The 72,089-nt window shown below is 45.2% G+C and overlaps 1 protein-coding gene across 3 annotated transcripts; it reads left to right on the top strand.

The window, feature by feature from the left end:
• Positions 1-16,558: 16,558 nt before the first annotated feature.
• LOC125517376 (bifunctional dethiobiotin synthetase/7,8-diamino-pelargonic acid aminotransferase, mitochondrial) lies at positions 16,559-47,099 on the top strand. Of its 3 annotated transcripts, none has more exons than XM_048682566.1 (14): positions 16,559-17,239; positions 18,090-18,260; positions 18,353-18,614; positions 18,707-18,790; positions 18,939-19,059; positions 25,746-25,894; positions 37,175-37,269; positions 37,519-37,634; positions 37,719-37,865; positions 38,268-38,401; positions 38,491-38,622; positions 38,753-38,887; positions 45,049-45,161; positions 46,621-47,099. In XM_048682566.1, the coding sequence occupies exons 1-14, from the start codon at positions 16,605-16,607 to the stop codon at positions 46,799-46,801; spliced, it is 2,475 nt and encodes an 824-aa protein (XP_048538523.1). In that variant the 5' UTR covers positions 16,559-16,604; the 3' UTR covers positions 46,802-47,099. The 3 variants fall into 3 exon arrangements, with proteins under 3 accessions (XP_048538523.1, XP_048538525.1, XP_048538524.1); XM_048682568.1 differs by lacking the exon at positions 46,621-47,099 and adding an exon at positions 44,502-44,551; XM_048682567.1 differs by lacking the exon at positions 46,621-47,099 and adding an exon at positions 44,502-44,561.
• Positions 47,100-72,089: the final 24,990 nt, after the last annotated feature.

The raw sequence follows: 72,089 nt of genomic DNA, 5'->3' as shown, positions 1-72,089 counted from the left end.
TCCGACTTTCTCTCGCATGATGAACTTCATCTTCAATGCCTACACCAATGACTTCGTTTTGGTCTATCTCGACGACATTCTAGTTTTCTCGAAGAACAAGGAAGATCATGCCAAGCACTTGCGTTTGGTACTCGATAAGCTGAGGGAACACAAGTTCTACGCCAAGTTCTCCAAGTGCGAATTTTGGCTCGATGAGGTTCTTTATCTTGGTAATATCATCTTTGCCAAGGGCATTGCCGTGAATCCTGAGAAGGTGTCTGCAATCGTGAATTGGGAACCTCCTCAGAACGTGAAGCAACTCCGTAGCTTCCTCGGTCTCGCAAGCTACTGTCGAAGATTCGTTGAAAACTTTTCTAAGATCGTGAAGCCTCTCTCAAATCTTCTCCAGAAGCACGTCAAGTACGTTTGGTCTCCGGAGTGTGACATTGCTTTCAACACTTTGAAAGAGAAATTGATCACTGCTCCAGTTCTCACTCCGCCTGATGAATCCAAGCCGTACGAGGTCTTTTGTGATGCCTCTCTCCAAGGTCTTGGCGCAGTGTTGATGCAAGAGAAGAAAGTTGTTGCTTATACCTCTCGCCAGTTGAAGCCTAATGAGAAGAACTACCCCACTCATGATCTCGAGTTGACGGCAGTTGTGCATGCTCTTTTGACTTGGATACATCTCTTATTGGGAAGAAAAGTAGACATTTTCACTGATCACAAGAGTCTCAAGTACATCTTCACTCAGCCTAATCTCAACCTCAGGCAAACTCGATGGGTCGAAATGATTCAAGAGTATAATCCGAGTATCGAGTATACTCCAGGCAAGGCCAATGTGATTGCTGACGCATTGAGCAGGAAGGCTTACTGCAACAGTCTGATTCTCAAGCCTTATCAACCCGAGCTTTGTGAAGCTTTCCGCAAACTTAATCTGCAAGTTGTTCCTCAAGGTTTCCTAGCCAACCTTCAAGTCTCTCCCACCTTGGAAGACCAGATTCGCCAAGCCCGGCTTCTTGATGCTATGGTGAAAAAGGTGAAGATTAGGATTGCCAAGAGTCAACCCAAGTACAAGTGCTATCGCCTTGATGACAAGGACACTCTCTTCTTCGAGGATCGTATTGTTGTACCCAAAGGTGAACTTCGTAAAGTGATCATGAACGAGGCTCACAATTCTCTCCTCTCCATCCACCCTGGGAGCACGAAGATGTATCAGGACTTCAAGCAGGCTTATTGGTGGACTCGAATGAAGCGCGAGATTGCTCAATTCGTGAATGAGTGTGATGTCTGCAGAAGAGTGAAGGCAGAACACCAAAGGCCAGCTGGTCTCCTCCAACCTCTTGCCATTCCAGAATGGAAGTTTGACCACATTAAGATGGACTTCGTGACTGGGTTTCCAAAGTCCAAGCGTGGCAATGATGCTATATTCGTTGTCATCGACAAACTCACTAAAGTGGCTCAGTTTCTACCTATCAAGGAGTCTATCACTGCAGCTCAATTGGCGGAACTCTATACCTCTCGAATTGTCTCTCTCCACGGTATTCCACAGGTGATCTCTTCAGATCGTGGCAGGATCTTTACCTCCAAGTTTTGGGATTCTTTTCAGAAGGCCATGGGCACCAACATCCGCTTCAGCACAGCTTTCCATCCTCAAACTAGCGGTCAAGTCGAGCGTGTCAACCAAATTCTTGAAGATATGCTCAGGGCTTGTGTGATCTCCTTCAGCATGAAGTGGGAGGATTGTCTTCCATATGCTGAATTCTCCTACAACAACAGTTTTCAAGCAAGTTCGGACAAGGCCCCATTTGAAATTCTGTATTGCAGGAAGTGCCGTACCCCTCTCAACTGGTCTGAAATTGGTGAACGTCAGCTTCTCGGAAATGACTTAATCACAGAGGCAGAGGAAATGTGCAAAGTCATTCGAGATAACCTCAAAGCATCCCAATCCCGCCAGAAGAGCTACTATGATAGTAAGCACCGTGATTTGGCTTTCGAGATCAGAGATCATGTTTACCTCCGCGTCTCTCCTATGAAAGGTACTCGTCGCTTCGGTATCAAAGGCAAGCTTGCCCCCAGATACGTGGGACCTTTCAAGATTGTCAGCAAGAGAGGCGATCTCGCCTATCAACTCGAGCTTCCTTCAAACTTTGCAAATGTGCATGACGTGTTCCATGTCTCTCAGCTCCGAAAGTGCTTCAAGATTCCTGACCGCACCGTCAACTTCGAGGACATTGAGCTCCAAGAAGATCTCTCCTATTGTGAGCACCCCGTTGCTATTCTTGAAGAGACTGAACGCAAGACTCGCAACAAGTCAATCAAATTCCTCAAAGTCAAGTGGTCACACCATTCCGACCGTGAAGCTACCTGGGAACGCGAGGATCACCTCCGTTCTGAGTACCCGGCATTCTTTCCATCCTAGATCTCAGGACGAGATCCTTTCATAGTGGTGGAGTGTTGTAACACCCCGGATGTAACTTACCCAATTTGTACTCCAACTCTTGTCGTTTCCGGCATTAAGTTATTTTATTTTCTCGGGTTTGGGTTTTTGTCTCCGTGTGTTTTTATCATTGTCATGCATCTCATATCATGTCACCATGTGCATTGCATTTGCATTCGTGTTCGTCTCATGCATTCGAGCATTTTCCCCGTTGTCCGTTTTGCATTCCGGCACTTCGTTCTCCTCCGGTGGTCATTTCTACCTTTCTTTCGTGTGTGGGGATTAAACATTTCCGGATTGGACCGAGACTTGCCAAGCGGCCTTGGTTTACTACCGGTAGACCGCCTGTCAAGTTCGTACCATTTGGACTTCGTTTGATACTCCAACGGTTAACCGAGGGACCGAAAAGGCCTCGTGTGTGTTGCAGCCCAACACCCCTCCAAGTTGGCCCAAAACCCACCAAAACCCTCTCCATCATCTAGAGCGTTCGATCACGATCGTGTGGCCGAAAACCGCACTTCATTTGGACTCTCCTAGCTCCCTTTATGCCTATATATACCTCCCCCTTTCCAAATCCGAATCTCCCCCGTCCGAAACCCTAGTTTCAGCACCTCCGCGCGGCCGAACATGTCCGGTCCGGCCGGACGAAATCGCCCCGCCAACCGCAGCCTGCCACGTCACCCCGCCGCCCCACATCGCCGCCTCAGCGCCGCCGGCCCGCCAGGCCCACGCCTGGCCCCCGCGGCCCATCCGTCGCGCGCCGCCAGGCTCCCTCGCCCCGCGCCGCCAGATCCGCCCGTGCCCGCCGGATCCTGCGGCCGCGCCTCTCGCCGGCACATCGTTCGACGTCGCCGGAGCCGCACGCCGGGCGCCTCGTCTCGCCGGTGCACCGCCGCACCACCGCCCAACGTCGCCGGCGCCGCCGCCTTCATCCACCGCCACTGCGCTTGCCTCCGGTCGCCGGTGCCAGCCGCCGCCTCGCCGGCGTCGTTCACCGGCGTTCTCCCCGCCCTCTTCTCCGGTGAAGACCCGGCCCGCCTCGGTCTGCGTGCATTTTGGATCAAACCCTAGATCTGAGATCTGTGAGAGGTTGATTTTTCCCTAAGTCCTGAGATTTCAGATCCATGTGCCCATCTTCATCGCATCGTAACTTTGCATCCATAGCTCCGATTCTTGCATATGGCATATCAAAATGTTTGCCTCAGAGAGTACATCGTTTCATCTCATTGCATCATTTTCATTTGAGTTCATGTTGATGCCCGAAATGCTGTTAGAAGAGGGCTACTTGAGATAATTATCAGATCTGCTGCTCCATTTAGAGATTTGTCATTTTTGCCATGATTATTGTGTGCATGATATGCCCAGGAGCTCTACATATGTTTTGTTAAGGGGTTTGCCATCTCTTCCAGAGGTGCAACCCATGTATTTTTGTGATGTGTGTGGTGACTAGCACAAGCTTGCAAAGTGAGGCACTTGGTAATTCTGATTTCAGGGACTTAGCATTTCCACTAAGTCCTTGACATGTTTATCTCATATGGCCATATGTTCATGTTGTTTCCTAGTGATCCGTGCCTCTTTTGAGGATGATCAGTAAGGATGTTTTGTTAATATTATAGTGCTCTATCCATCCATGTCTTTGTTTGCAATTATGGAGCAACCTAGCTTGAGTCAATCGAGCTCTACTTTTGCTACTTCGTGAATCTGGGCAGATTGTCTACTTGTTAGCGATTTTGCCGAGGATGTTGTAGTTGATCCGTGCATGCTATGCTATTGTTCTTGCCATGTCTAGCTTGAATTTTGTGTATTCTTGATGGGTGTATGCTTAGTTTTTCATGACTTGCTCCGTAGTGAGTGCATTGAGCTCGTAAACATGCCTACTTGATATCTGTTTCAGCATGCTCCAGTTTTCACTAAGTCTGAGAACTGATTATGTTTTTGCCATGTTCACATGCTTGCAATTGTATTTTCTGATCCCTTTTGGCTCAAGGTCACTAAGGGCCTTTTGTTAAGATCTTTGAGTAGCTCCATGCCATGCTTTACTTTGCCATGTTCAGGTCCTGTAGCATGTAGTTTTGTTGCTCCGAAGAGTGCTATCTGATCTGAAATTCCAGACGAGTGTTAATTTCACTAAGTCTGAGATCTGTTTTCCATATGCATTTTTTCCATGCTTGTTTGAACCTGTTAATGGATGAATTGGCCGTAGCTCAGTGCTAGACTTTTGTTAAGCATCATGAATGCATCCCTGCCATGTATTTTGTTGTCATGTTTGAATGATGTAGCATGTTCATATCATTGCATTTAGATGGCTACTTGTTGTAAATCGCAGAACGTGGTCATACTTGAATCGCTTGCCATTTCCAAACCGTAACTCCGATTCCGGCGTTCTTTATATCGTTTTCAAGCGATTTCATCTCATCTTCCCAGTGGCACACTTGGATTCTCAAGTTGAGGCCAGGTTCATGCATTCCTTGTCAAATCTTGCATATGCATCCCGCATCGCATCCCGCATAGCATATCATCTTTGCATCATATCGTTTGAGCTTTGCACGTGGTTGATTGTGCCCTTGTTGCTTGTTTGTCTTGTTTGGGTAGAGCCGGGAGACGAGTTCGCTAACGAGGAGCCCGTTGAGTTTGCTTTCGAGGATCCAGTCAACTCTGACAACTTTGCAGGCAAGATGATCATACCCTCGAAATCACTACTATCTTTGCTTTGCTAGATGCTCGCTCTATTGCTATGCCAATGTTACGATGCCTACCACTTGCTTTCAAGCCTCCCAAATTGCCATGTCAAACCTATAACCCACCATGTCCTAGCAAACCGTTGATTGGCTATGTTACCGCTTTGCTCAGCCCCTCTTATAGCGTTGCTAGTTGCAGGTGAAGATTGGAGACCGTTCCTTGTTGGAACATTTATTTACTTGTTGGGATATCATTATATTATCTTGTTATCTTAACGCATCTATACACTTGGTAAAGGGTGGAAGGCTCGGCCTCTCGCCTAGTGTTTTGTTCCACTCTTGCCGCCCTAGTTTCCGTCATATCGGTGTTATGTTCCCGGATTTTGCGTTCCTTACGCGGTTGGGTTATAATGGGAACCCCTTGATAGTTCACCTTGATTAAAGCTTTTCCAGCAATGCCCAACCTTGGTTTTACCATTTGCCACCTAGCCTCTTTTTCCCTTGGGTTTCCAGAGCCTGAGGGTCATCTTATTTTTAACCCCCCCCCCGGGCCAGTGCTCCTCTAAGTGTTGGTCTGACCGAGTAGACTGCGGGGCCACCTCGGGGCAAGTTGAGGGTTGGTTTTACTCGTAGGATGTCTCATCTGAGTGTGCCCTGAGAACGAGATATGTGCAGCTCCTATTAGGATTTGTCGGCACATTCGGGCGGTGTTGCTGGTCTTGTTTTAACCTGTCGAAGTGTCTTGAAGAACCGAGATACCGAGTCTGATCGGAACGTCTCGGGAGGAGGTCTATTCCTTCGTTGACCGTGAGAGCTTGTCATGGGCTAAGTTGGGACTCCCCTGCAGGGATTTGAACTTTCGAAAGCCGTGCCCGCAGTTATGGGCAGATGGGAATTTGTTAATGTCCGGCTGTAGATAACTTGAACCTTAACTTAATTAAAATGAATCAACTGAGTGTGTTACCGTGATGGCCTCTTCTCGGCGGAGTCCGGGAAGTGGACACGGTGTTGGAGTAATGCTTGCGCAGGTTGTACTCTAGTTTCTCGATCGCGCCTTGCCTCCTCTTCTCGCTCTCTTTTGCGAACAGGATAGCCACCATATATGCTAGTCGCTTGCTGCAGCTCCACATATTTTACCTTGCCTTACCTATAAGCTTAAATAGTCTTGATCGCGAAGGTGCGGGATTGCTGAGTCCCTGTGGCTCACAGATTACTATTAAACCAGATGCAAGGCCTGATGATTCCGCTCCAGGTGACGCGCTTGAGCTCAAGTGGGAGTTCAACGAGGACTCTCAACGATACTATGTTTCCTTTCCTGATGATCAGTAGTGGTGCCGAGTTGGGGGTGATCGGGACCGTGTTGCATGTTGGGTTATCTTTTATTTTGGCGCCGTAGTCGGGCCATGAGTGTTTGAATGATGTAATGTTATTTATGTACTTGATTGACGTGGCGAGTGTAAGCCAACTATGTTATCTCCCCTTTTATTATCTATATTACATGGGATGTTGTGAAGATTGCCTAACTTGCGACTTATGCCTTCAATGCGATTATGCCTCTAAGTCGTGCCTCGACACGTGGGAGATATAGTCGCATCGAGGGTGTTACAGTGTTCCCCTCCGGCAGAGTGCCGGAATAGGGCTCTAGATTGGATCTCGTGGTTCTGGAACTTGCGGCGGCTGGAATTGTGTTTCGATCGCTCCCCTAGGGTTTATGAAATATCTGAGTATTTATAGTGTTGAGAGGTGGTGGAGAGGACCTCCATGGACCCCACCACCCATCAGGGCGCGCCAGGGGCCTCTGGTGCGCCCAGGTGGGTGGTGGGCCCCATGGGCCTGCCCTGTGGTGCTTCCTTGGTTCCCAAGTTGTCTTCTGGTCCAAAAAAATTATCCAAAAAGTTTCGTGACATTTGGACTTCGTCTAGTACTGATATTCTATGAAGTAAAAAACTAGCAAAAACAGCAACTCGCACTGGGCACTATGTCAATAGGTTAGTCCCAAAAAATGATATAAAATTGCTATAAAATGAATGTAAAACATCCAAGAATGATAATATAATAGCATGGAATAATCAAAAAATATAGATACATTGGAGACATATCAAGAGCTTCCATATTGAGACAGGATTTCTCCTTCTCCTTCTAAAGAAGACCCCAGTTGCTCATTTTCTTTTTCCATCAATTATTCGTGTATGACCAACAACTTCATGATTTCAACTGAATAAAGATCTTCGTAATCATGTCTTTCCTCGATCTTGGCAACAATAAGATTGAAGGGTTTATCAAGAGAACTGAGCAGTTTGTTGATTACATCTTGATCGTGATATCTTCAACTCCACATTGATGTAATCGTTCAACAATATTTCTTAGGAGACCAGTGAGCTCCATGACACTTTCCTTCCGAAGGCTTCGGGAGTGGGCGAACATAGCATGAAGCATATCAGTGTGAGCATCAGTTCTGGTTATGAAACCTTCATGAACGTTTTTGATGGCATCCCAAATTTTCTTAGCAGCCTCAAGGTTTTTGTATGGAATGAAAACATTCTTGGAGATGCTATTGCAAATGATATCCTTCGCTTGTGCATCCAACCGAATGTTTGCTTCATCTTCATGAGTGGGGATTTCCGGATGTAGAATGGTATATCCATTTTTCCACAATATGCCATAGTTCCTCCTTGATAGCTTGAAGTCTAATTCTCATTCCGCCTTGCCAGTAGAGATGTCCATTTCCATAAAAGATGGGAAATCTTTCAGAGCGCGTGGATCTACCTGCATACGACATACTAGAAACTCCAAGGCGGTTAGACCTTTAATAAACAATGACAAGGAGACCTAGCTATGATACCAATTGTTAGGACCGAGAGTATATCGACCAGAGGAGGGGTGAATGGGAGAATCAAAATTTCTTTCAAAACTTTGAACCAAACCCAAACATATTAGCCGAATAAACTGTGTAGATGAATCACTCAAAGAAAATGGTCAGAACTAGACGAAAGATAAGGTGTAGAGGGAGCTAAGTGAATCTTTCGAAGAAAGATATTATGATCATTCAAGAATAATAGCTTAGAATATTTACTAGGATGATGCTAATGCAGTATGTAAACCAACAAAACAACATGGGAGAGCTAGTAGCACAAAAAAGATAAAGGAAGCTTACTAGCGAATGGAGATTGATTGATAACCAAATCACAGTCTGAAGCAAATGAGTGTAAGTGATAGTAAATGAAATGGTACATGCGCATGGATACACAAAAAATAAACAAGATACCGATTATGATACATGATCATGAATATTATCAAACCACAGAGCACCGAAGATAAACTACCAAACAAATTGCAGTAGATCTGGTGGTGCTTGATGGCGAGAGAAGGATTTGGTAGACTAGTCTGCCCTTCTGCCAAAGGACTACATCTAGTTGGAGGGACTTGTGATTGAACACAAGAGCAAACCTCTGTCCATCCTATTCTCCTTCAACCTGAAGCTGATCAGACTTTGGTTTATTTCACTCGTGGTAGATACTTGTCGGCGATCTCCAAACCTTCGATAGACTTCTTCACGAACCAAAATTACTGTTGGTTGCTGAAGAATTTTCTTGGTGCCGACTATTACTCTTCGTCACTTAACCCGACACCTATCCGTCTAGAGAGTGTGCAGCTCTCAATAGTAATAGGTACAAGAACTCTAACTCAGAACTATAGTGATGCTCTGTCTAAGTTTTGGCTCTTGATTTTCTCTCGGTGGATCTTAAAATCAAATCTCTCAGGAGGGGATGCTCAATCAATCTTCTCAAAATCTTAATCAGAGTAGCCAACGAACAACGTATGTGCAAGGTGGCTATTTATAGCCATAGCCTTCTCTGATGGGAAATGACCATATTGGACACACGGTTCAGCTAATGGTCGAACGACATGTTTCCAATGGTTGGATTTTGAGCACAACGGTAACATTCCTTGCGGAGCTGATGTCTACTACGCAACTCTATTCCTGTAGACTCGTGTTGGGCCTCCAAGCGTAGAGTTTTGTAGGAGAGTAGTAATTTTCCCTCAAGTGGATGACCTAAGGTTTATCAATATGTGGGACGTGTAGGATGAAGATGGTCTCTCTCAAACAACCCTACAACCAAATAAAAGAAATCTCTTGTGTCCCCAACACACCCAATACAATTGCAAATTGTATAGGTGCACTAGTTCGACGAAGAGATGGTGATACAAGTGTAGTATCGATAATATATGTAGGTTTTTGTAATATGAAAATAAAAAAACAGCAAGGTAGCAAGTGATAAAACAGAGCACAAACGGTATAGCAATGCTTAGAAACAACGCCTAGGGTTCATACTTTCGCTGGTGTAATCTCTCAACAGTGCTAACATAATTGAATCATATACCCATCCCTCAATGTGCGATAAAGAATCACTCCAAAGTTCTTATCTAGCAAAGAACATAAGATGAAATTGTTTGTAGGGTACGAAACCACCTCAAAGTTATTCTTTCCGATCAATCTTTTGAGCTATTCCTATAAGTGTCACAAACAGCCCTAGAGTTTGTACTAAAATAACACCATATGATACGCATCAACCAACTCTAATGTCACCTAGATACTCCAATGTCACCATAAGTATCTGTGAGTTAGTTATACGATACGCATCAAACAACTTCAGATTCATAATATTCAATCCAACACAAAGAATTTCAAAGAGTGCCCCAAGATTTCTACCGGAGAAAGTAGGACGAAAACGTGCATCAACCCCTATGCATAGATTACCCCAATGTCACCTCGGGAATCCGCGAGTTGAGTGCCAAAACATACATCAAGTGAATCAATATAATACCCTATTGTCACCAAGGGTATTCATATTCAATACAAACATCAAGTGTTCTCAAATCCATAAAAGTATTCAATTTGATAATAGTGAAACCTCAAAGGTAAAAACTCAATTCATCACAACAAGATAGAGAGGGGAAAACACCATATGATCCAACTATATTAACAAAGCTCGTGGTACATCAAGATCGTGCCAAATCAAGAACACGAGAGAGAGAGAGAGAGAGAGAGATCAACCACATAGCTACTTGTGAGGGAGTCCAGGATTATGGGGTCCTCGGGCGTCCAGGCTATGTGATATGGGCCGGACTAATGGGTCGTGAAGATACAAGACGGAAGGCTTTCCCCGTGTCCGGATAGGACTCTCCTTGGCGTGGAAGGCAAGCTTAGCGTGCAGATATGAAGATTCCTTTATATGTAATCCGACTCTGTACAACCCTAGCCCCTCCGGTGTCTATATAAACCGGAGGGTTCAGTCCGTAGAGGCAATCATAATCATAGGCTAGACATCTAGGGTTTAGCCATTACGATCTCATGGTAGATCAACTCTTGTAACCCCTATACTCATCAAAGTCAATCAAGCAAGACGTAGGGTATTACCTCCATCAAGAGGGCCCGAACCTGGGTAAACATCGTGTCCCCTGTCTCATGTTACCTTCGATCCTTAGACGCACAGTTTGGGACCCCCTACCCGAGATCTGCCAGTTTTGACACCGACAACTTGTACATACCCCTAGCCTCGAGGGTAAACTACTCCCTCCTTGTCATGGAGACCGCCGGGATGATGAAGATGGCATCCGGTGATGATTTTCCCCTCCGGCAGGGTGCCGGAACAGGGCTCCAGATGGTATTTCAAAGGTACAAAGGTGTGCGGTGGCAGAGTCCAAGTTCTAGGATTATTTCTGGTGGCTTCTCTATTTATAGGACTTTTTGGCACCGGTCTCACGCTAAGATGGGCCATAGGGAACCCGCCGCCTCCCCCTAGGCGCGCCCTGGTGGGTGGTGGCCACCTCGTGACTCTTCTGGACTTCCCACGAAGCTTCTAGTGTCTCTTTTCTTCCAAAAAATTGTCAAAAAGTTTTGCTGCATTTGGAGAACTTTGATTTATGCACAAGAAACAACACCACGGTAGTTCTGTTGCAAGCAGCGTGAGTCCAGGTTAGTTCCATTTAAATCATACAAAATTGCACCCAAACCATATAAAATTGTTGTGAACTACTCCCTCGTCATGGAGACCGCCGGGATGATGAAGATGGCCTCCAGTGACGATTTCCCCCTCTGACAGGGTGCCGGAACAGGGCTCTAGATGGTATTTCGAAGGTACATAGGTGTGCAGCGGCGGAGTCCAGGTTCTAGGGTTATTTCTGGTGGTTTCTCTATTTATAGGATTTTTGGCATCGGTCTCATGCTAGGATGGGCCACACGGAGCCCACCAGCCACCAGCGCACCACCTCCCCCAGGCGCGCCCTGGTGGGTGGTGGCCACCTCATGACTCTTCTGGCCTTCCCACAAAGCTTCTAGTGTCTCTTTTCTTCCAAAAAAATTGTCAAAAAGTTCCGCTACATTTGAAGAACTTTGATTTCTGCACAAAAAATAACACCATGGTAGTTCTGCTGAAAACAATGTCAATCCAGGTTAGTTCAATTTAAATCATATAAAATTGCATCCGAACTTTATAAAATTGTTGTAAACATGGCATGAATACTTCATAAATTATAGATATGTTGGAGACGTATCAGGAGCAAGAAATGCTAACTCCCAGTTCCAAAATATAACCCCTGCAGCTCTGAAGAACAGCGTCTATTGTTGACTAGTAATCATTCGGAACACAACAATTTATCTTAGTCTTGCATAGGTTTCGGCTAACCATCACACCGGCCCTAAGCTTCGAGAACTTATACCCCTCTTAATAGTGCAGAGGTCTTATGACTCAGATAAGAGAAATAAGAACAACGAAAGGAATGCTACATCTTCACTTCGCCTTCAATCCTTTTGACTGTAGTCATTCTTCCTTGGACGAACTGAATTTGCGTCAACAATAATCTTAAAGGGGTCAATTCCTTTGATACCATCTTCTCTCCTTCATTTCTTCTAGAAATGTAGCGCTTCCTTCTCTGGCGGGCAAATAATCTTAGGTGAAGTTCTTCGAATTTCATCATTGAACATAGTATTCTTCTCGGGCTTGCATGGACTATTTCTCTCTGTGTGCACTAGCAAACAAATCATTCCATGCCCGTTTCTGACAACAATATCCAAAACACAAGAGGGCAAGTTATTTCACCAACATCCTCTGTTACAGCGCCCCTACACCAGCGCTTGGGGGGTTTTCTGCCGCCTCCTTCTCCATCTTTGGGGGTATCCACCATATAGACATTGTAGGTGGAGATAGCTACCCATTCGCCGGTATGAGTAACGGCAGGCGGCGAGGTAGTCTTTGACATCTCATCGAGTCTTCCTCCATGTCGGTTGCCTCCTTGGAGGCATATGCTAGGACATTGGTTAAATCTTTGACGGTAGTGACTAGGTGGCTTTAAAATTCCAACCTCTCCATATTTCCCCCAGATTCGATCGTAAACTGATGTTTGATTGTTTGAGATTGTGAGGCCTTGAATCCGGTCTAACATCTTGTTTAGAAGTGCCTTGTTGGCCTAGGCCATATCTTGATTGAAAGTTGGGCTTAGCTAGAGTCTGCCCGAGATCCCATCTAGTGCGGCCTCAGGATTTTTACTGGCCAAACTTGACGTCTGAACCGCTGGGGTAATTCTCGGCTCTATGCTTGAAGCTAGATACAAGGTGTGATCTGTGCCATGGTCCTGGTCCAAGATTGAATCTGATATCATATAAAGGCATCAGAGGAGTCTTTGGATTGGTCTAACACCTAGTCCAAAAATGCAAGCTCGTTGCGGGCACCTGCAGCGTATTCCAGATTTCCAAACCTGATGGTCTGGCCAGGAGCGAAGTTTTCGATCTAGCCGAGGTGGCCAGTCGAATTGGCGTTGAGTGTGACGCTGCCGAAGACAAATAGCTGACCGGGGAACAAGGTCTTCCCATAGCCAATGTTGTCATCGCTCCGAAGATGAGCCATCCAGCTGCTTTGACCACACAACGGGAATTGCATGGGCCACCAATATCGGGGTTGAATCTGGCGGATCTCGGGTACGGGGTCCCGAGCTGTCGATCTTAGCTTGATGGTAACATGACAGAAGAGGGACATGGTGTTTACCTAGGTTCGGGCCCTCTCGAAGAGGTAAAACCCTATGTCCTGCTTTGGTTGTATTAATGTGACGGGGCACAAAGTACAAGATGATCTACCTCGAGATCATATGTGTAGGTCTCTAACTCTACCCTACGAACTAAACCTCTTGGCTTATATATGCACCAGAGGTGCCTAGGGTTACATGTAGGTCGGTTACATCTAGGGATAAACATGCTGATGATTCAAACATGCGTTGAAGTATGCACCAAGTCTTCAGAGGATTCCATTCTTCAGTTGCCTATGGGTCCTCGGCCAGGCCCATGATTGGCAGGCCGACGTGGTTAGCACCCCCTAGTCTAGGACACCGCCACCCCCCATTGTGGCCGATGTTGCTCCGCTGCTAATGGGTTGTTGTTGTGCGAGATAGCAAGCTCGCGGTCGTCTCGGTCACGACCGAGGTGACTGGGCGCCGACGAAGGTGGCCCATGGTGATCGGCAAATGTGGCAGGGAGTTCAGGACGCACTGTTCCGCCGTTCTCGCGTGTGCACCACCTTTGCTTCATGGAGAGGAGATAGGGGGCTGGCGCCAGGAAGGGATATGAAGGCCGGCATTGGGGTCTTCAATGAGACGGTGGCCAGCAGAAAGATCGGGGAGGATGGGTGTGCGCGTCGATGGTATTCAATGGCTACACGCGGGATGCAGGGGCGAGGCGAGAGCCCTTTTATAGGTCTATACAACGGTGAAACGGTGGCTGCAGTGGGTGACTCGTGCAAGGTATTTGGGGAAAGTTTTCTAGAAAAAGGGGAGAAAGACGAAGCCGTGAGATGGGTTATCCCCCATTAAAACCATTAAGCTACACTTGAAGGGCGGCCAACCAGCTATGCCACGCGGCACAAGCTGATTGGTCGCGGTGAGAAATCTTTTGCAATTTTTTTAGATAAAGTTGTGGATTACTTTTTAAATACTAAGCGTGGAGGGCGGCCAACCAGCTATGCCACGTGGCGCAAGCTGGTTGGCCGCGGTGAGAAATCTTTTGCAATTTTTTAGATGAAGTTGTGGATTATTTTTTAAATATATATTTTTACATGGAGATGAGGACCTCTGGTAGTGGCCAACCAGCTATGCCATGTGGCACAAACTGGTTGGCCGCGGTGAAAATCTTTTGCAATTTTTTAGATGAAGGTGTGAATTATTTTTTAAATGTATATTTTTAGATGGAGATGAGGACCTCTGATATTTTTAAATGAAGGGTTATGTAAAGTGATACTCGCTAGTAGCTGTTGTGGTAATTTTTTCTTTTTCTTTTATACTTGTTTTTTAGATGAAGATGAGAATTTTTTTCTTGAGATGTTTTTTTAGACGGAGGCGAAAACTCTATGTATCTTTTTAAATAAAAACATGCGCACAACTTCCTCTCAAGCGGCGCCACAGGGTGGCGCTCCAACCATTAGTGTCATTGGCAAGATGCACACAGATCGTACCACGTCATGTCCTAAATGAATACATGTGTTCTCTTTTGATTGATCGATTTACGCTGCAAAAAAAACTCAAATAAAAACCTCAAGAAAGAAACTTAGTGGGAAATAGGGTTTGGGGGATAGATTATTTTTGTTCGAAAAAGTTGTTTTGACATCCAAATCATTCGGGTAGTGCCTAGTGCATTCTGTTACTTAGATCATCTTCAGTCGTTGGCCGCTCAGAGGATGCGTAAAATCACCATCTAGAGGTGAATCGACGCTAAACCGCATGTTGAGGGTGTGATGCTCTCCAGTCGCCGCCCCCATGTCGCATTTTGTTTTTTTTCGAAAAATAAAATCCGGTCCCACATTCACACAAGAAAGGCACAAATTTAACCAAACTTCAGCGAGTTCATCAAATATTTTACAAAAAAGACACTACTAGACTCGTCGTCGCCCTCGCCGTTCCTCGCCGCCCGTCGCTCTGAAGTTCTACATGCCGAGGAGCCTGTAAAACTGCGTGTAGTCGTCGCCGCTGTCGTCGTCGTCGCCTCCTCCGCGGCCGCCGTCCCTGCTGCTCCCCTGCCCAGGGTCGCCGAGGCGCGGTGGGTTGGACGGTCCGGGGGCGTCCTCGTCCTCGTCGCTGTCGAGGATCACCATGCCGTTCTCATCCTTGCGCCTACGCTGGCGGGTGGCTATCTCATGCAGGGCTCGGCGCTGCCGGACCATCTCGTCGCGGAGGTAGTCGTCCTGCGCCCACTTTAGGACGGCCTCGTCGGAGAAACCGGACCAGACTATGGCCTCGTACTCCGCGGGAGGCCAGACTCCATCTTCGGCCTGACGAGCCGGGCGGAGGTGGGGGAGGACTCGGCGATGCGGACGCCACAGCTGTGGGTGCGCCGGCTGATCGGCGCGTCCTGGGGCTTCGGCTTGACGGGAAGGAGGGAGGGAGAGCCGAACGAGCGGCCGGACGACGAGGAGGACACCGGGTCCATGCGTCTCGCGTCCACGAGCTCCCACGCCGACGGGAGAAGGTGGGGGGGAGCGGGGTACTCCAGCCTCGGCGTGTTGCTGGCCTCGATGTACTCGAGGACGGCCTCTAGCGTGCGGCCGGGCACGCCCCACCATCGGCGGCGCCCGTCGGCATTGTGCTTCCCGAAGGGCACGATGCCGTTGGTGGCCTCGAACTGTTCGGCGTGGCGACGACGGAAGTACGATTCCCACAACGTGCCGTCGTGGGTGTACCTCGGCCCTTCTCTCTTCGCCTGCGACAGAGAGGAACAGATACGAGCGATCTCCGCACGCCTGGCCGCCCCGATGGGCGGCGGTGGCACCGGGACCCCGCCGACGCTTATCCTCCATGCCCCGGGCACCCGCATGTCCGATGGGACCGGGTACTCGACCTCATAGAGAAGTCGGGCTTCGTCCTCGTGAAGGTGGTGGCGGCCGAAGCCGTTCGCCGCCGCGCCATTGCCTGGGAAGTGCTCGGCCATTGGGTGAAATGGAAACGGCGAGAAGAGAGGGAGGAACGGGGCCGTCGGCGGTGAAGAGCGAGGTCTGTGCGTGGCTCACCGGTGCGGGAGGGGGCGACTTGTATATGCGGCGCCCGCGTGGCGGACGAGGGACGCGCGTCGCCCCGCCTTTACTGCGCCGCCCATGAGGCACCAATGAAGGCTGACCGGCTCGACAGCTTTGGCATTGATTCCTCGCGGGAATCGAGGCGATGTGGACGACGAAGCGACGAGAACAGCCGAGTCGTTGCCAAGGAGGGCCTGCCGATTTTCGTGTCAAAAACGATTCGACCGGTGCTCCAAGCGTCCCCAGCGTATTGGGTTCGTTCTGGATCCGCCGATGTCAATTTTAACTCGAGCCGGAAAAAAAAGGTCTTTGAAATATGATTGGACCGATTTTTAAACACCGACGATCGAAAAAATCGCGTGAGAGATCTTTGTGGGCGCGGCTGGAGATGCTCTTATCATACTACTCACTCTGTTCTTTCTCCCAAAACCCCCGTATAGAACCCAGGCCACAGCAGCCATGCTCCGTCGCCTCCTACTCCGCCAAGCTCGTCGGCGCCATTGCTCCTCCTCATTCTCCTCCGCCTTGCCCCTCTCCTCGCCGACCTTCGCCGTCTTCGGCGCCAACACCGGCGTCGGCAAGACCCTCGTCTCCGCGGGCCTCGCTGCCTCCCTCCTCCGTTCCCACGCCGCCTCCCCCTCGGCCGTCCTCTACCTCAAACCGCTCCAGACCGGCTTCCCCGCCGATTCCGACGCGGGGTTCCTCTACCGCAGGGTCCCCGCGCTTGTCCGCCCCTCCCACGCTGCGCACCTCGTCGCCTCCATCGACACCCTCTCCCCTGCCCCGTCAGTGGAAACCCCATCCCCTTCCCGCGAGGAGGCGGCCTTCTCCTACGATGGGGAGGGTAAGGCGGCGAGGAAGCTTCTGGCTTGCAGGACGCTGTACGCATGGCGGGAGGCGGTGTCGCCGCACCTGGCAGCGGAGAGGGAGGGGATGACGGTAGAAGACGCGCATGTGAGGTCGCTCCTGGCGGCGTGCCTCGCCGAGGGGGAAAATTTGGGGAAGGGGGAGGGGGATGTGTGGAAGCTGGTCGAGACCGCCGGCGGCGTGGCCAGCCCGGGCCCGTCTGGCACGCTGCAGTGCGATCTCTACCGGTGCGTTCTGATGCCTCTTCAGCCGTAAATATGCTGTTTTATTCGTTAATGTTACCAAACGCGTACTAGTACACATGTTCTCCGGGGTGTTCAGTTTGAATTAATTGATTTCTCAAAAAGAAGAAGTTTGAATCAATTGAGGAAATGAAATAGTGCGCAATTTAGTACTCCCTCTGTAAACTAATATAAATAGTGATCTAAACGCTCTTATATTAGTTTATAGAGGGAGTATGATGCAATTGACGTTTCTGCTATATATACCCGTTTCCAGTGTTTAGTCCAGTGATATAGTCTGATTTTTGTTCTGTCTATTCACAAGGGATCTCAATACCTAAAAAGAATTGTTAGTCTATTCCATCGAAATCACTATCACATTGGTGTAGTTTGTAAGAAGATATCATGCAAGCTGGAGATAACAATGGTGGTTAGTGAGCATGATAATTGCGGTGAACGATCTGCTGCTTTGAAGTTTTCCTGAGGTTGTATGTTGGATATCCTGTTGATTTGTTGTGTTCTCAACTTTTCATTTACTGGAGCAGTTTATGTTTTTGATTCTATAAGTGCTGAAAGTAATCACATATTTGGTGACCATTTGTGAAATATTTCTGATGTATGTCTACACACTCATCTCTTTTTCTAACATGTTTTATTTGTTGGGAAATTATGGTGATCTTACCAGACATAGAGCATACTTCAAAATCCTTTAAACCACGTTCAAATTGGTTACATGATCGCATCTATTTTTAAAGAACCTTGTGGCCTATTTAATTGTTCACACAAACTTCATTACTGCTCGGCGTATTAGATTGATTTACATCAACACACTTCTTGATTCTGTGACTCTTGGCAGGCACTTTAGGTTGCCTACTATTCTTGTTGGAGATGGCTGTCTTGGTGGTATTTCAGGCACTTTATCGGCATATGAAACTCTGTTGCTCAGGGGGTATGATGTTAGCGCAGTAATTTTGGAAGATTGTGGTTTGTCAAACGACAAGTTCTTGCTTTCTTACTTGAGAAATAGGTAACATGCTTCAGTCTTATTGTTATTTTTATAATGTTTTAGCAGCTCCGATTTCATTGATATGACAGCTTCACAATGTTTGTATTATTTAGGGTACCAGTGCTTGTTTTGCCACCTATTCCAGAAGATTCATCAGATGACCTAACTGATTGGTTTTCCGAATCATCTTCAGTTTTTGGTTTGCTTGAAGATGCCCTGCGATCTTTTCATTTGAAAAGAATTCAGAGGTTAAACAGTATGCAAAGAAAAACAAAGGATTTACTGTGGTGGCCCTTCACTCAGCACAATCTTGTACCTGTAGATTGTGTTACAGTAATTGATTCGCGCTGTGGTGAGAGTTTTTCAGCATACAAGGTTTGTCCAATGTATATTCCAAGCTTTTGAAAAGAAATTTGAAATGAAGCTTTGAAACATCAGCGGCATTGTTATGGAATCTTTTGATGTAGGTGAAAGACAACAAGATGATGATGATCCCTCAGTTTGATGCATGTGCAAGTTGGTGGACTCAAGGACCTGATTCTAAGTTGCAGGTTATTCTTGCACTTCCTGTATTTTCAAAATCTCCTTTACCTTGGTTTGCTAAGGGAACTCTTATTGCAGGTGTTCTATGGCTAAAGTTCTGTACGTTGAACTATTGACATGCAATTTTTGTGGCCTAAATTTCTCTTTCATCATCAGATTGAACTTGCAAGAGATATGGGCTACGCTGCTGCTAGGTATGGCCATGTGATGTTTCCAGAGAATGCTCATGAGCCTGCTCTTCGTTGTGCTGAACTTTTGCTTGGGGGAATTGGTAAAGGTTGGTGCTTTTACTTGTTTTTCATCTATTATAATGTATGTGCAGCAGAATCAAACTGCACGAGTATAAGTCACCCCTTAACGAATAAAATGGTGTATTAGTATGAAAAATGACTCATTTAAAGCACCCTTTAGCTACCAAATTCCGCAATTTAGAGCTTATTGTTTGCACCTGAACACGTCATTGTGTGCCTCCGACATCGAGCGTGATATGCTAGACACGTCGTTAGAGGAGCCTCACCGGGAGCGTGATAGGGAAGACACGCCGATGGATCTCTTGAGACCCGAAACCCAACACGCCCGGGAGGGACCCCTTCAGGGCACGTGGCAGCAATGGGCTGCCCTAGTTCGGCTTGGTCGCTCCTAGAGCGTTGAGGTTTGCGACATTGAAGGCGAAGAACAAGAAGCAGAAAACCAGGGCAAAGGAGACGTAGATAAAACATAAAAGTAGTAAATTGATTTGTCCGATTGTGTGTTGTCCAACGGGAAGAGGAGCCTTGGCGCAACGGTAAAGCTGTTGCCTTGTGACCATGAGGTCACGGGTTCGAGTCCTGGAAACAACCTCTTGCAGAAATGTAGGGAAAGGCTGCGTACTATAGACCCAAAGTGGTCGGACCCTTGCCCGGACCCTGCGCAAGCGGGAGCTACGTGCACCGGGCTGCCCTTTTTTTATGTGTTGTCCAACGGCCATCACCCTTCACATATTTATAGGGCGGCTAGTCTTGTTGTAAGAGAGTAGGGCTCCTAATCTAAATACATGCTTCTCAGTTATCTGATTCAACCATCTAATGTCTTTCCATATGGGCAACTTCCCTTTTTTCTCTTTCTTGCCTTTCGAGTATTGTGTGTCTAACTTGGTTATCAACACACGCACCCCTGGTTTTGGTCAAAGCTTGTGTGCCAAAAAAATAACTTGCACCTATTTGAGGACTAACGACATGTTTATACATATTCCTAGGGCAATAACAGGTTATCAATTGAGTTATGAGGTCTAATTGTGATAATGAAGTATCAGCCATGAATGCCCAGGCTTCCTGCCACACATGTGGATAAAGCTTCTTCAAATATACCATTGAGAGCTTGGCGGAGCAAATTCCTTGTAAAGATTCCTCCAAATTCGAATTTATGGAAACCGCCCTCACAATCTTTAAAAGGACGTTCCCGACTCGGAGACCACTTCCTAAACTTGTTGCTCTTGAGCCAATTGGTAGGATCACCTTGCACACTAGGTCAAAAACTTGAAAGTTCTTCAAGTTGACCTTTTTGGTGTAAGCTTGCCAAGTTTGTCTCTCTCTATGACCTTCAAAGCACCGAAACACTTATCAACGACTTCATCAAGATTGTCCATCATCACATTGTGAAAATCCATCGTCGATAAGTCGTTTTGTTTAGCTAATCTCAAGGCGTCCAGATTTACCCCAATGGTTAAAACCATCTCTTATCCATACACAAGCTCATATGGAGTTACGATTGTAGCACCATGCCTTGAGATTCTATGCGCCCACAAAGCCTTGAACAACACATCATGCCATCTTCTTGGATTATCTTTAATCTTCTTGATGATTTTAATTAACATCTTATTGCCTGTCCTTTGGCTTGGGCATAATATGGAGATGAATTGAGCAACTTTTATCTTATAAGATTCGGTAAATTCTTTTACTTGACTCATATAAAAAACGAACCTTGATCCGAAGTTAATGCTTGAGGAATAATAAATCCATGGATAATGTGCTTAGTAATGAATTGAATTACCTCCACACGAGTCATATTTTTGAGAGGCGCTGATTTAGACCACTTGGTGAAACAATCAGTAGGCACCTACACAAATCAATGCCCCTTTGAAGGAGGATGAATCTGTCCAATGAAGTCCAATCCCCAATCTCTGAAATTGGCCATAACTCGACGATAGGATGCAACATAGCTGGAGGAGCTATATCACCAAACTTTTGACAAGCTTCGCACCCTTTATAATACCTGAAGCAATTGTTAATCATCGTTGGCCATTAAAATCTAGCATGCCGCGACAAGCACTTCAGTGCGCTGACTAATGAGTGCCACAAATGCCTTCATGTACCTCTTCCATAGCAATTCCTAAAAAATATACGACCAAATTTGCAAATAGGTAAATTAGTTGTCAGATGTACCTGTTCAAATATGTTGGGGAAGCACGATGATTGCGTGATTTGAATGATATCTTGCTCCGCTTTCTGATGGCTCTCCAACACCCTGTCCTCTTCTTCTGGATCTTGTGCCTCATCACTCTAATGTTTCATGTCAACTGAACTTTGTTTGGCTACATATGTTTGTTGTTGATGCTCGCCAATTTCTTTGGCACGAAACTCATGGTGCAGAATGAAAGCTCTCTTACAACAACAACAACAATAAAGCCTTTAGTCCCAAATAAGTTGGGTAGGCTAGAGCTGAAACCCATAAGATCTCGCGACCAACTCATGGCTCTGACACATGGATAGCAAGCTTCCACGCACCCTTGTCCATAGCTAGTTCTTTGATGATACTCCAATCCTCCAGGTCTCTCTTAAAGGACTCCTCCCATGTCAAATTCGGTCTACCCCGACCTCTCTTGACATTCTCTGCATGCTTTAGCCGTTCGCTATGCACTGGAGCTTCTGGAGGCCTGCCCTGAATATGCCCAAACCATCTCAGACGATGTTGGACAAGCTTCTCTTCAATCGGTGCTACCCCAACTCTATCTCGTATATCCTCATTCCGGACTCGATCCGTCCTCGTGTGGCCACACATCTGTCTCAACATACGCATCTCCGCCACACTTAACTATTGAACATGTCGCCTTTTAGTCGGCCAACACTCGGCGCCATACAACATTGCGGGTCGAACCGCTGTCCTGTAGAACTTGCCTTTTAGCTTTTGTGGCACTCTCTTGTCACAGAGAATGCCAGAAGCTTGTCGCCACTTCATCCATCCGGCTTTGATTCGATGGTTCACATCTTCATCAATACCCCCATCCTCCCGCAGCATTGACACCAAATATCGGAAGGGGTCCTTCTGAGGCACTACCTGCCCATCAAGGCTAACCTCCTCACACCTAGTAGTACTGAAACCGCACATCATGTACTTGGTTTTAGTTCTACTAAGCCTAAACCCTTTCGATTCCAAGGTTTGTCTCCATAACTCTAACTTCCTATTTACCCCCGTCCAACTATCGTCAACTAGCACCACATCATCCGCAAAGAGCATACACCATGGGATATCTCCTTGTATATCCCTTGTGACCTCGTCCATCACCGAGGCAAAAAGATAAGGGCTCAAAGCTGACCCTTGATGCAGTCCTATCTTAATCGGGAAGTCATCAGTGTCGACATCACTTGTTCGAACACTTGTCACAACATTATCGTACATGTCCTTGATGAGGGTAATGTACTTTACTGGGACTGTGTGTTTCTCCAAGGCCCACCACATGACATTCCGTGGTATCTTATCATAGGCCTTCTCCAAGTCAATGAACACCATATGCAAGTCCTTTTGCTCCCTGTATCTCTCCATAAGTTGTACCAAGAAAATGGCTTTCATGGTTGACCTCCCAGGCATGAAACCAAACTGATTTTTGGTCACGCTTGTCATTCTTCTTATGCAGTACTCAATGACTCTCTCCCATAGCTTCATTGTATGGCTCATCAGCTTAATTCCACGGTAATTAGTACAACCCTGAACACCCCCTTGTTCTTGAAGATTGGTACTAATATACTCCGTCTTCTGGCATCTTGTTTGCCCAAAGAATGAGGTTGAAAAGCTTGGTTAGCCATACTATCGCTATGTCCCCGAGGCCTTTCCACACCTCAATGGGGATACAATCTGGGCCCATCGCCTTGCCTCCTTTCATCCTTTTTAAAGCCTGCTTGACCTCAGACTCCTAGATTCGCCGCACAAAACGCATGTTGGTCTCATCAAAGGAGTCATCCAGTTCAATGGTAGAACTCTCATTCTCCCCATTGAACAACTTGTCGAAGTACTCCCGCCATCTATGCTTAATCTCCTCGTCCTTCACCAAGAGTTGGTCTGCTCGGTCCTTGATGCATTTGACTTGGCCAATATCCGTCCTCTTCCTCTCTCAGATCTTGACCATCTTATAGATGTCCCTTTCGCCTTCCTTCGTGCCTAACCATTGGTAGAGGTCCTCATACGCCAGACCCCTTGCTTCACTGACAGCTCGCTTTGCGGCCTTCTTCACCATCTTGTATTTCTCTATGTTGTCTGCACTCCTATCCAGGTATAGGCGTCTGAAACAATCGTTCTTCTCTTTAATCGCCTTCTGCACATCATCATTCCACCACAAGGTATCCTTATCTTCGCTTTTTCTTCCCCTGGACACTCCAAACTCCTCCGAGGCCACCTTACGAATGCAAGTCGCCATCTTCATCCACACATTGTCCGCATCCCCTCCTTCCTCCCAAGGGCCCTCCTTAATGACCCTCTCCTTGAACGCCTGGGCTACCTCCCCCTTGAGCCTCCACCACTTCGGTCTAGCGACTTTGGCACGCTTATCCCGCTGGACATGAATCCGAAAGCGGAAGTCAGCAACCACCAGCTTATGCTGAGGTACAACACTCTCTCCAGGTATCACCTTACAGTCTAGGCACGCACGCCTGTCTTCTCTTCTTGAAAGAATGAAAGCTCCCTTAACTCCAAAAAAATCAAGCACGATCGTCTTGCCATGTCCTTGCTCAACCAAGCTTGCTTCTTTTGATTTGATAGATCCGAAACATGTACAATTTGATTTGGCCCTCCAATAACCGAACTACCCTTATCATTTGAATCACTCTTCTCATCAACTCTATCAAATGGCATACCTTTCTTTCTTCCTTAATTCTACCCGTATTGCAACATAATCTGGAATCTGCCCCCTTTTTATTTGTTCAAGGCAAAGAGCATTATTATACCTTGGTGCAGTGGTAAAGCTGTTCACTCATAATTAGGCAATGAGATATGGGTGATGCCGAAACTTTGCAATTGTGTAGGGGACATATAATATGCTATGGTACTAGGTGAAGGCATACACACTCCTGCAGAACTTTTACTCATTCGGTTATGATCGTTGTGAAGGTGTGGTGCCGAATTATGGATATTAACATTTGCATATGGTGCTGAAAATTAGTAACATGAGGGGTATCACATGACAGTTGAAGGTAATTAGCTGAATAACTAGCAGTAGCATGGCCTGTTCTCCCATCCATTGATGTGTTTAATGGTAGACTCGCATATTGTGAGTTAATTGTTGATGTATAAAACAGTGAAATATCCTCTTGCATGGGTTGAAATTCCTAACATGAGATCTCTCATAATGATTAACTGAACTGAACACATTTTTCATCGGCATATGGATTTGTGGGATTGCCGATGCATGAGAGTTCGAGATGTCTCGTAATGATTAACTGAACTAATCATGTTGTTCATCCGCATATGGATTTGTGGGGTTGTCGGTACATGAGAGTTTGAGATGTCTCATAATGATTAACTAATCATGTTGTTCATCGATATATGGATCTGTGGGGTTGCCAATGCATGAGAGTTCAAATACACATGTTGCATCTTGCCAATATTATAAGAATGTTAAGTACTCGTACTTTGCATCGGCTCTTGCATGTAATCAAATGTGCAATTGAAAATTCTAGGGCTAGCTGATACAATATGATCATCAAAGGATCTAGCAACACCAACATATGAATTATTTACATCCACATAAGTAAATTGGGTATTTATATCACATAATGGACCGTTCAAAGTCCCCCCCCCCCCCCCCCCCCCCCCCCCCCCCCCCCGCAGAGTCGCCAAAAAGAATACGTCACCATGTGCCTTTGGCGTTGAGCGTGATACACAAGAGTCGTCACTGGAGGAGCCTCACCAGGAGAGCGATACGCAAGACACACCGGCGAGGTCTTGCCAGGAGGGACCCCGCTAGGGCATGCGGCGGCAATGAGCTGTCCTAGGTCCGCCTGGCAGCCTCGAGGTTTGTTGCCGTTGAAGACGAAGAGAAAGAGAAGCAACAAACTACAATAAAGGAGAAGTAGATGAAAGATAAAGTATTAGATTGATTTCTTTTGATTGTTTGTTGTCCAATCGGCCATCACCCTTCACATGTCTATAGACGGCTGGTCTTGCCATAGGAGAGTAGGATTCCTAATCTTAACATATGTTTATCTGATTTGGCCATATAATCTCTTTCCGTATGGGTGACTTCCTTTTTTTTCTCTCTTTCTCGCCTTCCAAGTATTGATTGCCAAATTTGGTTATCAACATTACTACTCCCTCTGTTCCTAAATATAAGTCTTTTCAGAGATTCCAGTATGGACTACATACGGAGCAAAATGAGTGAATCTACACTGTAAAATATGTCTATATACATTCGTATGTAGTCTATATTGAAATCTCTAAAAAGACATATATTTAGGAACGGAGGGAGTAGATTGGTAGATAATTGTGCTTACCTGAAGAAAGGAGACAACAAAATGGGCACATTTGTGAACAAATGATATGTGCTTATCTGACTCATATTGATCTTTAAATTTTCCACACAAAAACATTATTTCTGGTTTGCTGAGATAATAATGTTTCAGTTGTTCTTGTTTCATTGTTAGTGTCCTGTTATTCAAGTCACATTGCTCAGGAACATTTTGTTCATTGCACATAGCTTCCTTGTAATTTGTTGGTCAGATTGGGCTTCCAGAGTTTATTATTCGGACAATGGATCAACGGCAATTGAAATAGCTCTGAAGATGGCATTTCGCAAGTTTTCACTTGATCATGGAATTCTACTCGATAGTGACAAGAGTATCACCAACGAAAGGAATATTCAGTTAAAGGTTTGCTGCTCTTATACTAAAAGTACTTATCCTCATTGTTTTTAGGTTTCTGGAGCAGCATAAGGTTGTGGAGGAGTAACTCCACCTTGCTGCTACAATGTGTACAACACAAGTGTTGAAGGAACAACTTCAACGTGCTGCGCTAGATATCACTCTAGAGGCGGAGACAGGGCCGATATGGCAGCAGGAGTTCAATCCAAAACTCCTAGAACGCAAGATCTAGTCCAAGATCTTAGATAACAACACCAAGTTCTATTATCTATACTATCTATACTACTATATAGTATACGAGTAACTCACAATATGGACCGTTGGATAGTTTCAATCGAATGGCTCACGTTTGTTTGCTTGGATTCTGGTGCAATATATACCGTTGGATAAGAAAATCCAACGGCTGTTATTCCGGGGATTCGCCATGGTGCAGTTGGCTCCTGCATGCGCACATGGTAGCCTCCAGACTGGGACTGAGCATGTAACATATGGTGCCTATTCTGCATCGTTCCAGTAAGCTCCAGAGGATTCTTTTTATTAAAAACAATTGATAGCTACTCTGCCTGATTCTCTGCACAACCTGCAAAGCGAAGGAAAGGCCAACTCGGTAGAAACCTACAGGCAAAAAAAGTCTAACCTCAAAATGCTTCAAGTCTCTACGATTTGGCTGGATAATAAAAAATGAACACCTATCTGTGTTGATTTGTTCGCTGTAAAAAAAAGCAAAGAAAAACGTCCTGCTGGTCTCCCTGCCAATATGCTTTTCCGTTCTTATTTTCAGGTATGCTTCTCTTAAGGTAAATATAATTTTACATTTCTTCTATTATTACATTGCTTATCAAACTATATTTAAATAATGTGTGCACACAATTAAATATGTATTATCCCCGACAAATAATTTGAAGTTTTATACCTTCCAAACTACATTCATCAGATGGGCCTGACATAAGGATCATGGACATAATATGAATAGACGATTTTCTGTATATCAAAACCAATATCTGAACAAATATATGTTGATGATACAATTATTTCATAAAGCACATAGGTGTCTTAGATTAAAAAGCGAACCGCATATTGTAGAACGTCCCAAAATAATTTATTATCATTTTCGTGTTAGATTTAAGATGAGTGAGTTGTGATTATTTTAATATTTTAAAAAAATTCTATTAATATTTTTAATATTTATTAATGTTGCACCTGTGTATCGTTCACATCGTCCGCTATATGGGCCTACATAAGGATCAAATTTACATGTTGGAAACTATCTGAAAGGAAAAAATAAAAGAATGTAACACAAGTATAGGATAAAGAGATAAATGGTTTATTTCGGGTTTTATTAACACCGTGCACTGACTGGGGTAAAGGGCATGTGAAAAATATCTCTAGATAAAATGACAAGCAAAAAGAAATTTAAGAACTCCCTCAAATGTTGCATTTAGGGGCAACCTACATGTCACGTGCCTAAAAACAATTTATTTTCGTAAGTTTTGTCCCCAGTCAGATTCAGGTCCATCGGCTAGAACTTCATATTCCCCCTCATTTTCGTGTTCTTTCTCTTCTTTATGTAACCATCGCCCAACGCTGACCCAACAAAGCACTGCCTTGCCCTCTAGACTCCACCTCCTCTGCCCTCTTGGCCTCCCTCTAAAACTCACCAATTCCATGTCGGCGAGCTCCCGCCACCCCCATTGCACCCGAACCCATCAACCTATGACTCCCCTCCACCGACAGTGATGTTTTTCGCGTCGTCCCCGGTTCCGACACTCCTGGCTCGGCCTAGCAAGCGCACCTATCTCGGGCATCAGACGTTAGGTGAAATCGACTGGTCTCATTTGCAATTTCACACAACTAAGAAATAACAAAATCTTTGAATTAATTATATATCAGTTTTACCTGAATAAACAATGACTAATTTGTCTATTATATCATCACTCCTATGTTATGCTTTATTTATAACATTCATGGACCTTTTTTTTTGCAATACTCATTGAAAAATGGAAAAATGTTGTGTGAGCCGTGCCCTGCTGAGTTATTTGTTATTATTGTGCATGATTAAGTATTGACGTGCAAAGCACGTGCAACTAACTAGTAGGTAGTGGGGGTGCATAGTCTGGGTACAAACTAGAGGTGAGGACCTCTATTTATAGGGCTTTGGGAAGCCTTCACATACTTCTACTAATGGCTAGAACACTTCAGAAAACATTACTTAAGATTCACCATTCTACTCATAGCTACTCACAACTAGAGGACTCTAGAAAATAGTAGGTAGGGTAGAAAAGATAAGAAATACTATAGTAGCGTGGGAGCATCTAGAAGTAGCCAAACAAATCTGACATACGATTTTATTTTATTTTCTTTTTCCTCATCTAGTGTTCCTCATCATTCTTCCCTGGTTGTTTGGAACTCAGCCCTCGAGTTATCTTCATAGAGCGCTTCTTCTGGATGGTAGAGAGTCGAGTCTGCAACATTGAAAGTGTTGGATATACCTATGTCACTTGGAAGATCTATCGCATAAGCATTATCATTTATCTTCCTGACAATAGAGAAGGGCCCATACCTTCGCTGCCTAAGCTTCCCTTTAACACCTAAAGGCAGCCTCTCTTTTCGGACGTAGACCATCACCTTATCACCAATTTGGAATGATTTCGGCCTCCTTTTGCAGTTAGCAAGTTGTTTATATTTCTGATTTTGTGCTTCCAAAACACCACAAATTTCTTCAAATAACTCAGTGTAATTATCAACAAAGGACAATGCTGATTTTGAGTTTCCCCTTGATGGTAGCTTCACCAGGTCCACCACATGTGTTGGAACTTTAGTGTAGACAACAGAAAAAGGACTCCTTCCTGTTGATCTATGCTTGGAGTTATTGTAGGAGAACTCTGCAAGAGATAAAGTCAAATCCCATTGTCCCTTTCTTTCTCCACAAATGTACCGGATCAGATTACCCAAAAATTTGTTCACCACTTCAGTTTGTCCATCTGTTTGTGGATGGGCAGTGCGAAAATTTCAATTTAGTGTTGAATTGCTTCCACAAAGTGAGCCAAAATGCAACAAGAAACTTGCTATCACGGTCTGAGACGATGGACCTTGGAACTCCATGAAGTCTGACCACTTCCCAAAAGAATAGGTTTGCCACATGATGAGCATCCGTTGTCTTGTGGCACGGGATGAAATGAGCCATCTGAGAGAATCTATCCATGACCACGACCACGACCACAAACACGGCATCACTCCGTCGTCTTGTTCTTGGCAAACCCAAGACGAAGTCCATAGAGATGTCCTCCCATGGAGCAACAGGAACAGGCAAAGGCATGTATAACCCTGTGTTTTGAATTTGGCCTTTGCAAGTTTGAGATATCGGGCATCGCTGAACAAACTTTCCAGCATCTCTTTAGTTGTGGCCAAAAGTAACGAGCTTCTAGGTTAGCGGTAGTCTTGTCACGTCCAACATGGCCACTAAGATCTCTTGAATGGAGTTCTCTGACCAGTTTGTCACGTAGAGAACTTCTTGGAATGCACAAACGATCATTTTTGAAGAGATTGCTATCTTGCATCAAATAGTCATCACCTAATGGCTAGCCCGATGTGTTTTACCCAAACATGGCCAAAGTCTTCGTCATCCTCATACAACTCCTTATTTGATCCATGCCTGAAAGTTCAACCTCAGAAGAAGTCAAGAGGCATGCGCAACGACTCAAAGCATCGGCCACTCGGTTAGTCGTTCAAGATTTATGCACGATGAGATAGTTAAACCTCTCCAGATATATTGCCAATCTTGTTAGCATGCGATCAACATGTTCTTTATTTCTAAAATGCTTCAAGGATTGATGGTCAGTGTAGACGACAAACTCTTTAGGCAGCATATAGACTTCCCAAGTTTTCAAAGCTCTAAAAACGACATACAATTCTTGCTGATAAGTATTCCATTTCTGTCTAGCCTCGTTTAACTTCTCACTAAAGAAAGCAATGGGCTTCCTTTCTTGAGATAGAACAGCTTCAATGCCTACTCCACTTGCGTCACACTCCAACTCAAAAGTCTTGTTGAAATCAGGTAGCACCAAGACAGGAGCTTGTGAGAGTTTTTGCTTGACCTCATTGAAACTAACTTCAGCCGGTTCTGTCCATTAGAACCTCCCTTTCTTCAAGCACTCGGTAATTGGTGCCATGATAGTGCTGAAATTCTTCACAAACTGCCTATAGAAAGTTGCAAGGCCATGAAAACTTCTTACTTACGAAATGGTCTTCGGAGTTGGCCATTCTCGGATTGCTTCAACCTTAGAGTTATCAACAAGAATACCGTCACATGTTATGATGAATCCTAGGAGAAGAAGTTGTGTTTGCAGGAAAACACATTTCTTCAAGTTGACGTAGAGCTCATTTTCCCTTAGTACTTCTAGCACCTTTCGGATGTGATCATAGTGTTCATCCTCATCCTTGCTATAGATCAAGATGTCATCGAAATAGACCACAACAAAGTGGGATAAGAAGGGTCGAAGGACTTGATTCATCAGGTGGATAAAGGTACTTGGTGCATTTGAGAGTCCAAATGGCATGACTAGTCATTCAAACTGTTAGGAATATGCAACTTGTATTTCCAGGAGGCCATAGGCCAGTATATATACATGTACAGGTGTGGAATATATGCAGGAAACCCCTTATACAATAGGGTAAATACGAAAGGTTACATGGCTATATATATATACACTCTAACACCCCCCCTCAAACTCATGGTGGATTAACAACACTGAGTTTGGAGAGATAGAAGCCATGCTGCGCTCTAGTCTGGGCCTTCATCAGAAAATCCGCCAACTGTAACTCAGAAGGCACATACTGAAGAGCAATAACCTGATCCTTCACACCAGCGCGCACATAGAAAGCATCAACACCAATATGCTTGGTGAGCTCATGCTTTACAGGATCGCGCGCAATGCTAATAGCACCTGTACTGTCAGATAAGAGCTGAGTAGGCGTAGTAACAGAAACACCAAAATCCTGAAGTAACCACCATAACCAAGTCACCTCTGTCATTAAAAGAGCCATAGCTTGTAACTCAGCCTCTGCACTCGAACGGGAACTGCAGTCTGTTTCTTCGTCTTCCAGGCAATGAGAGAACCACCAAGAAAAACACAGTAAGCAGAAAGTGAACGGCGATCAAAGGGATCACTAGCCCACGTAGCATCTGAATAGGCCTAAAGCTGTAAAGAACTGGAGCGAGGAAAGAATAGACGGTGAGAGATCGTGCCTCAAAGATATCGGAGAACACGAAGGAGGTGACTATAGTGAACCGAAGTGGGAGCGGAGACAAACTGACTCAGAATATAAACCGGATAAGAGATATCCGGACGAGTGACAGCTAGATAGACAAGACTCCCAACAAGATGACGATAACGCGTCGGGTCAGGCAAGGGGTCACCATCAGTACCACGGAGGTGAACATTGAGCTCCATGGGAGTCTCAACAATGCGCTCATCGGTAAGAGCAGCACGAGTAAGAAGATCCTGTATATACTTTTCCTGGGATATAAAAAAGCCATCAAAGGTAGAAGAGACTTCAATCCCAAGAAAGTAGCGAAGAGGTCCAAGATCGGACATAAGAAACTGCTCACTAAGATGGGCCTTTACAAAGGCAATATACTCGGGGTTGTCGCCAGCGATGATCATGTCATCAACATAGAGAAGATGAAGAGTTCGACCACGAGGAGAAAGGTGGACAAACAATGCTGGATCATGAGCACTCGCTGAAAAACCAGCGGCAGTTACCACAAAGGCAAAACGCTCAAACCAGGCGCGGGGGGCTTGCTTAAGGCCATAGAGAGAGCGACGAAGACGACATACCATGCCATCAGGAACAGAATACCCAGGTGGTGGCTGCATGTATACCTCCTCATGCAGCTCACCATTAAGAAAGGCATTCTTAACAGAGTAAGGTGTGATAAGATTGCCTCAACTAGCAACAGAAATAGGAGTACCATCAGCAGTGAGTACATGAACAGGAAAATCAAGCAATTTAAGAGATGACAAATTTGAAGAATGAGAAGACATATGAAAAGAAGCTCCGGAGTCCAGAACCCACGAGGATGTACCTGACTGTGTAGAGGGTGGTTGCTCAGTGCGAGAAGCATCAGTCACAGAAGCTGCAATACCCGTCGAAGGAGAACCTGAAGCGGCAAGCAGACGCTTAAGTCGCAGAATATCCTGCTTAGTCAAGGCGGTGGCTGAAGATGTCGAAGTAGAAGAAGAAGTCCCTGAAGCTGATGATCGCGCCTTACGCAGGTGTTTCTTCCTCTGGAAGCACTGAGACTCAACATGACCATCCATATTGCAGTAGCCGCAGTGAGGACGAGACCGACCCTGGCCGCCTGTAGGAGTAGGCAAGAGCGGAGGAGCACTGGAGCGGGATGGGGTCGGTGCAGCAGGCGACATAACAGGAACTCGAGCAGCAAGCACAGAGGGAACCTCAAGTAGACCAGCACCACGTAGGCGAGTCTCCTCGGCACGAATCTCAGAAAGCGCCTCCATGAGGGAGATACGACCACGAGCAAACAACTGAGTACGCTCGGGCTCAAACTCCTTACGGAGCCGAGATAAGAACTCGTAGACACGATGGAACTCCAAATCAGCCCGCACAGCCTGGCAACACTGACTAGTACGGCAACCAGCAATGCGGAGAGAATCAAGCTGACGCCAGATAGCAGAACTCTGTGCATAGAAATCATCAACACTGGAGTCACCCTGCTGAAGAGCATGTTCCTGCCGGACCACAGACAAATATAAGGCATCACCAGAGGGCCGATAGCGCTGACGGAGACGGGTCCACATCTCAGATACGGTAGGGAGCCCCAAGAACTCAGAGGCAAACTGAGGCAGAACACTAGCAGTGAGAATAGCTGCGGCACGGGCATCCTCATCAAGCCACTGAGTGTAAGCAGAAAGAGCCTCATGATAAGTCTGAAGAGCCTCCTCATAAATCAAAACCTGCTCATCATAAGCATGGACGGCGGCGTCATCTGCAAGCTTAGCTGCATCCTTCGCAGCTTGATCAGCATCGGCAGCAAGAACCGGTGGCATCGACGCAGTAGGAGCCACAGGAGCAACCGGACACGGGGGACAAGGTACCTCGCCAGAAAGAACGCCCCAAAGACGAATACCACACATATGAATGCGCATAAATCCGACGAACTCGGTGTAGTTAGTACCATCAAAGATCACCGGACAGCGAGGAACTGCAACATAGTCGGACGCCGTAGACATTTTTTTTCACTGATCAACAGAAAGGCAGACGGAAGACCACACAGCTAGCGCACACGCGTGACTAGCAAAAGTAGTCTAGCACCAAGAGGCGGGTCGAACACGCCCACGGCTCCACGCGAGGCGGAGTCCACGTGCAGCGGGCGCGTCAAGCGGCAGATGGATCGAGCGGCAGGTGAGCCTGGCGGGTGAGCGTCTGCGGGCAGCTCGGACGGGACGGGAGGGCTCGGGCGGCTCAACTGCTGGCGGCTCGGACAAATCTGCGGGAGACGGACTGGATCTGCCGACGAGATCGCTCGGGCTGAAGTGCTCGGGCGGCTTGAGGCAGGCAGCGGCGAGCTAGATCCAACACGAGAAGCCAGATGCGTTGACCAGCGTCTGGGTAGATAGCAGCAGCAGGCGGACCTGCGGATGAGACGGGACAGCGACGGCGCAAGAGCAGGGTTGACCTGCAGTGGTGAAGGCACCGAAGAGCAGCGCTGGCCAAGAGAAGAAGGGCGGCGGCTGCATGGACGGTAGATTGGATCGAGAGCACGAGTTGCGCGTGCTAAAAAAGAAACCCTAAGGCTCTAATACCATGTTAGGAATATGCAACTTGTATTTCCAGCAGGCCATAGGCCAGTATATATACATGTACACAAACAACCCTTCCTTTGTTTTGAAGGCTGTTTTCCATTCATCCCCGGGTCAGATACGACAAACAACAACAACAGCAACAACAGCAAAGCCTTCCTTCAAACAACCCTTCCTTTGTTTTGAAGGCTGTTTTCCATTCATCCCCGGGTCAGATACGACAAACAACAACAACAGCAAAGCCTTTAGTCCCAAACAAGTTGGGGTAGGCCAGAGGTGAAAACCGCGACCAACTCATAGCTCTGGCACATGGATAGCAAGCTTCCACGCATCCCCTGGTCTGATACAAATTTGATGATATCTGCTTCTTAAATCTAGCTCTGTGAATACTCTTGCTCCACTAAGTTGATCCAACATACGTCCAGATGGAGAATAGGGAATCTATACCTTATGGTGATCTTGTTAATGACTACTATCCATACACATTCGCCAAGATCCATCTTTCTTGGGCATGAGCAGGGCTGGTACAACACATGAGCTAATACCTTCTCGAATGTGCCCCTTTTGCAGCAATTCCTCCACTTTCTCATTCAATATATCATGCTTTTTGGGCTCATTCGATAGTGTGGAAGATTAGGAAGACTTGCGCCCGGAATTAAGTCGATTCTATGTTGAATCCCCCTCATCGGTGGTAGGCCTTGTGGCTCCCCAAGTATGTTATGAAATTCTGCTAATAGGCCACATACCTTTGCTGGAATTTTAACAACCGGGTGCTCTTCTCCTTTTACAATAAGTGCATCACACAAATCTGCCTCCTTCAAGTCTTCCATAAACTCATTAGAGGTGTGGGAGATAGTTAACATACTTCTCCCTTCGTCCTGTCCTTAAAGATATTACCATTAGTTTTGTTTCATAGAACAATGATCTTTCTCTTTTTCCAAATAAAAGAGTAGGAATTTTTCTTGCCTTTGTGTGTAGTATCCACATCAAATTGCTAAGGTCTCCCAAGAACATGACTGGCATCCATGTCAACCACATCACACAACACATTTGAGCGATAATGTTTGCCCAAAGAAAATGGCAGGTTGCATTGTTTGGTGATCCTCATATTCACTCCTTTCTTGATCTACCCAATAGTGTAGGGATTTGGGTGATCATGTGTTTAGAGACTAGTTCTAGTCTAGTCGGATCCAAAAAAAAAAAAATCCAATTGGGCGGAGTGAAGATGCAAGCAACCGGAAGCATGATTATGACTGAGGGGCGGTGGCGGGGACGTACTGGAATTTGATGGATGTCGGTAGTCGGCAGTGGAGGGGCTGATGGTGCGGTGGCGGTGGCGTGACTAGTGTGAACAGAACTCAAAACTATAAAGGACTAGAACCTAAAACCTACAACTCTACATGACGATGCAGACGAAAACTCAAAGATGGAATGCACTGAAAAGAAAAGTTGTGACAGCTCAGACTGGTTGGACAGGACGATCTAACCCTAATGTTTTTGGCTTTTTCATGGACTATAGGTATAAAGAACAAAAGTTAATCTTGAGTACAATTTTGTTGGAAAATCTCACCGAGCAACCTGGAAATCTGATACCACGTGATAGGTACAAGGTGTCCCAATCTTTCAATGAGATAGTATCGATTTTGTTGGAGACTTTGATGACCCAACTACACTGAACACTCAGCGGTGTGCCTTAGCAGTCACTAAACCAACTATGCTATGGTTATTGACAGTGTTGGAAACACAGTCCACCTGATCATGAGGATCAATCCCTACATGCAACCGAAGAACAAGTGAGAATTGGAGATATGCAATGTAAATTGCAGGTATAAATCAAAATTCGTGATTAACGCAGTCAGGTTTCGATGACGCATACAAGTCTGAGGTCTCACTGATTTTCGTGTCTATGGCAAAGAGTAGCAAACGCTAAATACCTTAATTCGGTACCCTAATGGGGATTTGAACGGTCAAGTTGGTAGATTGTGAAAAGAGTGGTGGCTTAGGAGCAGCAGATGAAATTCCTTCTCCTTCATCTTGAATCTTCACTTGAGGAATTTCTTTAGAAGGTGGAGCTTCCTCGTCTTCAACGTGGGCTTCTCTTTCTCAGGATTGTAAACCATGTGCACACGATCTGTCTTGAACTTTCGATCTTGCACCACATGATCTATAAGCTTTTGACTATAAGGAGCAAATGGGCAACTTCTTGATTGATCTTGTGAAGCCTCTCTTATGCACTCACATATGTATTCCATGAGATTGAATGGAGTAACCTTATCAAGGTTGGCCATTAGCTTCGTTGGGTGCCCTCTAATGTTGGTTGTGTCATCTACGTTTGGATCAAGAGTCAATCTTAGCAGGTAGTTCGAAGTGTAAAGTCTGGGAAGAAGACCTGTGGTTTTCCAATAGTTCTTTGCAGGTATTTTCTCCTTGTAGAGACACTTCATATCTTTAGTGGACAACTTTGGCCTCTTATGGATAGACTTGTATCTAGGATTGTTAGATCCTTCCAATCCAAGCGCTTGGGCAAATTCTCCCATACTTGAGATGTACTTGATCCTGTTGCTCACATCCATGGGAAAGATCTTGTGGTCTTATTCTCAAACTGGACAGTGGCGTGAAACTAATCTAATTAGTCCAATCTTCCTTTTGAACCATTAGAGCATCAACCTCGCTCATTGCACATATCAACTGGACATTGGGATATCTCTGAGAAATATAGATGTACTAACACCTTACTGAGCATGGTAGATTTGGAGAGGTGTGGTATGTGATTGGAAACTTATGCTGCAGACCCATAGCCATTTAGGGATTCCAGCCAATTTCTGGAATCAGCCACTTGCGAGGACCCCACATATGCTATCAACACTGGCAAATGTACCCCTCGAACTCTTTTATTTGGCTTACTGGCCCCCATTTCCTTCTTAAGTCATTGTCAAATGTCACATCTATACTTCTGTCCTCACCATCTTCCAAAACTTCTGTCACACCTAAGAACCTTCACTTCTGCTGATGGCACTGGTGACTGATGTAGGGCTTACACACTGCATGGTGGATGCTGTGGTCATCTACAGTTGTTAACATGCGGAATTTGGAAAATTAGGTGAATAGAACTCCAAATTCATGAATAGGGTAATAAAACTCATAACTCTAAAGGTCCTTTTATATACGAGAGGCCTGGGATTTGGATCGTTAAAATTAATTTCAGTTTCGACTAGATTCAAACACTCCATAAAAACAACTCCTATATTCATAGTATTATGAAGAATCAATGATGTTTTTGCCTGGTTTCATTATTTACCACTGTGTAATTTAGTTCCTCACAATGTCCAACTTGTTTGTTCTCATTGGTCAGTAATTCATAACTATATCTAGAGGCAAACAAGGTAGTCTGGACCAGAAATATCTAAATCCTCATTTTCATCCCTTCTTATATGTTGACATATTAATTGAATTCTTTGATCTCTAGGTCCTTGCTCTAAAAGGTTCATATCATGGTGATACCCTGGGTGCTATGGAAGCTCAAGCTCCATCAGCCTATACATCGTTCCTTCAGCAGCCATGGTATGCATCAAGTTCAGTTTCACTCATATCCTGCATGCTTAGAAATATTCACACCTTTTTCTGATGACTGTCTTTCCCAACTATTGCCATTTTTTTGCACTACTGTTTCCCTTTCATATCTTGATTTGTCTGCAGACACAGTACATATTTCTATCAAGACATAGAACTGCTGTTCCTCTAAGCCCCTTTCTTGCTATCAGTTTCAAAATAAGTAAATGTGGAATCTCTCATTTAAGGGTTTTTCTGCAGGTATTCTGGGCGGGGACTTTTTCTAGATCCTCCAACAGTGTTCATAAGAAATGGGACATGCGCACTTTCTTTGCCCCCGTCGATACAGAACTGTCATCTGAGCCCTGGTGATAAATGTCGGTAACTCGTTTGAGAAGTCAGATTATATATGTGTAATTTTAACATAACTTATATATTTGGACTGACAACTGAAATTGCAGGTTTTCCTTCATTAGCTGAAGTCTTTTGCAATAGTAGGGACTCATCAGCTGCAGCTGATTTATACTCAACCTACATATCCCAACAACTTTCAGAATATTCCGTGTCAAGTAACACAGAGCATATTGCAGCACTTATTATAGAACCAGGCAAGTACATTGTTCTCCATCAGCCGAGTGAACTGCTTGGATATTCACTGTTTGACATATGCCTTGATTTATATTGAGTTGAATTGGAGGTCCCATGGTAGGATCACACATCATATAATCGATTTAGAATCTAGGATCACAAATCTTAGAAACAATGCAGAACTGTTAGGGTCGCTGTGCCAATCTAGGGTTGCAGAAACGCAGAATCATATGCCACAATTGAGATTCTGAAAACCTTGCGTCACACAGTCGGCTAGAGGTGAGAGTATGTGCTTACTCCACACAAGTTTTTGTTCTCCCGTTTGTTGGTATGTACATGTAGGAACTGTATAATTGCTTGTTTTTTTTTCTGTTTCGTATGTTGCTGTAATGTTTGGTCCTCGTTAACTCCTAGTCATGCAGTGATACAAGGTGCTGGGGGAATGCACATGATAGATCCACTTTTCCAGCGAGTACTTGTCCATGAGTGTAGAGACCGAAAAATACCTGTCATATTCGATGAGGTCTTTACAGGGTTCTGGCGTCTTGGTGTGGAGGTAACAGATCGCAACAATCTTCGCGGATAATACATGATAAAAGTTAGCTCACGCCTTCCAGAAATCATGACAACTTCTTTCTTTCTCAGTCTGCTTCAGAGTTGCTCGGCTGCTTACCTGATGTTGCATGCTATGCTAAATTGATGACTGGTGGGATAGTACCCTTAGCTGCAACGGTAACAACAGAAGCAGTTTTTGAGGCCTTCAAAAGTGACTCTAAGGTATATTTTGGATGTGTTTCTGTGTGCTCAGGCTTCAATAAACTAAGAACATCATTTTTTATGTTATGCGGAAAATGATTACAGTAAATATGGGGCTGGAGGCACTCATAAGTTTTTATAATGTGTCCAGCTTACAGCGCTTTTACATGGCCATTCCTACACTGCTCATGCCATGGGATGTTCTGCGGCAGTAAAAGCTATCCAATGGTTTAGAGATCCATCCACAAATTCAAATCTCGATTTTGATCGTATGAAGCTCAAGGAGGTAATGAATTTTAATTGAATGAACTTGTATAGATTTATGGAGGAGGTCAGCAATGTGTCTTTGTGTCTTAGAAGCTTCGGTACTCTCTCCATTATTAGCATGTTGGCCACTCAACTAAATGTGCATCACAGTAATATGAAATTACCTTAAGTCGGAGACGAATGATTTATCCCAAGTTCACACTTCGGGGGAGTGCTAATCTTCGCTGGAGAGGCGTTGGAATACCAAGTATCCTTCTAGGAGTCCCCACAATTCCAAGAGTAACAAGATCCACAAGGGATTCAGTGGGAATTGTTGCAGTGCATATGTGGATTGCCTAGCCCTTTCCATAAGTTTGGACTTTTGGTTGCGTTGGCTAGTGCATGAAGCTTAACAGGAATCAACTTTCTCAAATTGGTTTGTTAGAACTAAAAGGCGACATGTTCAACAGTTAGGTGTGACGGAGATGCGCATGTTGAGATGGATGTGTGGTCACACGAGGAAGTACCGAGTCCGGAATGATGATATACGAGATAGAGTTGGGGTAGCACCGATTGAAGAGAAGCTTGTCCAACATTGTCTGAGATGGTTTGGGCATATTCCGCGCAGGCCTCCAGAAGCTCCGGCGCATAGTGGACGGCTAAAGCGTGCTGATTGTTAGAGTTATAATATAAGTCATGTACCCCTTTGTATTTATCCCGTTGTATGAGGGGTTTCCTGCATATGTTCCACACCTGTACATGTATATATATATCGGCCTATGGCCTCATGGGAATACAAGTTGCATATTCCTAACATGGTATTAGAGCTAGGTCAATTTTATAGCACGCGCAACTCGTGCGATTGATCCATCCGATCGATCTCCACCTGATCGATCTCCAACCGAACCAGGCTGCTCGAAGCTCGTCCTTCTCGATCGAAACAGGGCCCCGTCCCGCAGGTCCCCGACTCCGATATCCTGCCGCTCCAGTCCGGTCCCGATCCCTGGATCCCGCGCGGGTATTCGTCCCTGGGTGCTGTCGATCCGGCTGGATCCAACCTCCAGCCCGATCGGCCTAGTCCCGCTCGCAGCTGGCCGTCAACGGGTCCCAACTGCTCTCTTCTCCGATCGTCCTCTCCCGCTCCTCGTTCTCCAGGCAGGAGCGATTCCAGCCGGCCCGATCTTCCTCTCCCGCTCCTCGTTCTCCAGGCAGGATCGCTCCCAGGCAGGATCGCTCCCAGCTGGCCTGATCCCAGCCGGCCTGATCCGGTGTGGACTCAGATCAGAGCCGGCCTGATCTCCTGGCTCCAATCAACGCAGCTCCTGCCGGCCCTTGACCCTGCGGTTCTTCAGCCGCCGACTGTCAGCTGCCCCTTCATCGATCTCTGCTAAAAAAAAATGTCTGCTGCATCGGGCTATGTTGCTCATGTTCCTCGACTTACCATGAATTTGTTTTCTGCTGGTCAACTTACGGATTCTGGTTGTCGCGTCATCCTTGACGTTGACTCTTGTTCTGTCCAGGACCGTCACACGCACACTCTGGTTGGGGCTGGCCCTCGCCGCCGTGATTCTCAGGGTCTTTGGGAGTTGGACTGGCTTCATGTTCCTTCTGCTGCCACCACCATCGCCAGTTCTCCCGCTTCTGTTGCCTCCGTCACTGGTTCCTTCCAGCAGTGGCATCATCGACTTGGTCATCTGTGTGGTTCTCGGTTGTCTTCTTTAGTTCGTCGAGGCCTTCTGGGGTCTGTCTCAGGAGATGTCTCTTTAGAGTGTCAGGGTTGTCGTCTTGGCAAGCAGATTCAGTTACCATATTCACATAGTGAGTCCGTGTCTAAGCGTCCTTTCGATTTAGTCCATTCTGATGTATGGGGTCCGGCCCCTTTGGCTTCGAAAGGTGGTCATAAATACTATATTATTTTCATAGATGATTTCTCTCGTTACACATGGCTTTATTTCATGACTTCTCGTTCTGAGGTGTTGTCTATTTATAAGCGTTTTGCTGCCATGGTTCATACTCAGTTCTCTTCACCCATTCGTGTTTTTCGTGCTGACTCCGCTGGCGAGTATATCTCTAAGACGTTGCATGGTGTTCTTGCTGAGCACGGGACTCTCTCTCAATTCTCTTGTCCTGGTGCTCATGCTCAGAATGGTGTGGCTGAGCGAAAGCATCGACATCTTCTTGAGACGGCTCGTGCATTGATGATTGCTGCCTCTCTCCCGCCTCATTTTTGGGCTGAGGCCGTCTCCACATCCACCTCTCTTATCAATATACAGCCTTCCGCTGCTCTACAGGGTGGTGTTCCTTTCGAGCGACTTTTTGATCGTTCTCCCGATTATTCGATGCTTCGCTCGTTTGGTTGTGTTTGCTATGTTCTTCTTGCCCCTCGCGAACGCACCAAACTGACCGCTCAGTCTGTTGAGTGTGTCTTCTTAGGCTACAGTGATGAGCATAAGGGCTATCGTTGTTGGGATCCTATTGGTCGTCGGATGCGTATCTCTCGAGATGTGACTTTTGAAGAGTCTCGTCCCTTCTACCCACGCCCATCTTCCTCGACTTTTTCAGTGCAGGATATCTCTTTCCTCACTTTTCCTGACTCACTTATCACCCCTGCCGACACTGTACCTCTCCGTTCCACTTCCTCTCCTTCTCCACATCTCGTTGACTTGCAGCCACCATCCTCCCCGGTCTCCTCGCCTAGCATGTCACCGGGTTCTCCACCTTCATCTCCGGTGACTTCCTCCCCGGTCTCCTCTCCCAGTTCGTCACCGGATTCTACACCTTCATCTCCGGTGACTTCTTCGTCGTCACCCCCTGATTCTACCTTGCCGATTCCTCCTTCTATTATTCCATCTCTTCCTCAGCATTACACTCGTCGTCCACGACCAGTCGATGCCTCTGTGGATGGGTCGTCATCTTCCTCTCAGCCTACTTATGGCTTGCGTTCTCGTCCTCGTCCGCCTGTTGATCGCTTTGGATTTCCCACCGCTGGTGCTGCTGTTCTTGAGCCGACTTCTTACCGTCAGGCTGTTGTTCATCCTGAATGGCATTTTGCGATGGCAGAGGAGATTGCTGCTCTTGAACGCACTGGTACTTGGGATCTTGTTTCTCTTCCTCCCGGAGTCCGTCCGATCACTTGTAAGTGGGTCTACAAGGTTAAGACTCGCCCCGATGGTTCTCTTGAGCGTCACAAAGCTCGTCTTGTGGCTCGTGGTTTTCAGCAGGAGCATGGTCGTGATTATGACGAGACTTTTGCTCCTGTGGCTCATATGACCACTGTTCGTACCCTTCTTGCCGTTGCCTCTGCACGCCACTGGTCTATATCTCAGCTTGATGTTAAGAATGCCTTTCTTAATGGTGAGCTGCGTGAGGAGGTGTACATGCAGCCACCACCTGGGTATTCTGTTCCTGATGGCATGGTATGTCGTCTTCGTCGCTCTCTCTATGGCCTTAAGCAAGCCCCCCGCGCCTGGTTTGAGCGCTTTGCCTCTGTGATCACTGCTGCTGGTTTTTTAGCAAGTGCTCATGATCCCGCATTGTTTATTCACCTTTCTCCTCGTGGTCGGACTCTTCTTCTTCTTTATGTTGATGACATGATCATCACGGGGGATGACCCCGAGTATATTGCCTTTGTAAAGGCCCGTCTTAGTGAGCAGTTTCTTATGTCTGATCTTGGACCTCTTCGCTACTTTCTTGGGATTGAAGTCTCTTCTAACTCTGATGGCTTTTTTATATCCCAGGAAAAGTATATCCAGGATCTTCTTGCTCGTGCTGCTCTTACTGACGAGCGCGTTGTTGAGACTCCTATGGAGCTCAATGTTCACCTCCGTGCTACTGATGGTGATCCTCTCCCTGATCCGACGCGTTATCGTCATCTTGTTGGCAGTCTTGTCTATCTAGCTGTCACTCGTCCGGACATCTCTTATCCGGTTCATATTCTGAGTCAGTTTGTCTCTGCCCCCACCTCGGTTCACTATAGTCATCTCCTTCGTGTTCTTCGATATCTTCGAGGCACGATCTCTCACCGTCTATTCTTTCCTCGCTCCAGTTCTTTACAGCTCCAGGCCTATTCGGATGCTACGTGGGCTAGTGATCCTTCCGATCGCCGTTCACTTTCTGCTTACTGTGTTTTTCTTGGTGGTTCTCTCATTGCCTGGAAGACGAAGAAACAGCCTGCAGTTTCCCGTTCGAGTGCCGAGGCTGAGTTGCGAGCAATGGCTCTTTTGACGGCAGAGGTGACTTGGTTACGGTGGTTACTTCAGGATTTTGGTGTTTCTGTCACCACCGACTCTGCTTCTATCTGACAGTACAGGTGCTATTAGCATTGCGCGCGATCCTGTGAAGCATGAGCTCACCAAGCATATTGGTGTTGATGCTTTCTATGTGCGCGCTGCTGTGCAGGATCAGGTTATTGCTCTTCAGTATGTGCCTTCCGAGTTACAGTTGGCGGATTTCCTGACAAAGGCTCGGACTAGAGCACAACATGGCTTTTATCTCTCCAAACTCAGTGTTGTTCATCCACCATGAGTTTGAGGGGGGGTGTTAGAGTTATAATATAAGTCATGTACCCCTTTGTATTTATCCCGTTGTATGAGGGGTTTCCTGCATATGTTCCACACCTGTACATGTATATATATATCGGCCTATGGCCTCATGGGAATACAAGTTGCATATTCCTAACACTGATAATGTCAAGAGAGGTCGGGGTAGACTGAACTTGACATGTGAGGAGTCCGTAAAGAGAGATCTGAAGGATGGAGTATCACCAAGGAACTAGCCATGGACAGGGGTGCGTGGAAGCTTGCTATCCATGTGCCAGAACCATGAGTTGGTAGCGAGATCTTATGGGTTTCACCTCTAGCCTACCCCAACTTGTTTGGGACTAAAGGCGATGTTGTTGTTGTTGCAGAACTGTAGATCGAGATATCATCTATCTTCCCCTAAATTTGTGGCAAGGGTGGAGCACCATGGAAGGAGATCTCAAGCTTTTGGAAGGTCACAACAATGGTGGAGAGATAGTGGAGTCCTTCCCTTCCTTGTGGGGAAGGGTTTTTAAACAGGGTCCCTCTAATACCTACTCGTTGGGCCACGTACAGAACTGCCCAGGGGCTCTAGGCCAGGCTCTGGGTGACTTTCGAGTGAGCCCAGAAGGTACTGGACCTGTCCGGACCCTCTGAGTGCCCGGAGTTCCAGTCCGGTCCCTAGGTGATTTCTGGGCGAGTCCAGACTCCGGGCCGCTCCAGTGGCTCAACCAGCAGCCTTTTAAAGGCGCTCTCCGAGGTTTTTTAATGGGATTGTGGCTGTATATTGTTTATTTAAATATAGTTGATTCCAACACGTCATCCAAAGCATACCCCATCTTAATAGTGTGGCTTTTCCCATGACTCAAAATAAAGAAATCATAGCCAGAAATAAACGACCATCTTATTTTAACCTTTTTGAGTGGGGTGTCTGCAACTATGCGTGCTTCTCTCCGAATGGACTAAATGTCTAAATCATTTAGTATATACTCAAGAAAATGATTAGTCCTATAATCACCTTGTCACTAACACAAAAACTCCTTAACGGGCGTATATGTCCTTCAATCTGTTCCATCATAACATGTGATATTATTATCTTACTCCTTTTTTGTTACAAAATTAATGGTGGGTTCACAGGTTGATGTGCTTTGGGCATATATATAGGGTCGCGCTATTTGTCACCCTGGGTGAGAAATGGTTATTCTTCACCCCCTCTCTAATTTGACATCAATGCAACGTATTTTTACGTTTCGTAAATTTTGTCTTGTTTCATACATAAAAAGAGAACGTAAAAAAAATATGTACTCGCCGTAAAAAATATTTTATGTTACGTAAAATTACGAATGTAAGAACATAGTGTAAAACATACATAAATGTGATTTTTTTCCGGTCTTATAACCTTTTTTTTATTTTTTATACCAAATTTTACATATTGAATCAATATACATGTAACTATTTATATTGTAAACGAATTTATTTAGGAAGCGATCATAAGATTACCTCGAGTGAAAAATAATTTATTCTGCACCCTGGGTAATGAATAGTCACACTATATATATATATGTGTGTGTGTGTGTATATATATGAAGTATCTTTGTTAATGTAAGAAATTTCTTTGCTAATGCTATGTTCTGTCAATTCGTAGATGTAGTTTTACAGTTCTAATGTCTACCAAAATTTGCAGCTATGGGATGGCACACTTGTGAACCAGTTATCGTCACTGCCAAATGTAAAGAGAGTAGTCTCCTTGGGAACTCTGTGTGCAATTGAGCTGCAGGCCGAGGGATCTGATGCCGGGTATGATACTCTTGATAGTCATTAATTTGTTTGATTGATGGTATCTTGGAAAAATTTACCTTAAACTTCTTCAGTGAAGAGGAAAAATCACTTTTCTTAAAGACACCCGCATGCACGCCCATAGACACACGCACAAAACAAAATATGGCATTTTTCATTAACAAGAACATGGACTTGTTTGCGAACCACTCCCAAAATGATATGCACATAGCTTGGATCTGTTGAGAAAAAGAAGACACTCACTGGGCCACCCCACCCTCACGATCCTACTCACAAACATATGGTTGCCATGCATGACATGTCACTCGCCCTCCTGTTCTGCCCCTGGTGCCGCCTTTCATATCAGGACCTGTTTAGTTGCTATGGAATCCAATTTTCTCTAGAGCATCCCTTTTTTGCGCTTTGCTGTAGAGTATCTATAGTAAGGTGCTGTATGACTCAAAGTGCAGTATAATAAGAGCGTTTACATGTAACTGAAATGTCAAACACCCTAGTACATGTAGATGTATTGATGTCCTGATTTTTTCCATTGACTGAATTGTGTTGATATGTGACCGCTGTGAGTCCTGGATCTGCCTCAGCTAACTTTAGTTGAATGATAGCCAGTGTTGTAAAGATTAGTGAATTTAAGCAAATCATATTGCATGGACATGCCTAGGCCCAGGGCTAGGAGGGCTCTAGCCCTGGCCCAGCCCAAGTATACAAGGGATGTGTATGCTTTTTTGTGTAGGAATGCCTCATCCTCGCCCACGTCGCCAGCTCCACTCAATCAATCAAGTCCTGCGCCCAGCACCCGGTCACCACGCATGGCGCCCTACAGATAGGAGTTTCTGTTGTACCTACCTGATCCAGCCGTTGTGCCACGGCCTATATAATACACCATTCTTCTTTTTGGCCCAAAATACTGAAACCTGGACAGTGAACAGTCCAGCTCAGCCCCTTCCTTCATCCAATCTTGGACATTGCATAGTTGGTACTTGTAGCACGAGAGAACAACTGCTATCATTCAGTTCCCAGTCCATTAAATGCTTCATATCTATATTACTTACTTTTTTCTAGCAATTTGTACCCCCAGTTGAACGAGGATATGAGACAACAATGATGTCATAAGCACGCATCATTCTCTCCACTCATTGGATGAAAACTTGATTGTTTTTTGATTCTCCATGATACCTTGTCCTCTATTCTGGTGAAGCCATGTCTAGATTTCTTGCAAATTCGGTTTCAAATTATAAGAACCCAAAGAACTAGCTGGAACTCTATCAGTTAAAGCCAAAACATCAAGATTGTACAAGGGAACAAGAGAAGAAAAAAACTAAATACCTAGTGAAGTACAAGATGCTAAACAATTCAGTTAGGGACGAATTCACTACTTTATTTGACTATAAAACACTAAGTGTACTATGACTGGACTGCTCTTGCTCTTATGTAATATTCCCTTAATCATCATTTCTGGCAGGTATGCGTCGTTGTATGCGAGATCCCTGATCCAGCAACTTCGAGAAGAGGATGATATCTATGTGAGGCCCCTGGGCAACGTGATATACCTAATGTGTGGTCCTTGCACGACCAGAGATGTCTGCACGGAACAACTCTCCAAAGTGTACCGTAGAATCAGTCACTTCAATCCAATTCACTGAGGATAGTTGTGAGCAGAAAGTCAGAAAATCTATGCTAGCTTTAGTTTCCGGCCAGCAGACAATGTGCCCCGCCTCTAAGGTGAAAGCTTATGGAGCTTTTGAATATGTAGTTCAGGCTGGATGTAAGTTCAGTTACAATGTTCTCCTATGATTACGTGGAAGTGGGATGACATTACAAAGAGAAATAGGCCTACTCTGCATTTCCCACTTCCATGTAATCATAGTAATATTACCCAGTATAGGCCTATTTCTCTTTGTAATGTCATATATATAAGATTTGTTCCAAAGTTTTGGCTAATCATCTCCGCGAGATTTTAGATGAAATCATTGCAGAAGAGCAAAGTGCCTTTGTGCCGGGGAGGCTCATAACTGATAATTTTTTGACGGCTTACGAATGCATCGATGCCATCAAAAGAAAGAAGGGGAAGCAAGGTTGGTGTGCAATCAAGATTGATATGATGAAAGCATATGACCGCGTTGAGTGGGAGTATTTGCAGGCAATGATGCACTGCCTGGGCTTCTCTGGAGATTGGTTATCTCTTGTGATGAAGTGTGTCATCTCAGTTAGCTTCCAAGTGAAGGTTAATGGTGAATTGTTACCCTCTTTTCGTCCTTCAAGAGGGACCAGGCAAGGGATCCCATATCTCCCTACTTGTTTCTACTCTTATGGAGAAGGATTATCATGTATGCTTAAGAATTATGGAGCCTAGGTGGACAGAGGAATTAAAGCGGGGCTTTGATCTCCATGGGTGTCACATCTTTTGTTTGCAGATGAGTGTCTGGTGCTCATGAAGGCAGATGGGGGAAGTGCAAACCGCTCGAATGATATTCTCAATGCCTATAGCATTGGCTCAGGTCAGAGTGCAACCAAAAAAAAACTCAATTTTCTTCATCCTGAATTGTTGAGCATCTATTAGAAGGGTTGTTCGAAACTGTTTGCAAATTTAGAGAGAGGCCCTAGCAGAGAAGTATCTTGGTCTACCGACTGCAACAGGGAGGATCACAAAACAGAACTTTGAACATATTGTTGAGTCTGCAAGATCAAGAGTCCAGGGATGGAGTCACAGGAATGCGTCTTGTGCAGGAAGGGAGGTTCACCTCAAAGCAGTGGTCCAAGCACTACCGGCCTACTCCATGAGTTGTCTTACATTCACAAAAGGTTTATGCTGCAAAGTCATGAGGCCAACTCCACCGCGCAACCCCATCCTGTCCGCGCGCGTCCATTTGGGGTGAAATGGACGAACCAGACGGCCTAGCGCGTGGGCGCAAACGGACCGCGCGGCCACATCTTGTCCGCGCGCGTCCGTTTGGGGTGAAATGGACGAACCAGATGGCCCAGCGCGTGGGCGCAAACGGATTTTCATCTGTTTTCTGTCCGCTTTCGACCCATCCCCGGCCCAAGTTTGCGTCGCTTTTGGGGTGAAATGGATAGCACGCAGACGCGCGGGCCGTCTGCGCGTGTCCCTCCCCTAGCCCGCCCATCGGTGGCACAGGGGCGTCTTTTTCTATTCGCCCCCTTCCTTCCTCCGGCCGCACGCCCTCCACTCTTGCCCACTTTTCCTTCGCCGCCGCCGCCATTGCTGCTGCCGTTGTAGTTGTGCAGCTCGGACGTGCGCTCGCCCAGCCCCTTCCCCTCGGCGCCCTCGAGCTACCCAATTACGGTCACCTATTTTGAGCTCGCCCGGCTGTGGAAGGTCACGCCACGCCATGGACTGGCCGGGCACCAGGCCGGAAGGCCATGGCAGGGCCGCAAGGCCATATGCAGGCAGTGGCTCCTCCTCTAGCCGCTCGGATCTACACTGTTGGTGGTCTGCCGGCAGATACATGAATGGCGGTCGGCCAGGCTCGGTGCTAGCCCAAAAGCTCGTCGGCGCACCGTTGCCGCTCATTAAGTGCGACAACACCGGAACATCCCGGGTGAGTGTTCATCAAGTGCTTAAACGATGGGGTATGTGCTCTTTTTAGCTTTGGTTTGTGCTCTAGGTTTGACTAGTTGTGCTGACTTCAAATTTTGTTGTGTAGAATGGATGCAAGTTTTGGTATTGAGAAGAAGAGTGCATTGATATATTGATAGAGCGTAATTTAGTAGATGTTCGTGTACTTTTAGCTAGCATAGAGGCTGTAGATGAGATAATTGCACTTGTTGCTAGATTAGAGGCTAGACACGAGACTTCTTTAGACTCGAAGAAGAAAGAAACACGCAAGATGGAGGCGGCTCCTCCACAGATCAACAATGAATGCATCGAGAAGGCACTAATCCAACTTACAGGAGCAGTTATGGAAGTTGGATATCTTCTAAAATGTATTCTTGTGGTTCTTGTTTTCTTTGGTCTTGCTTTTCTAGTCAAAATTTGGTGATGTATTCCCATGTACCAAGAATGAATGATGAAAAGAAGTTTAAGGGCTTGCAAAGAAAAAAGTACGCAGATAGGATGCGGCCGGGATGCGTTCGCGCGTTGGGCGCACGGCTACTGCATCCCAGAAACGGCTGGGACACGACCCCATTGCCCTACCCAAACGGGCAGAATCCGGGCAAAAACGGACGTCCGTTTGGGGTCGCGCGGTGGAGTTGGCCCGATAGCCATGTTCGAGTATTGGTGGGTTGGGTCACTTGACAAGAGGGTATGCATTGGCAATCTTGGTCAAAGATGTCTATTTCGAAATCTAAAGGTGGTCTAGGCTTTTGATACCTAGAGACCTTGAATGATGCAATGGAGGCTAGGTCACTTGACAAGAGGGTATGCATTGGCAATCTTGGTCAAAGATGTCTATTTTAAAATCTGAAGGTGGTCTAGACTTTTGATACCTAGAGATCTTGAATGATGCAATGGTTGCTAAGCAAGCTTGGAGGCTGTTAGTCAATCCAGACAACTTGTGCGCGCGTGTTAAAAGGTACCCCTCTGTAAAAATAGTGATCTAAACGCTCTTATATTTCTTTACGGAGAAAGCCTCCATTCCACAATGTAGTGCATCTGCGTTTTTTAATTTAACTTCGACCGTAAATTTAACCAACGAGACTGACTGTGATAGAAACAAAAATTATATCACTGAATTCATATTTTTGATATGAATTTAAGGATATAATTTTTGCTCCCGCCGCAGTTGGTCATATTGGTTAAATTTACGGTTAAACTTGGACCTTGAGAAGCGCGGGCATACTATATTATGAAATGAAGGGAGCATCCACCGGTGATTTTCTCCGGGCCGGGTGTCTGACGAGTTCATCGACAACGTGGCGTGCGATAATTCAAGGGGGGAAACCTCTTCAGCAAGGACCACTGAGATATAGCATGATCAGTGGATCGGGGGCACCACTACTATGAAACCATTATGCAGAATGTTAAATGACCCGGTGCAGTTATTTGCCGATCTACTGGACGAGGATACGCGTCAATGGAATACCGATCTGGTTAGGAAAATCTTCATTACACCAGGTTGGCCGGTGGTCCCGCAGCCACACGATGCATCCCGTATGAGCCGTTTGATTTGGCCCTTGCGTACGCACCTTTGGCAGTCGCAGCGCGCGACAGAATGCACAGCAGCGCGAGACATACGACAGTGCTCCCGATCAGGAAAATTGCGCGGTTCCGTGATGGAACGGCGGATCGCGAGCCGTCTGTTCCATTTTCAAGATTGGTGCGAGAGATTTGGTATAACTTGAAAACGTTTCATATTAGCTATATATATACACATGTAAAATACGATTGGCTGTTCCGATGGATACACTGTCTTCTTCCTTTCTTGTCAAAATGAGGATGACAATGTCTACTTGACACTGTTCCTATCCATTTCCCCCCACCCTCTCTTCTTTCTCTGTTCGCCTCCATGCCTCTGCTTCAAGCTTCCTCTCCTGCTTCTTTTTTTGCTAGATTTCAGCATCGTACTTCAACTCCCTTCATCCTACTTTAACTCCCTTCTTGTCCATGCTTCTTGAGCTAGAGCTACTCCAGCATTTCATTCAACAGATTGAAAGTAGAAACGCTCCAAGTATTTCACCCTTGTTATAGATCTGCCAAATCAAGCAGGAAGTTCTTACAGTTGATGCACACAGATATGTATCACCTATGAATTATATTGCGCGGTTCCGTCATGTACCGGTTGATCCTACACTGGATCCGTGTTTGTGCTAGTCCACTGCAATGTATAGCTTTGGTATTGTGTTTCGAGACCACCCGTATTTGCAATATGTCAGGAAACTGGCCGCCCCCCCCCCCCCCCCCCCCCCCCCCCCCCCCCCCAACCACCTTTTGTCAGATTAACATTTACTGCACGTAGTAACTGTGACCCCTCCTCCCTTTCTCTTCCTTCTTCCTTCTTCCTTGAGCTTCTCGGCCCGGTTTGTTCTTCTCGGCGTCGTCCCTACGGTCGACCCTCCCGCAGCAGCTTCTTCCGTCCTCTTTTCTGACAAGTATGGATAGAAGCTGAATCGAAGTTCTTGTCTCCTGGCGTAGTTGGTGGACATACAAATCTAGCTCCAGGTTTGTTCGATTTCTTCAATCTTGTTTTGCTTTTTCGTGATGCGAAAATCTTGCCCGGATGTGGCGCCGGTGGTAGGCACGGTCTTCGGTCCGCTGGTCCAGGGTGGTGGTGCTGGCCCCTCCTGCCCGCCCCAGGCGGAGGCTGGATGGCAGACCAAGAGGCATCGCCGTCCGAGAGGGCCGCCTGCCCGCTCTCCCCTCCTTTAGTGGCGTCGCCATGCTCTGCGCGCGCTGGCTGCGCCTCGTCCGCCTCTGGAGTCCAAGATGTCGGCTGAGCTGTTCGGCTACTACTACAACTGCGGCAAGGATGATGGGCACATCTCGGCGGAGTGCCGGAACCCCACCTCTAGGGTGGTGGTGCTGGCCCCTCCCGCCCGCCCTAGGCGGAGGCTGGATGGCAGACCAAGAGGCATCGCCGTCTGAGAGGGCTGCCTGCCCGCTCTCCCCTCCCTCAGTGGCGTCGCCATGCTCCGCGCGCGCTGGCTGCGCCTCATCCGCCGTTGGAGTCCAAGATGCCGGCTGAGCTGTTCGGCTACTACTATAATCGCGACAAGGATGATGGGCACATCTCGGTGGAGTGCTGGAACCCCAGCTTCTATGTTCGGTGCCATGGGGAGGGCGACATCTCTCGGGGTTGCACCCGCTCCCGCAGCCCGTCTCCGGTGGAGCAGCCGCCACGCACCCTGTCGACCCTTCGTCCCAGGGCTCCTCCTGCCGCGGTGCCGGTCCCGTCGCCCGCTGCATTGCCGCGGCGCTCTGCTTCTGTTTTGCCGCCACCATCCTCGGGCCCTTCGCCACCGGGCGCAATCAGGTTGTGGACAGACGTGGTTCGGGCGCCGTCCGCATCGGGGGCGCGTGGGGCACCGGTGGTCTTTGGTCATGTGCTCGGTCCGGAGTTCTCCGTCCTGTTCGACCCGGTCGGCGGGGACTCGGGGCACTTGGAGTGCGTTCAGGTGGAGCCGGTGGAGGCATGCTTCTTGGAGGCATCGGAGGACATCTAGAAGATGGAGGCGGAGCTCACTCGCGCGGTGCTCGTGACTGTCACCGGCACCCGCCCAACGGTGGATTTGGCGTCCACGGCTGAGGCGCTACACAGAGAGTTCGATATCGGCCCGGCGGACATGTCGATTCGCCCGTATTACCCGGAGGACTTACTCGTGCTCTGCAAGGATGGGGCACTCCGGGAGCGCATGGTGCGTTCTGGAAAGGCGTCTGCTTCCTGGTTCGACCTCAAGCTTCGACCGTGGATTCGTCAAGCGCAGTCCACGGTGGCGCATTTGCCATTCCTTGTCCCTGTCTTGCTTCGTGGAGCTCCGGCGCATGCATGGAGCCAAGGGACAACGGCGGTCATCCTGCGTGGACTGGGATATGTGGTGGGTGTGGACGACAGCATTGCGCGCCAACACGATATGGCAGATTTCAGAGTCTGGCTACGTACGGACCGCCCAAGGATGATCCCGCGGCGCCGTCTACTCTTCATCGACGAACTGAGGCGCACGCTATGGGCGGGTGCTGTAGTCCGCCGTGTGACGGCTGTCCGGTGTGCTACTACACTCTGGTACCCCGTTGACATCACCGTTCTTGCGGAGCTGACGCTGGTGGACTCTGAGGAGGTGGAAGATCAGCCACCGCCATCACCGCCCACAGGTGATGATGATTGGCAGCCTAGTGCAGGTGCGGGTCGGCCTTCAGGTGGTGGGGCTCACAGCAATGGTGGCTCTGGCGCCGCTGGGTCAGGTGAAGATGCGGTGAGCATGGCTGGCTCTTCGATGAAGGCGCCACTACCGGGCAGGCAGGTGATTCAAACGGCTTGGGCCCCGGCGACCTCGGGCGTCCGTCAGCACGACATCAGTAGCTGCGTGGCTGCCGTCACGGGATCGGGTTTGGTGGCTGGGCCCAGCCTGGCTGGGGAGGTGTGCGGCGACCGGCCGTTCGCATGCGACCGCATGCAGCCAAGGGAGGAGATTGGTCAGGTCGATGGACTGGAAAGTGCGGCTAACCCCACAATCCCGTGTCCGCTTGTGGCGTCGTGTGTGGCTCCTCGACCAAGGCTACAGGCGGCAGGGCCCGCTGTCTCCCCTGCGTCTGTGCAGCTTTCCAGATGGTAGGTGCGGGATGGTTAAGGGGGCATGGACCGGATCAATATAGGAATCAAAGGTTGTTCGGATAGGATGCTCGGTGGTGGAACGAATCGTGTCGGGTCAGTCCAGTTGGGCTCCTTGCTGCTAGACCTATCTGGTCTGACCGGAGAGGATGGGCCTACTTTTGTTGGCAGGCCCACTATGGGGGGAATCAGGCCATGGGATTTGTTCCAAGTTAGCCTATCAGAAGAGGGGGATCTGCATATTGATGGGATGCCCCATGCACGTCACAACGTGAGGAAACAGACGGGACTGTACCGGTCACGCAACCGGATAGGGCCCAGCCTGGGGAAGGGGGTGAGCAGGCAGCTGAGGTGGTGCCAGGCACACCTTTAGCTCAGGATAATACGTGCCCCCTACAGGCCAATGTGACAACTCTTTGTGAGGAGATGCGGCTGTCACTTTTTCCTATATTAATTGGCGAGGCCGACGAGTCGGGCTCCGGCTACAAAAGGTGGTAATCCCATGAAGAAAAGGAAGATGGACATGGCGCCGGCCAGGAGGAGTGCTAGGATTGCTAAGCATGCAACCACCAAGCAACAACAAGTACTCATTAGGAAGTTATGTTTGGTGCATGAGGGTGAGGTGATCTCGGAGGAAGCCCTTCACATGTGCATGGATTTGTTCTCCCGCCCCCTCTCGAACGCGCATATTGCCGCCGTGCTTTCTCTCTTCGGATGGGATTCGTCGGCTCTACCCCTTGCGGAAGAGGCAGTTGTGGTTACGGTGTAGATGGTTTGGTTGCATTTCCAAATGAATGCACAACCCCTCAAAGTGATTGTGTGGAATGTTCGTGGCCTCAACGCTCCGGCTCGGAGGAGTGCAGTCTATCAAGTACTTACGCTGGCAAACCCGACTATTGTGTGCTTACAGGAAACCAAACTACAAGATGTATCAGTGACCGTTGTACAACAATGCCTTGGTAATAAATTTGGGAAGTTCTTTTACTTGCCGGCCGCAGGGACTCATGGAGGAATCTTGGTGGCTTGGGATGAATCCATCACCCAACTATCTAACCCACATTACACAAACAATACACTCACAACGATTGTCAAGACACCGGGCGAGCAGGAATGGTGGCTCACGTGTGTCTGATACATCTCCAACGTATCTATAATTTATGAAGTATTCATGCTGTTATATTATCATTCTTGGGTGTTTTACAATCATTTTATAGCAACTTTATATCATTTTTTGGGACTAACCTATTGACCAGTGCTAGTGCTAGTTGTTGTTTTTTTGTTTGTTTTTACATCGCAGGAAATCAATATCAAACGGAGTCCAAACACCGAGAAACTTTTTGTGGATTTTTTATGGACCAGAAGACTCCTGATGGGCCAGAGCAGCACCTGGGGGCACAACCCACCAAGGCGCTCCTGGGGGCCCAGGCATGCCCAGGTGGGTTGTGCCCATCTCGGTGGCCTCTCGCACCCCCTCTTTACCCTATAAATTCACAAATATTCCGAAAACCCTCGGGGTTAACCTAGATCAGAAGTTCCGCTGCCGCAAGGTTCTGTAGCCACCGAAAACCAATCTAGACCCCGTTCCGGCACCCTGCCGGAGGGGGAAATCATCACCAGTGGCCATCTTCATCATCCCGGCGGTCACCACGATGAGGAGGGAGTAGTCCACCCTCGGCGCTCAGGGTTTGTACCAGTAGTTATGTGTTTAATCTCTCTATCTCTCTCTCTCTCTCTCTCGTGTTCTTGACATGTCATGATCTTGATGTATCGCGGGCTTTGTTAATATAGTCGGATCATATGGTGTTTTTCCCTCTTTATCTTGTTGTGATGAATTGAGTTTTTCCCTTTGAGATTTCGTTGTTATCGGATTGAATACTTTTATGGATTTGAGAACACTTGATATATGTCTTGCAATTGAATACTCATGGTGTCAATGGGGTATCGTATTGATTCACTTGATATATGTTTTGGCACTCAACTCACGGATTTCCGAGGTGACATTGGGGTCATCTATGCATAGGGGTTGATGCATGTTCTTGTCTTTATTTCTCCGGTAGAAATCTTGGGGCACTCTTTGAAGTTCTTTGTGTTGGATTGAATATTATAAATCTGAATTTGCTTTGGTGTTATTTTAGTACAAACTCTTGGTTAGATCGGTCGGAAAGAATAGCTTCATGTTATTTTAGTATGAACTCTAGGATAGATTGATCGAAAGGAATAGCTTGGAGGTGGTTTCGTACCCTACAAACAATTTCGTCTTATGTTCTCCGCTAGATAGGAACTTTGGAGTGATTCTTCGTTGCACGTTGAGGGTCAGTTATATGATCCAATTATATTAGCATTGTTGAGAGGTTGTACCCCAGGCCTCATTTTCAAGAATTGCAATATTGTTTTTGTGCCCGTTTACTATTTGCTACCTTGCTGTTTTTATTTATTCAGATTATAAAAATATATTTCTACCATCAATATTACACTTTTACCACCATCTCTTCGCCGAACTAGTGCACCCATACAAATGGCCATTGTATTGGGTGTGTTGGGGACGCAAGAGATTTCTTGTATTTGATTGCAGGGTTGTTTGAGAGAGACCATCTTCATCCTACGCCTTTCACGGATTGATAAACCTTAGGTCATCCACTTGAGGGAAAATTTCTATTGTCCTACAGAACTCTGCGCTTGGAGGCCCAACACGTATCTACAAGAATAAAGTTACGTAGTAGACATCAAGCTCTTTTCTGGCGCCGTTGCTGGGGAGGTGAGTGCTTGAAGGTATATCTTTAGATCTTGCAATCAAATCTTTTAGTATCTTGTTTTACACTAGTTTGGTTTATAAAAATAAAACTATAAAAAATGGAATTGAGGTTGCATCATATTATTGATCATCTTTATAATATCTTTCTTGAAAATGATGGTTCGGAAAATTGTGCTCAATTGTTAGAAGAAGAAGTCAATGAAAAGCTTGGCACAAAATATTTGAATGATGAGCATGATTGCAATGTTGTTAGTATGAATTCTTTGAATATACATGATGCTAATGATATGCAAAGCCATAAGCTTGGGGATGCTATATTTGATGAATATGATATTTTTGGTCCCCCAAGTTTTGATCAGAAAATTTATTATGATGATTTCATGCCTCCTGTTTATGATGATTATATTGATGAAAGTGGATTTGGAGAATTCATGACTTTATTTAATGATGAATCCACTATTTTGGAGGAGGTTGCAATCGATTATGACAACAAAGTTCCTATATATTATGATTATGGTGATGACATGTATGCTATATTGAATAATTATAACCATGAAACTTGTCATCATGATTTTAATTTTCACTCTCATGATAATTATTTTGTTGAGTTTGCTCCCACTACTATTGATGAGAAGAAATTTGCTTATGTGGAGAGTAATAAATTTTCTATGCTTTTGTGTCATGAAAATAATGCTTTATGTGATAGCTATATTGTTGAATTCATTCATGATGCCACTGAAAATTATTATGAGGAAGGAACATATGCTTGTAGGAGTTGCAATAATATCAAATTTTCTCTCTTTATGTTGAAAGTTTTGAAGTTGTGCATGTTTTGCCTTCCTATGCTAGTTGATTCTTGTTCCTATAAATTGTTTGCTCACAAAATCCCTATGAATAGGAAGTGGGTAAGACTTAAATGTGCTAGTCATATGCTTCATGATGCTCTCTTTGTGTTTAATTTCTTATCTTTTATGTGAGCATCATTGAAATCATCATGCCTAGCTAAAAGACATTAAAGAAAAACGCTTGTCGGGAGACAACCCAACACTTTTACCTACTGTTTTTGTGTGTTAACATGATTAGGCTATTGTAGTAATCATGTTTTATTGCTTTTGTTTCAATAAAGTGCCAAGTAAGACATTTGGGATGGCTTACGGTGATAGTTGATTTGATCTTGCTGAAAAACAAAAACTTTTGCGTTCAGAAAAACAATTCTCATTTTTAACAAAAGCGTGATAAAATGCTAATTATTTTTGCGTAAGATTAATAGACAAATTACCTAGGCTTTCCTAATTTTTCAGAATTTTTGGAGTAGCAACAATATGGTTGGAGTACAGATTACTACAGACTGTTCTATTTTTGACAGATTCTATTTTCAATGCATAGTTTGCTTGTTTTCTAGTTTCCATGGCTTATATCGCTCAATATAAATTATGGAAATGATATGATACAGTAGGAATTGTGTGAGAACAATTATGAATCGTCTTTGACAGTACCAAAGTGAAATGGTTTGCTCTTTATCATACTAACCTATCTCACAAAGTTTCGTTTAGTTTTGTGTGATTGAAGTTTTCAAGTTTGGGTGAGATGTCGACATGAGGAGAATAAGGAGTGACAAGAACCTAAGCTTGGGGATGCCTAAGGAACCCCAAGGTAATATACAAGGAACATCCAAAGAACTAAGCTCGGGGCATCCCCTCTTTCATCTCCAACATTTTTTTTGAATTGAAACTGCAGGGCTTGGCCCCACAACATTTTATTAAAAAGAGAATAAGGTACAGCCATAATTACAATGCCACAAGTAGTGGAAAATAAAAGAAAAGAAAAGGCTAGGCTAACCTATAGGAACAGAAAAGAAAGGAAAATACAATATATCTTCTGTCTCCAACATTATTTGTAACCTCACTTGGAGCTATGTTTTTATTCGTCACATGATATGTGTTTTGCTTGGAGCGTCATTTTATTTTGTTAGTATTTGCTTGCTGTTATTTGAAATAATGTTTTGCATCTTCAATAAAAGTGGCAAGATAGCTTTTACCATGCTTATTTTGCAAGTATACATGTTGCAGTTTGAAAACAGAAAGGTTACCCTTGTTGCAAAAATTCCCTATAAAAGTAAGAATGTGATAAAATGTTGAAACTTTTTGCAAAATAAGCTCAGTGTGTTTTTTCCATAATTTTTGGATTTTAAGAAGTATTGATACTCTTGCATTCTTTACAGATTGTACTAGTTTGGCAGATTGCTGTTATGTTTGCATTGTTTTCATATGTTTGCTTGTTTAATGATTCTATTTGAGGATAGGAGTATTAAATATGTAGAGGCATTTAGTATGCAATGTTTAATAATAATTGTAGTGGTTTGCTACAGTAGATAATGATAAGGTTTTTTTGCATTGGTTTATACTAACTTATCTCACGAGTCCTTGTTGAGTTTTCTGTGGATGAAGCTTTTGAGATTTAGGGAAACCATGATATGAGAGGAATTAAGGAGACACAAAAGCTCAAACTTGGGGATGCCCAAGGCACCACAAGATAATATTTCAAGAAGTCTCAAGCATCTAAGCTTGGGGATGCCCCGGTAGGCATCCCACCTTTCTTCTTCAACAATTATCGGTTAGTATCGGTTGAGCCTAAGTTTTTGCTTCTTCACATGAGTTGTGCTATTCTTAGAATGTCATTTTATTTTCATTTTTCTTGCTGTTTTAATAAAATACTTAGATCTAAAAGTTTTTAAATAAAATATAGTCCTCAAATAGTTGCCAGGGAGGCTAGGTAAGCGGCATTCACACCCCGTCAACGAAGCTCTTTTCTATGGAATTGCTCTAGTGCTTCAGTTATATCTTTTTGAGCACGATATGCTTTAGTATTTTTGAAGAAATTCTCTCATGTTTCACTTAAATTAATTTGAGAGAAAGAAATATTATGCTCATGATCTTCATTTATATCTTTTTGTAGTAGCTTGTCATTTACTCTTGTGCTTCACTTATATCCTATGAGTAAATTGTTGAATAAATTGAATGTCATGAAGTTGAAATCATATCATGGCTAGTGGTAGCTTCACATTGGGTTTAGAAAGTGAAATCTTTTGAGGCTTGACAATCACAATATTGGTCATACAAGCAATTCACGAATAATTAGTATAAGGAAGAGAACTTTCACATATAAATACACTATCATGGAAATCTTTTATGATTGTGAGCCCCCATCAAAATATTATATGCCAAAATTGTTGATGTTGGACAAGGAAGACATCGTAATGGTTTATGTTTGTTCATATTCACACAGAAGTTATATTGTCATAGATCCTTCTAACATGTGGTGCTTGCCCCCATCTTTGCTAGCCAAAAATTCCGCACCAAGTAGAGATACTACTTGTGCATCCAAAAACCCTTAAACCCAAATCTTATTTTCAAGAGTCCACCATACCTATCTAAGGATTGAATAAGATCATTCAAGTAAGTTGTCATCGGTGCAATAAGGCAATAAAAATTGCTTCTAAAAGTGTTAGATAATTTAGTGTAAGAGAAAATTGAGCGTTGTACTAACTTGTGATAGCAAAGAATAAAAGCGACAGACTGCATAATAAAGGTTGCTATCATAAGGGGCAATATAATGTGACGTTCTTTTGCACTAAGGGTTGAGCATACAAACAAATAAGCGCATCGCAACCTCTGCTTCCCTCTGCGAAGGGCCTATCTTTTACTTTTATGTATTTACTTTTATGCAAAGAGTCAAAGTTCTTCTCTCTATTCCTTTTTATTTTTCTCTTTTGGCAAGCATCATGTGGTGGGGAAAGATCTAGGCACATATATCCAGTTGGATATGGGTAGCATGAGTTATTATTGTTGACAGCACCCTTGAGGTGAATACGTTGGGAGGCAAAATTATAAGCCCCTATCTTTCTATGTGTCCGTTTGAAACGTTTTGCTCATGTGTATGTGGTGAGTGTTAGAAATCATAGAAGACTATATGATGGTTTAGTACGTGGAGCTCTTACTTAAACTCTGTTGAATAGGTTGAATTGCAATTTCTTGGTGACTGAGAACATAGGTTGTTGAGTTTCAAGATAATTCATTGTTTGAACCTTGACATGTGAATTGGTTGCTACTTCAACATGAGAAATTTTATGAGAAATAATTGCTGTTATGATGCTAGGAAAAGTGATTGAAATCATCATTGATCAAACTTGTGCACTTTGCTAGCATTCACACTTCATAAATTATTTCTTTTATCATTTACCTACTCGAGGACAAGTAGGAATTAAGTTTGGGGATGCTGATACGTCTCCAACGTATCTATAATTTATGAAGTATTCATGCTGTTATATTATCATTCTTGGGTATTTTACAATCATTTTATAGCAACTTTATATCATTTTTTGGGACTAACCTGTTGACCCAGTGCCTAGTGCCAGTTGTTGTTTTTTGCTTGTTTTTTACATCACAGGAAATCAATATCAAATGGAGTCCAAACACCGCGAAACTTTTTGTGAATTTTTTATGGACCAGAAGACTCCCGATGGGCCAGAGCAGCACCTGGGGGGGGGGGGGGGCCCTGGGGGGCAAAACCCACCAGGGCGTGCCCACCTCGGTGGCCTCCCGCTCCCCCTCTTTACCCTATAAATTCACAAATATTCCAAAAACCTTCGGGGTTAACCTAGATCAGAAGTTCCACCACCTCAAGGCTCTGTAGCCACCGGAAACCAATCTAGACCCCATTTCGGCACCCTGCCGAAGGGGGGAATCATCACCGGTGGCCATTTCATCATCCCGACGGCCACCATGATGAGGAGGGAGTAGTCCACCCTCGGGGCTGAGGGTTTGTACCAGTAGCTATGTGTTTAATCTCTCTCTCTCTCTCTCTCTCTCGTGTTCTTGAGATATCACGATCTTGATGTATCGTGGGCTTTGTTAATATAGTCGAATCGTATGGTGTTTTCCCCTCTCTGTCTTGTTGTGATAAATTAAGTTTTTCCCTTTGAGATTTCGTTGTTATCGGATTGAATACTTTTATGGATTTGAGAACACTTGATACATGTCTTGCAATTGAATACTCGTGGTGACAATGGGGTATCGTATTAATTCACTTGACATATGTTTTGGCACTCAACTCGCGGATTCTCGAGGTGACATTGGGGTAACTATGCATAGGGGTTGATGCACGTTCTTGTCTTTGTTTCTCCGGTAGAAATCTTGGGGCACCCTTTGAAGTTCTTTGTGTTGGATTGAATATTATGAATATGAATTTGCTTTGGTGTTATTTTAGTACGAACTCTTGGTTAGATTGATTGGAAAGAATAGCTTCGTGTTATTTTAGTACGAACTCTAGGATAGATTGATAGGAAAGAATAGCTTTGAGGTGGTTTCGTATCCTACAAACAATTCCGTCTTATGTTCTCCGCTAGATAGGAACTTTGGAGTGATTCTTTGTTGCATGTTGAGGGACGGTTATATGATCCAATTATATTAGCATTGTTGAGAGGTTGCACTAGTGAAAGTACAGACCCTAGGCATCATTTTCAAGCATTGCAATATCGTTTTTATGCCTGTTTACTATTTGCCACCTTGCTGTTTTTATTTATTCAGATTATAAAAATTTATTTCTACCATCAATATTACACTTTTGTCACCATCTCTTCGCCGAACTAGTGCACCTATACAAATTGCCATTGTATTGGGTGTGTTGGGGACACAAGAGATTTCTTGTATTTGATTGTAGGGTTGTTCGAGGGAGACCGTCTTCATCCTATGCCTCCCACAGATTGATAAACCTTAGGTCATCCACTTGAGGGAAAATTGCTGCTGTCCTACAAAACTCTGCGTTTGGAGGCCCAACACGTGTCTACAAGAATAAAGTTGCGTAGTTGACATCAGTGTCGATGGCCCTCAGGAGGAGAGGGAGAAGGTGGAATTCCTGCAGGAGCTTGTGGATATTAAAGAGCTCCACACGGGACCGTAGCTTGTGGCGGGGGATTTCAACTTGCTTGTAAACTAGGAGGACAAGAGCAATGCCTTGATCAATCACAGAATGATGAGTAGATTTCGTACAAAACCAAACTTGCTTGAGTTGAAGGAGCTATACCTCAATGGTCGGTGGTATACTTGGTCAAATGAGAGGCAACATGCAACACTGGAGAAGATAGACCATGTCTTCGTTTTGAACGAGTGGGATGAGGCGTTCCCCACATGTTTTCTCTCAGCCTTGGGGACGGCTATTTCGGATCATTGCCCACTGATGCTTGACATGAACATGGAGGTTCACACGCGTAAAAGATTCAAGTTTGAATCGTTCTGGGTAAAGGCTTCATGACAAACATGGTGGCGTCCAATACGTATCTTACGCTTCATGACAAGTTAAGAGCAACGGCTATGGCTCTTCAGAAATGGAGTGATAGGTGGATTGGCAATGTGAAACTGCTAATACGCATAGCACTTGAGGTGATCAAAAGACTGGAGATTTCCTGGATGCTCGTCACTTATAGGATGCGGAGATGGAGCTCCGCAAGTGTTTGAAAAGAAAACTGTTGGGCTTATGCTCTCTTGAACGAACTATTGCTCGGCAGAGGTCATGTATGTTGCAACTACGGGAGGGGGATGGAAACACTAGGTTGTTCCATCAACAAGCAAGCCATAGGCAGAGAAAGGATACCATTCGAACGGTGCACCACAATGGAAATTTGTTCACAGGCCAAGATGAAGTTGCAGCAGCAGTGGATGACTATTACAGCGAGGCTTTTGGATCATGTGAAGTAAGGACGCACACACTCAACTTAGCGGCACTAGCGTTGCCGCAACTTGACCTAGCGCATCTTGAGGTGCCATTTACCATGGAAGAATTTGAGAAGGTGATTAAGTCCATGCCTCCAGATAAAGCACCAGGACCGGACGGATTTACGGGCCACTTCTACGCCACATGTTGGCATATCATATGGGAGGATTTCATGGCAGCAATGGCCTGCTTCTATAATGGAGATGTGAGAGGTATGGCAACAATCAATAAATCTCTCGTGTCCCTCCTTCTGAAGATTTTCAATCATATGTGGGGGATTTCAGGCCCATAAACCTTGTGCACGAGGGAGTGAAGATTTTCGAGAAGGTGCTTACTTCTAGGCTTGTGGTGGAGTTGCCGAACCTGGTGGGATCATCAAAGTGCTTTTGTCAAAGGAAGATCGCTGCATGATAATTTCATGTTAGTTCAGAGCATGGCCCGGAGCTTGCATGCTCTAAAGAACCCTGCAGTCATGTTCAAGTTGGACATTTCTAAAGAGTTTGACTCGGTTCAATGGCCATTTCTCCTGGAAGTTATGGAACAACTCAGTTTCGGTCCAAGGTGGAGATCATGGGTGTGTGGAAATTTGGCTACTTCCACAACAAGGATAATGGTAAATGGGGACCCGGGTGAAACTATATACAACTGCAAGGGTCTGCAACAAGGTGACCCTGTATCATCGATGCTCTTCATCCTCACCATGGAGCCACTCCAAAGGTTGTTCGAATGGGCTGCCAAACGTGAGTTCTTGCAGCCTTTGGCGACAACAAGAATGAAGAAAAACCTCTCAATTTTTGCGGATGATGTTGTCTTGTTTACCAAGCCAGAGCCGATGGATCTTGCTATCTGCAAATGCATCTTCGACCTATTTGGTGAGGCGTCGGGCTGCACATAAACATGAGCAAATCGGTCATGCTGCCGATACGGTGTTCGGGTCAGGGCATAGCTATGGCTAGTTAGGAGCTTGGGTGTCCAGTGGGATCGTTCCCGGTTCGTTACCTTGGTTTTCCCTTGTCCATAAGGAAGCAATCAGTGACACAACTTCAGTATCTCGTGGATCAGATGGTGAATCACTTGCTGAGGTGGAAGGCATTGCTTATGCCTTCAAGTGGTAGGCTTACATTGGTGCAATTCGTTCTGTGCGCTATGCCCATACATGCGATGATGACATTGGACCTTCCTACCAAAACACTTGCGACCATGAATAAGGTATGCCGTGGGTTTCTCTGGTGCCGAAAAGTGAAGGCAAACATAGGCAACTGCACGGTGGCATGGGACTGCATGTGCCCCGAAATGGGCATGAGGTCTAGGACTGCCTAACCTGAGATGGATGAATGTGGCAATGCAGGCCAAATGGTCGTGGTTACAAAGGACAGACAACAGTAGACCATGGAGCGAATTCACAATCAAAGTGCCAGATGAATCGATGAGAATCTTCCAAGCGGCCACTAGGTGCACGGCAAACAATGGACTGAACACGCTTTTCTGGGAAGATCGGTGGCTGGACGAGAGGCGGATACAAGAGATTGCCCCGACCATCTATGACATGATACCGCGCCGTGTTAGACGTACGAGTTTTCTAGGCCAGGTGGCGAGCAACGGATCATGGGCAGCGTGCCTCAGCCCCAACTTGAGTATGGATGCACTACAGGAGTTCTTACAGCTTTGGCAGAGGTCCAGACTTGGGAACTAGTAGAGAATGCCCTGGACAGGTTATCATGGTCATGGGAGACGACTGGACAGTTCATAGTGAGATTAGCGTATGCAACGAAGTTTTGGGGCATGGAGGTTATCCCCACAATGGAGTTAACTTGGAAATCACGAGCTACATCACAATGCAAGTTCTTTACGTGGCTTGCACTACGGAACAAATGTTGGACGTCCGACCGACTTGCTAGGAGAGGGTTGCCGCATCAAGACAAGCGCCCTCTTTGTGACCAAGAGGAAGAAACAATATACCATGTTTTACTAACATGCATCTTTGCCAGGACGATTTGGACAGAGGTCTGTAGGGCATTGGGGAAGCCAGAGTGGACGCTATTTAGAACTATGTCTACATTTTACACTATTCCATATTTCAAAAATGGTATGTGAATTGTATAATATGGCCTATTTAAAAAATGGTATGTCACTTTTCACAATGATTGCAAATTTAGTTTATCATTAAAAGTTATAATTTAGAAGAACCGTGCGGTATACTCTAGTTTTCCGCTGGAGTACTAGTACGACGGAGGAGTGCGAAACAGGCAGCCAATGCGATATGGCGATAAAAAATTATCTAATTTGCTTGTCATCGATCCCACAGTGCCGCTCATCGTTAGCACTGTTCTATTCGTGCCTCGCAGAGAACGTGACACATGCGGCGGAACACCCGAAGAAAAAGAAGAAACACATGAGCAAAATAATAAGGAAGATTACCCCGCCCAAAGGAAGGAAGATGCAGACACAAGTTTGGGGGACTGCTCTCTACTTCATGAAGAGTTGCTGGCCGCGGAGTCCTAACTGCTTCTTCATCGCCTCCACGACCTTCATCTCCTTGCACCTCTCCACTGACATCTTCTTCGTTCTGTCCACGATGCGGGATTTCTCGAGGCGAGCGTGCATCATCTCTTCCACGGCCGCATTACGTTGCTTGACAACAGCTGGGTGCTCGATGCTGAGCTTCACCAAGTCCTCCTTCTATTCCGTGACGAGGGATTTCAGCATCTCACTACTGCAGGATGGTCCAAACGCGACACTAGGATCAGAGACCCTTCGACGAAACTGTGTGCGATGCCATAATAGCAAATGGTGATGTAAAAGAACCGTAAAAAAGGTGCAAAACGTTTGCGATGGCAGAGCTATCAAACACGGTTCAAATTTTAGTTGCGTGTGCGATGCAGGGCATATGGTTCAGCTCAATGAACTGTTTGCGATGAGGAGGAACAAAAGAAACGGGCAGCCTAATGAAGGCATGTGAGATATAGAGCATACGGTTCACTCGGATGAACTGTTTGTGATTAGGCAACACAAAAGAAACGGTCAGCCAGATCAAGGTGTGTGTGATACGCGGCAAACAGGACCATAATCAGAAATGTGTGCGAAGACCAATAATAACATAGACGATTGCTGCTAATAAGCCATGTGATTTACTCTGTCTACAGTAGAATAACATGTATATATATATAACTAAAATAAACATCCAATTACATAGGTGACTATACAGATCACTCGCACACACCTCAATAAACAATTGTGTGCATTCTAATGTAGGAGAAACGATCGTCTAGTCATCCACGTTTTGTGACGCTCCCGCCACTCCTATGTGGCTCGATCTCTCGTCTGGGTCGGGAAGAAGACAGTTCCTCATGTCAACGATCCGCTTGCGCATCTCGTAGCTTGTGTACGCGTCCATGGCCGCGTACTTGACATGTTGTTCATTGCTACCTCTTGAGCACTGCGTTGGTTTTCGCTTGAAGAGAAAAGGGTGATGCAGCAAAGTAGCGTAAGTATTTCCCTCAGTTTTTGAGAACCAAGGTATCAATCCAGTAGGAGGCCGCGCACGAGTCCCTCGCACATACACAAACAAATAAATCCTCGCAACCAATGCGATAAGGGGTTGTCAATCCCTACACGGTCACTTACGAGAGTGAGATCTGATAGATATGATAGGAACATATTTTTGGTATTTTTATGATAAATAGAAATAAAAGATGCAAAGTAAAATAAATGGCAAAGGAAATAACTAAGTATTGGAAGATTAATATGATGGAAGATAGACCCGGGGGCCATAGGTTTCACTAGTGGCTTCTCTCAAGAGCATAAATATTTACGGTGGGTGAACAAATTACTGTTGAGCAATTGAAAGAATTGAGCATAGTTATGAGAATATCTAGGTATGATCATGTATATAGGCATCACGTCTGAGACAAGTAGAACGACTCCTGCCTGCATCTACTACTATTACTCCACACATCGACCGCTATCCAGCATGCATCTAGAGTATTAAGTTCAAGAGAACATAGTAACGCTTTAAGCAAGATGACATGATGTAGAGGGATAAACTCATGCAATATGATATAAAACCCATCTTGTTATCCTCGATGGCAACAATACAATACGTGCCTTGCTGCCCCTACTGTCACTGGGAAAAGACACAGCAAGATTGAACCCAAAGCTAAGCACTTCTCCCATTGCAAGAAAGATCAATCTAGTAGGCCAAACCAAACTGATAATTCGAAGAGACTTGCAAAGATAACCAATCATACATAAAAGAATTCAGAGAAGATTCAAATATTGTTCATAGATAAACTTGATCATAAACCCACAATTCATCGGTCTCAACAAACACATCGCAAAAGAAGATTACATCGAATAGATCTCCACAAGAGAGGGGGAGAACTTTGTATTGAGATCCAAAAAGAGAAAAGAAGCCATCTAGCTAATAACTATGGACCCGTAGGTTTGAAGTAAACTACTCACACTTCATCAGAGGGGCTATGGTGTTGATGTAGAAGCCCTCCGTGATCGATGCCCCTTCCGGCGGAGCTCCGGAAAAGGCTCCAAGATGGGATCTCATGGATACAGAAAGTTACGGTAGTGGAATTAGGGTTTTGACTCCGTATCTGGTAGTTTGGGGGTACGTAGTGATAACCCACAAGTATAGGGGATCGCAACAACTTTCGAGGGTAGAGTATTCAACCCAAATTTATTGATTCGACACAAGGGGAGCCAAAGAATATTCTCAAGTATTAGCAGCTGAGTTGTCAATTCAACCACACCTGGAAACTTAGTATCTGCAGCGAAGTGTTTAGTAGCAAAGTAATATGATAGTGGTGGTAGCGGCAACAAAAGTAAAGACAACACAGGTAATGTTTTTGGTATTTTGTAGTGATTGTAACAGTAGCAGCGGGAAGGTAAATAAGCGTAAACCAGTATATGGAAAACTCATAGGCACCGGATCAGTGATGGATAATTATGCCAGATGCGGTTCATCATGTAACAGTCATAACATAGGGTGACACAGAACTAGTTCCAATTCATCAATGTAATGTAGGCATGTATTCCGTATATAGTCATATGTGCTTATGGAAAAGAACTTGCATGACATCTTTTGTCCTACCCTCCTGTGGCAGCGGGGTCCTATTGGAAACTAAGGGATATTAAGGCCTCCTTTTAATAGAGAACCGGAACAAAGCATTAGCACATAGTGAATACATGAACTCCTCAAACTATGGTCATCACCGGGAGTGGTCCCGATTATTGTCACTTCGGGGTTGCCGGATCATAACACATAGTAGGTGACTATAGACTTGCAAGATAGGATCAAGAACTCACATATATTCATGAAAACATAATAGGTTCAGATCTGAAATCATGGCACTCGGGCCCTAGTGACAAGCATTAAGCATAACAAAGTCATAGCAACATCAATCTCAGAACATAATGGATACTAGGGATCAAACCCTAACAAAACTAACTCGATTACATGATAAATATCATCCAACCCATCACCGTCCAGCAAGCCTACGATGGAAGTACTCACGCACGGCGGTGAGCATCATGAAATTGGTGATGGAGGATGGTTGATGATGACGACGACGACGAATCCCCCTCTCCAGAGCCCCGAACGGACTCCAGGTCAGCCCTCCCGAGAGGTTTTAGGGCTTGCCGGCGGCTCCGTATCGTAAAACGCGATGATTTCTTCTCCCTGATTTTTCTCTCTCCGAAAGCAAATATATAGAGTTGGAGTTGGCGTCGGAGGGCATCCAGGGGGCCCACGAGGTAGGGGGCGCGCCCTAGGGGGGGCGCCCCCACCCTCGTGAGAAGGGTGTGGGCCCCTTGGTCTTCATCTTTGGCGAGGATTTTTTATTATTTTTTCTAAGATGTTCCGTGGAGTTTCAGGTCATTCCGAGAATATTTGTTTTCTGCACATAAAACAACACCATGGCAATTCTACTGAAAACATCGTCAGTTCGGGTTAGTTCCATTCAAATTGTACAAGTTAGAGTCCAAAACAAGGGCAAAAGTGTTTGGAAAAGTAGATACGACGGAGACGTATCAACTCCCCCAAGATTAAACCCTTTCTTGTCCTCAAGCAATTCAGTTGACAAACTGAAAGAAAGAATGAAAAACTGTTACAAACTCTGTTTGCTCTTGCTGTTGTAACTATGTCAAGCCAGCATTCAAGTGTTCAACATAGATCATAACTAACCACATTTGCAATAATTCTTAGGTCTCATGATTACTCATATCAATAGCATAATCAACTAGCAAGTCATAATAATAAATCTCGGATGACAACACTTTCTCAAAACAATCATAATATGATATAACAAGATGGTATCTCGCTAGCCCTTTCTGAGACCGCAAAACATAAATGCAGAGCACCTTTAAAGATCAAGGACTAACTAGACATTGTAATTCATGGTAAAAGAGATCCAAGCATAGTCATACCCAATATAAATTAACAATGATGAATGCAAATGACAGCTGTGCTCTCCAGCTAGTGCTTTTTAATAAGAGGGTGATGACTCAACATAAAAGTAAATGGATAGGCCCTTCGCAGAGGGAAGTAGGGATTTGTAGAGGTGCCAGAGCTCAGTTTTGAAATAGAGATAAATTGTATTTTGAGCGGTATACTTTCATTGTCAATGTAGCTACTAAGAGATGGCGATATCTTCCATGCTAAACACATTATAGGCGGTTCCCAAACAGAATGGTAAAGTTTATACTCCCCCTCCACCAACAAGCATCAATCCATGGCTTGCTCGAAACAACGAGTGCCTCCAACATACATTAGGTCCCAGGGGGAGTTTTGTTTGCAATTAATTTTGATGTAGTTTGCATAAAGCATGGGACTGGGCATCCCGATGACCAGCCATTTTCTCGTGAGTGAGGAGCGGAGTCCACTCCTCTTGAGAATAACCCGCCTAACACAGAAGATAAGGACAGCCTTGGTTGATACATGAGCTATTCGAGCATACAAAACAGAATGTTTATTTGAAGGTTTAGAGTTTGGCACATACAAATTTACTTGGAATGGCAGGTAGATACCGCATATAGGAAGGTATAGTGGACTCATCTGGAATAACTTTGGGGTTTAAGGGATTGGATGCACAAGCAGTATTCCCGCTTAGTACAAGTGAAGGCTAGCAAAAGACTGGGAAGCGACCAACTAGAGAGCGACAACATCCATGTACATGCATTAAAATTAATAAACATTGGATGCAAGCATGAGTAGGATATAATCCACCATGAACATAAATATCATGAAGGCTATGTTGATTTTGTTTCAACTACATGCGTGAACATGTGCCAAGTCAATTCACTTAAATCATTCAAAGGAGGATACCACCCCATCATACCACATCATAATCATCTCAATAGCATGTTGGCACACAAGGTAAACCATTATAACTCATAGCTAATCAAGCATGGCACAAGCAACTATGATCTCTAATTGTCATTGCAAACATGTTTATTCATAATAAGCTGAATCAAGAATGAGGGACTCATCATATTTACAAAAACAAAAGAGGTCGAGTTCGTACCAGCTTTTCTCATCTCAGCCAGTCCATCATATATCATCATAATTGCCTTTCACTTGCATGGCCGAACGGTGTGAATAATAATAAGAGTGTACGTGCATTGGACTAAGCTGGAATCTGCGAGCATTCAATAAACAGGAGAAGACAAGGCAATATGGGCTCTTGGTTAAATCAACAATAATGCATATAAGAGCCACTTCAACAATTTAATCATGGTCTTCTCCTACTAACCCCCAAGGAAGAGAAATAAAACTATTTACACGGGAAAGCTCCCAACAAGCAAAAGAAGAAAGGGAAATATTTTTTTTGGATTTTCTTTTTAATTATTACTACTACAGCAGAAAAATAAACTACTACTATTTTTTCTTAAGGTTTAGCAAACACACGGGAAGAAAGCAGGAAAAAGAAAATAAACTAGCATGGATATTACAGTGAAAAAGTATGAGCACCGACATCTAGCAATGAGTGTGTGTGAACATAAATGTAATGTCGGTGAGAAATACGTACTCCCCCAAGCTTAGGCTTTTGGCCTAAGTTGGTCTATGGCCACGGCTGGCCTGGCGGATATCATAATAATAGTTGTTGGGGTCGTACTGTGATGAGGAAGAATAGTTGGGATCATATTGTGATGAAGAAGAAGACTCTGACTGCCATTGGCTAACGGTCATCTCTGGATCCCAAGAATAAACAGATTGTCGTGGAGGCTCATCTTGTGGTTCCTGTTCCGGGGCTGGTGCAGGATTCTTGTAAGCTTGGACGGCAGCCCACGTAACGAGGTAGGGTCCTACAAAATTAAATAAAGAAGGAGCAGGCAGGATAATAGTCTCAGGATGATGTTTGTTAAAGAACAATTGATATTTAAGCTCTCCTGCCCTATTCTTAACAATAAAATCATGTGCCACCATACTTTTATGATCTAGATAAACACGGGGAAGCACTTTTTCTTCCTTCTCAGCATGCCTAATAGGTATGTTAAAATGTGCACCATACTTAACCGTCTAGCAATAATACCGCCCATACTAAAAGTGTTATCACTGTATAAACCATGGTGCAGAAAAATTATATCAGGGATACTAAGGTTTTCACTGTTTCCGCGTCCAATTAAACAACGACTAGCAAATAATGCAAAGTAACGTAAAACAGGAAAATGTATGCTAGTGATTCATGCATCGGAAACCTTTCTAGTTTCTCCTACAGTGATAGTATCAATAAACCCAGCCACATCATCATGATGTGGTTCTTCTGTCTTGCCCTCAAAAGAGATTAAACAAATCCGACAGAAATCATAAAGTGACATCTCCTTATGCTCATCATATAAATGAAACTCCACCGTAGGTGGTGAGTTCCTAGAATGAAAATGAAAGTTTTGCACAAAAGTGTTTGTGAGTAAGAGATACTGATCGCATTGGTCGTGGAGGAAAGCGGTGAGGCCTGCATTGTGAGCCAATTCATGAAAATCTTCATAGATATCGGCTGCTCTCAAGAAATCTTCAGAAGGCCATTCACATGCCCGAATCTCCGTGGTGCGCGGCAAATTATACTTAGGCTTCAGTGCCTTTTCCTTCGAGCTTTGGCTCAATGAGCCCCTCAAAAATCTCCTCATTATTTTTCTGAAATAATCTGAAATTTTTAGTAACTTCAAACAAAAGTGAACCAA

Source organism: Triticum urartu, chromosome 6 (assembly GCF_003073215.2).
Source record: "Triticum urartu cultivar G1812 chromosome 6, Tu2.1, whole genome shotgun sequence".
NCBI lineage: Eukaryota > Viridiplantae > Streptophyta > Magnoliopsida > Poales > Poaceae > Triticum > Triticum urartu.
Note: the sequence above shows the minus strand (reverse complement) of the source record. Positions and strands in the feature narration are given on the sequence as shown.

What these genes read in the sequence shown, in the direction of transcription:
- LOC125517376 (XM_048682566.1), top strand. Translation starts at nt 16,605, where the DNA reads ATGCTCCGTCGCCTCCTACTCCGCCAAGCTCGTCGGCGCCATTGCTCC. An exon ending in GCTTGGGGGAATTGGTAAAG is followed by an intron (nt 19,060 to 25,745) that starts GTTGGTGCTTTT and finishes TTTGTTGGTCAG; the next exon opens with ATTGGGCTTCCAGAGTTTAT. An exon ending in CCTTCAAAAGTGACTCTAAG is followed by an intron (nt 38,623 to 38,752) that starts GTATATTTTGGA and finishes TAATGTGTCCAG; the next exon opens with CTTACAGCGCTTTTACATGG.